The sequence below is a fragment of the Grampus griseus genome, assembly GCF_964374135.1.
Source record: "Grampus griseus genome assembly, chromosome: 15".
Classification (NCBI taxonomy): domain Eukaryota; kingdom Metazoa; phylum Chordata; class Mammalia; order Artiodactyla; family Delphinidae; genus Grampus; species Grampus griseus.
The window spans coordinates 57,091,426-57,163,514 of record NC_139009.1 but is presented as its reverse complement, the minus strand read 5'-3'; the positions used below and the strand labels follow the sequence as shown (position 1 = coordinate 57,163,514).

Genomic DNA, 72,089 nt, shown 5'->3' with positions numbered 1-72,089 from the left:
CTGACCCCCTTCAATGCATTTAATGGCCTTCTTGATGTCCCGAACCCAGCCATCTCTCTCCTCCAGGAAGGCTGCCTGGAAGAAGTGGTCCTGCTGTTTGGTCGTAGTGATCTTAAACACAAACTGAAATCAAAACACATCCCATTATGAATGACTCCTTTCAAGGGGCTGAGGTCTCTTATGAAGCACAGCAGTTGAGCCAACCCTGTTCTGGAAGTGCTTGGCCAAGAAAGACCCAAATGCCCAGGGTAGAGGGTGGGTGGTGTGGAGAGGGACTGGCCCAGGAAGCTCCATTCACATTGCAGCCTATGCATGGTCTCAAGGGTCAGCCCCTGACAAGGTATTCATGGTGGTTAACGACATCAACTCACCATCCTTTTGCCAAAGTCCTGGCAAGGGCTAGTCAGAGTGCTTCCTTTCAGGGGAATCATTCCTTTGGGGCTGTTATCACTTTTCTTCTTATAGAATTCAACTCCATCTTCTAACAACACAACCCACATGGGTTTCCAGGTGTTGAACATGCTCCCCTGTAATGACAACAGAAAGAGCTGGGTAATGATGTTTTCTAAAACTCTTCTATAGGTGGCAAAGGGCTTGATAAATAGCCTAGCTTTGGCCAGTGTGGACACAGGCGACCCGCATTTGTAACTCAGAGCACAGCCTTGTGTACAGGCATGGCTAAGAGGTATGAAAATCACCTGCAGAACCGTCTCTAATGCCAGCATGATGCTGTCATGTCAGTGTAGCCTTTAGGAATATCCTTACTTAAAAAGTTTTCAGTTTGGATTAATGCCAACTGTCCCTTTATCAACAGATAACCGTTCTGACTACATCAAGGAAGTCTCTCTTTTTTATCTATATTTTGGGAGGGTTTTGGAAAAGGAAGAGAACAGGGTTCTATGCCTCTTATCTTTGAACCCACGATGTCACCCTGTCATGACTACCACAAAATGGGGTTATCATCCAGTTCCCAGAAGATCCTGTTGGTTATCTTAAAATACAAACAGCCTCTATATAAAGGTCCAGTTTCCCAAAAGGAAGACTATTTATGCAAAGAAGATAAATACTTGTGGGACTATCATTTTGCTTGTCCAAGTGTTTCCTTTGTTTTAGTGACTGAAAAAAAAAGTGTTAAATTAATACACACTATCTCTTTTCTGAACATGCAGAATAATTATTCATGCTAGCACTGAATTATTTCCCTTTTTGAAAAAATGGGCAAGGTCAGACACTATGCCAACACATGAAATAATTTCAATCAAATGTCCTTCTGTTTTACATCTATCAGAGAGAAACTCAGAATATAAAGAGTTCCTGCAAATCAATAAGAAAAAATACAAATAATCTATTTTTTTTAATGGGCAAAAGACTGGAAGAGGCACTACATTAAAAAAAAAAATCTCTGAAAAAGTGTTTAACATCATTATCCATCAGGGAAATGCAGATTAAAACCACAATGAAATACCTCTGCACACCCACTAGAGCATCTAAAATTTTGAAAGCTTGAGAAGAGCAAGACTTGGCAAGGACGTAACTGGAACTCCCATACGTGGCTGGCAGGAGTGCAAAATGGTACATCCAATTTGGAAAACTGTGGAGAATGTTCTAATTCTTAGAAGATATATTTTGACATATTTAGGCATGAGGGAGCATGATAAGCTGACTTATTCTCAAATATCTCAGCATAAAAATATGTGTGTATATTTATATAGAAATACAGAGATAAGACAAATGTAGCCATGTGTTAACAATTCATAAACCTAGGGAAAGAGTATATAGGTAGTCATACTATTTTCTCCACTTCTCTGTGGGTTTGAAAATGTTCAAAATAATTGGGAAAAATTAATAAATAAATGAACAACACATGATACTACTACATACTAAAATTTGGGGTGTGCTTTTAGGGAAATCTATAGACAAGTCTAAAAACTTTTAAATAAATGAAATTAATAAAAGATCTATTCACAGAGCTAGGAGTAAGAAGTTGGACTAGATGACTGCTGAAATGCCTTTCAAGTCTCAAATTTTATATTCCACTTCTGACCTATCAAAGATTTATAACTGCCAGAGTCACTCAGGGCTTTTGACCTTGGAACCGGGATAAAATTAGGAGACGTCAGCCAGCACTATATTCCTTCCGTAGACCATTAAAATAAAACTACTCCCGGGCTTCCCTGGTGGTGCAGTGGTTGAGAGTCTGCCTGCCGATGCAGGGGACACAGGTTCGTGCCCCGGTCCTGGAAGATCCCACACGCCGTGGAGCGGCTGGGCCCGTGAGCCATGGCCGCTGAGCCTGCGCGTCCGGAGCCTGTGCTCTGCAGCGGGAGAGGCCACAACAGTGAGAGGCCCACATACCGCAAAAATAAATAAGTAAATAAAATAAAAATAAAATAAAACTACTCCGGAGCCAACTATTCAAAATGAGTTTGTGCTTTACTAATTCAAATGCAGCCTCAGGGTCTGACAGCTCACTGGGTGGAGGATGTGTCATTTGGGATTCAGGGGCATTGAGGAGGCTGATACTTGGTAAAACAAGGGAAATCGGACAGCTTATAAAGTGGGACTTTGTTCCAGTCTTGGTAGTGGTTAGTTAGGTTAGGATGATGGAATTCTGGGTCATCTCTCTCCTCTGCACCTGCTGGCTTCTCCCTGGATAACCTGACAGCACCTCCTCTCCATGACCGCTATATTTACCCTTCTCTGTCCTTAACCTTCTTGGTGGTCACCCAAGAGCAAACCCAGAAGTGTGATCACGGACTGCCCATGCCAGAAAGGCATTTAGGATCATCTACCAACAGCCTCATCATACACGTAAGAAAGCTGAGGCCACTTTAAGTGACTGGGCCTAGTACACCTGACCAGTTAATGTGGGACTGAGATTAGAATCCAGGCCTCCTGCTTCCTAATTTTATGTTCTTTCCATTCCCCTTAGATGCCATCTTCATTTTGGTTCTCACTGAGTCATTCTTGAATCTAAATCAATTTTTAGGCCACTTAGCCAGCTATATATATAACCTCATATATGTGTATATGTGTGTACATAAAATCATAAAACATCTAAATTGTAAATCACATCATAATATGATCCTATATAATAATATGTTTTATGATACTATAAATATATAAGGTTTATATATGTAAGTAAATATATATGTGGCATATGCCTGCTTTCCTCCATTATAGGACAAAACCTATACAATTACATGTCAGAATGGGCAGGTTTTAAATGTTGAGTCAAATTTAAAGTTTCCAAGTGAGTCACTGTACATCATCATGGAAGTGGTTAGTTTAGTGCATAAGAGTCTGACGTTGCATGATACCAAAAGAAGAAATCTTAAAGCTCAAGATATTTGACCACTTAAAAAAATTGAATTTCTGTACAGTAAAAAAACAAATGAACAAACAACAACAACAACAAAACCCCTGAACAACTGAAAAGCAAATTAAAAGGTATGAGTATTTATAATATAGTATCATATAATTAAAGGTTAATATCCTTAATATATATATTTTTTGGGGGGGGTTACGCGGGCCTCTCACTGTTGTGGCCTCTCCCGTTGCGGAGCACAGGTTCCGGACGTGCAGGCTCAACGGCCATGGCTCATGGGCCCAGCCGCTCTGCGGCATGTGGGATCCTCCCAGACCAGGGCACGAACCCGTGTCCCCTGCATCGGCAGGCGGACTCTCAACCACTGTGCCACCAGGGAAGCCCCTTAATATACTTTTTAACCCTTTAGAATTAATAATAAATATACAAACCCTCTCAATGTTTTTTTAAATAGACAAACAATAGAAACAGCCAGTTCTCAAAAGAAGAAATGCTTGGGTCCAATAAACATAAAAATGTACTGCTTCAACAGCATTTAAACAAATGCAAATTAAACAAAATATAAACTTATTCTTCAATACATTTTTTTAAAAGATTTATAAAATGTATTGGTGAAGATTTGGGAAAATGGGCGCGTGGGGAAAAAAAAGGAGCTCTATTGGTCAGCAGTTTGATGTGGGCTATGAAAAAAACTAAAGTCATTTGTAGGCTATATAAATAGAAGCATAGGAAAGTAACGTTCTAACTTTAAATGGAGCATCACCGGTAGGTGACCATGGAGCTGGGTGGCCCAGGCTTTTTTTTTTTTTTTTTTTTTTTTTTTTGCGGTACGCGGGCCTCTCACTGTTGTGGCCTCTCCCCTTGCGGAGCACAGGCTCCGGACGCACAGGCTCAGCGGCCATGGCTCACGGGCTCAGCCGCTCCGCGGCATGTGGGATCTTCCCGGACCGGGGCACGAACCCGTGTCCCCGGCATCGGCAGGCAGACTCTCAACCACTGCGCCACCAGGGAAGCCCCTAAACCTCGTTTTCTACATCTGGCAAATGAGGATAATGCTATCACCTATTTCTTAGGATGATTGGGAGATTAAATAAAATAATCCACGAACATTGCTTAGGGCAATATCCAGAACATAGGGAGCACCCAATAAATAGTATCTAGTCCCTGTAATTCTGTACTTATGGTTGCACCTGGAGAATGAACTTGACCTCAGGAAACCTCAAAGCTACAGATAAAGTGAAGGCTGTTCAAAAGAGAGTGACAGGATGGCATCTCTCTTGGGGAAATTGTTGGAACTGGTAGGTTTTAGCCCAGAAAGGGACAGGCAGGGTAGATAAGGACTGTCTTCAAGGGTGTGAAACATTTCGATTGTTTTGAAGTCTCAGTAGGTGAAAGTTTCAGAAGAAAACAGTTTGCTGCATAACTTAAGGGAGAAAGTTAAATTAGTGAGTTCCCTGGCACAAGAGGTCTTCTAGCACGCTTGTGAACAGAGTAGTAAAAGAAATTCAGGCCACAGATGAGAAGTTCAGTTAAATGCTTATCAAAATATGTTACATTCCTTTCAATCCTCAGATTCTACACATCTGTTCTAAAAACGTGTTATTACTATTATGCCTTTAGTCTTCTAATTCCAGATGCCCTTGCCTTCATCTGAACACTTGGGCTTCACCTGCAAGCAAAAACAAAACAAAACTGCAAAAAAATCCCCTCAAAAACATATTTAACATGAATACCTAAAAATGACCCCATTAGAAATTATTTTTTTAAGTTACTATAATATGAACCCCCGAGATTTTTTTGGTTTCTCTACAAATAATGAAAGATAAAGCAGCTCCCATGCTTCAGACACTGGCCTGCGTGTTGGGGTATAAACATGAACAAGACGCCATCTTTGCTTTCAAGATGTTCACAATCTAACAGGGGAGAGAGTGACCTGGACCTGCAACTCCAGGGCGGTGTGATGAATGCACAGACTGAGACAGGCCTTCCTGCGCATGTGTGGCTTCACAGAAAGAAGCCATGACTCATTGCCGAGGGAGGGGACAGCTTGATTGTGGTGCCGAGCCCCTCCCAGACATCTCCCACCAAGTGAAGACACCTCCTTTCACTTCTCCTTTTCTTCAAACTTCTCTTTTCCTATGTTGACATATAGCTAGAATTTAAAGGAAAACTATATGATGGTCAAAACGACACATTGAACAAAAGCAGAACTGTGAGTGAGTATCATCTATTCTCCCACACTCATGGGACATGTTATTTTAAGTTGGTGTTGCTTCTATGAAGTCCTTATTTCTGCTACATCATAAATTGCTTCATCTAGTTGTCCAACCTGATCTATGACATCACTTGTATAACATCCCAGATCAATGGTCATTTTGTGCCAGTTTGAATACTTTGAAGGCAAGGAAACGAATCTGTTCAGTAGAATATTTTTTACATAAAAAAACTCTTCCAGGTTGGACAAGTTCTCAATAACAACATATTAGGTTAGCAATAGAAAAATGACACAAAGTGTCTAACAGCATGTTTTCTGGAGTCTTAGGGATTTCGGTTCAAATTGCAACTTTGCCTCTTCTAAGCTGTGTGACCTTAGGCAAGTGACTTCATTTTTCCAAAACTTAGTCTCCTCACTTATAAAATGAAAATAATAATACTACCAATTTCCCATTGTTCTAAAGATTAAATAAGATAACACACTTAAAGGGCTGATCACTATGCCTAGCTTGTAGTAGGTGCTCAAAAAATGGTAACCATATAGGCAGATAAGATGACACAGTCTTGTAGGCAATACTATGAAGTCATTCTGGCCTAAGGTTCTCCTGGGCAGCACACATCACAGCAACAGTGCTTTGGAAGAGAAAATCACTGCAATCTGAGCCCATGAGGGCCACGTATAACACGGTTAGGCACAGCTCTCTGTGACACTGGGACCACACTGCTGGGTTCCAGTCAATCTCGGCCACTGAATAGCCGTGTGACCTTAGGCAAGGCCCTTTGCCTCTCTGTACCTAACTTTCCTCCACTGTAAAGTAAGGGTAATAGTTGTACCCACTATATATATATATATATATATATATATATATATATATATAGCATTAATGCATTAAATGCTTAGATCTGTCCCTGCTGCAGGGTAAGCTCTACATATGTTGGCTACTCTGATGACAATGAATCAATGTGTGCGAATCAAGAGGGATTATTTCATGGTGTCTGGAAGACAAGGTAGCCGTTCAAAAGAATTGCTGGGCAGAGACCCCTGAGTCCTGCCCTCTGTTTTGCCCCAGGCTTTCCTCCTTCTATCAGAACATCATCTTTTTTGCAGCCCTTTTCTTTCCTGACCAAGCCTCTTGTCCTTCTCTTTCTCACCACCCCGATTCCTGTGCTTTCCCCCAGCCTCACAGGCCACCTAAATTCCTAAAACACTCCTTGGGTCAGCCCTGCCACTCAACATGCTGGCTGTTGTCATAGAAACGACAGTTGGCTGCATAAACCTCTAGGAATGAGACTGGTTGGTGACGTGACTTGGTGGAGTCTAGGTTGTTGGTTGCGTGTAATCTGCTCCTCTCTCTTTTTTTAAGCTATGATTATAAACATATCCAAATCAGTAGTATATTTTCAAGGACCTCCAAAATATGTTTATTAGCTGGAAGTAACCCCCTAATCAGAGGAAAAGGGAGGTTGAGGTCACTACACACACTCTTGCCCACAGTACAGTTTGTCCAGGCCCCACTCTGGCTCTGCAAAGTTCATCTCACCTCCCTTTTGCTGGCTTGGGAAGCCTGCTTTTCAGAAGGCTTCCTGGGATCAACGAGATGGTGGGCTTTGTGGTTGGGCAAGCCTGGGTTTGAATCCCAGGCTGTCCTCTTACTGGCAAGCCACTTATTCTCTCTGAGCCTCAGTTTCTCATCTGTAAGATGGGGATAAGGGTATAGGGTGGATAGGATTGAATGAGATGGAGTTCATACAGTGGCTAGCTGCTACATGGCAGGCTCTAAGTGCTCTTTTTTTTGAAGTCAAAGTGGCAAGACTTTGAGGCAAGAAAATCCGGGTCTTCTTTAGAATGAAAAAGCTGCAAAATGACAGAATCATGTATTTTCCCTCCTGCTCTTAACCATCAACTCTATTTAAAGATCTCAGGAGGGAGGCAAAGGAGGAAACCTGAATTGTGAAATGTGGACAGTTATCTTGCACAGAAGAAAAGCAGAAACATTATATAGTTGATACCATTGACTACCGAGCCCAAGATTACTGACTTGACAAAATCCTTGTACTAGTATATTCTAATGTTATATTTTTTCCACCCAAAACATCTTTATATCCAATAAAATTATTTCATAAAACAAGAATAAGGAGAAATATATTCTCTATTACCACCCAGATATCTTAAACTGCGGAAGAAAAAAAGGTGAACCGAGGGAGACATATATTATCGCCTGTCGTGCTTTAACATCAATGACTATAGTCAAGGCATCTCCCAGGCTTGTCAGAGAAAGATCTTCATGCTCTTTTCTTCACTATTAACTTGGCAACCAATCCAGGAAGCAGGGCATATGACCAATAGCGTCTAGGAGAGGACTGCCTATCTACTGAAGCATACAGCAATACTGATATTAATAATCATTGTGACTTAGGTACCATCTACTGTGTGCTAGGTTCCTGACAAATACTTTTTAACCCATGTATATGAAGTATCTGAAAGAGAAAAAAAATGACGTCTAAAGAAGTTAGGAAGTTTAGCACCTTACTGGGAAATTCTGACTTCAGTTCTGCAGCTGACAAAGGGAATCTCTGAATCAAGTATTTCTTTAAAATAACAAATTAGAGAATCCTAACACATTATAACAGAGAGGGTTCAAAAGGCCCCAGAGAAAAATGCAAAAAGTATGAAGATGTAAATTGTAGACATGAAAATTATGGGAGATATAAACTGGAAAAATAAATATGAAATTTCACCATGTTTTTTTCTAGGTACTTTTTCTAGACTGACTTTTACAGACTATGATCTGAGAGAATTACTCTCACTGATTTAAAAATTTATTAATTTAAGTCCATATGCTTGCCAACCCTAACTCTTTCATCGTCATATTCTAGTGGGGCAGATTCACTTATTAGAGATTGAGTCTTTTAATCATTTGTAATTTATAGAGTTTAAAATGTAAGTATACAATATAACAGCAATTTTAATTACAAAATGCTTAAATTGTTTTTTTAAAAAAACAAACAAACAAAAAACCTTTGCAGAAAATATTTCCATTCACCTGTTCTTCTCAGGATACTAGCCTAAGTGACCAGGAAAGAAATGTCAACATTAATTACTGTTGGCTCTCGAGAGTATTAGTGCCTATTGCAAAGAGTCTACGTACACCTCTGTGTATATACATGTGTCTTTTCCAAAGGATGTTTCAAAATATGGCTAGCTAGAAAGAATACCAGCTGAGGGCTCATTTATTCTCTGGCATCTACTCGTAACTCTCACGACCATAGACACATTACAAACCCTAACTTAGATTGAATTTACTCAATGAAAATCCCAGTGTACTGGACAGAGCTCAGTGCCAGGAGTCAGGGAGTGAGTTTCTGGTCCCAAATCTGTCACAGCCATGTGACTTGGAGCAGTCACCCAGCTTCTGGGTCTCCGCTTACTCTTGTGGAAATGAGGGAATGAGGTCAGACGGTCTAAGGCCCCTTCCAGATTTAAATCAAAACAGAATCAGGCAGCACTGTGAGCAGTTTAACCTCCTCTTAGTAGAATTTTCAGGTTAAAATGTTAAAGCATGGATGGCCTAAAACAGAGTCCCATTATGCTCTCATTCAATTAAAAACTGGAACGTACTGAGTTCAGTTCACTTCTAACGCCCTGAACTCACTTGGGTGGGTGTGAGTTACATGTTCATATAGGTGTTGTCCACAGGATGCCAACGAGCCCTATGTGTGAACTCACCCTCTTGGGGAGTATCACAGTGACACAGCACACACCCACCATCAGGAGAAAAACCAGCAGTGCTAATGAAATTCAATTTCCTGATGCCACACCAGTGAAACCAAGCATTTTTGAGTAAACTTGTGTCTCTGTTTTCTAATCTTTAAAATGGTTAATCTACCTACCACCTTAACAGCACGTTATACAAATTCATTAAGAACTGTGAGTGAAGAGATTTCAGTCCAATAAAAAAAGGATGAATAAGCTACCATTACTGTATCATTATATCCGCTCATCTTTAATATTTTCTTCTTCCTCTTTTCCAAAACAAAAAAAGAGGGGAAGAAGAATTTAAATAACAAATGAATAGTTTCGCCTAGTAACCTCTATAGAAGAAGAGTTTCAGTCTTCTAGCATAACACACATGTGTGACTCTTGAAAAGGATGCTTTAGATCCTGAAGGATTTCCAGACCCTGTCGTCTGGAATTCTCAGCCCCACAAAATCAAGCTGTGCTGACGCCTGAGCTGGATTCATTCACTTTTAAGAACCAGAAGGCAATGGAACACGTACTGGCTTCTCCGCACCACTCCAACCTTCTACAGGCTGCGATGCTCTCCCGTTTCAGCCCAATAGGTTCAGCAGGTAGAGAGTGCAAAGCTGGACTCCAATCCTCTCCCACCCTATCTCCAGGGACACCCTTTCAGGTGGCACTTTGCTTACCCTCTTCACAAGGTAGCCCTCTCTGATCCGCTTTGGTTCCATGTCGGACGGACAAAGAGATGGCCGAGTCCCGCCGCAGAAGTCGCCTCAGAAGCTCGCCCTCCTCTGAGAGCTGGGGCCGTTGTGGGCTGCTTTTCTAGAGCGAGGGCCCTTTCACAGTTTCCCCTCTGCTGGCAATCGCGTGATCACATCCTCTTCCCCTCACCGGGGTGGAAGATTAGAATAAGGAACTGCAGAGTGAAACAACCCATTCTTTGCTAACATTGGAGATTTGTCAAAAGTACAGTTGGGTCGAATATTTACCTAAGGTCAATTTTTATTATCATAAAGGAACTAATTCTCCTAAAGAGAAAAAAATGGTGAAAGGAAAAGGAAAATGAACAAGAAAACCCTACTGGTGGAAATTTTCCTGGCTTAGGAATTATATCTAGAAAGGCTGAATCAAAATGCCCAGAAATTCAGAACTGTCTGGTTAGCATAACAAAGGCAACTATTATTAAGTGAATGTCTACTTCTGTCCCAGGTGTTCTCCTAGGTGTGTTTCAGCCTACCTCATTTAGCATAGTTCTTATAAGAAACCCACAGGGGAAAGGATATTGTTGCCTCTATCTTAGACATAAGGAAACTCATGCTCAGAGAAGAAAGCAGTTGTCTTAAGGACCAGAAGAGTAGGGAGGGTCCTTAACAGGGTGCTGCTACCTCGCATCGGGCCTGTGATCTGTGTCACACACACCACTAACCCCACAGTAGAAAGAAGTTCATACCCAAACATGTTTGAGAAATTGTGTGTTACAGTCCCAGTTTGCTGGCTCCCTTTCAGCTTAACAAATTAAAGACCCTCCCAAAGCACTACAGCCGAGAATCCTACTGTAATGGTGGTTAATCCTGTGTTTTTCAAATTTATTTGACCACATAATTCTTTTTTTGAGCAATCGCTATCAACATTCTTGTGACAAGTTAAAGTGGAAAAAAACCCCTCAAAAACATATTTAACATGAATATCTAAAAATGACCGACCCCCAAAATAAGTCCTAACCCCCAGTACCTTAGAATGTGACCTTATTTGGGAATAATGTATAGCAGATGTAATCAGTTAGGATGAGGTCATGCTGGAGTAGGTGGGCCCTTAATCCAATATGACTAGTGTCCTTAGGAGAAGAGGAGTGAGACACACAGAGAGAAACAGAGGCATAGATGGGAGGAATACCTCTACATGCCAAGGAATGCCAAGGATTGCCGGCAAATACCAGAAGTTAGAAGAGGCAGACCGGGATTCTCCTCTAAAGCAGCCATAGCGAACATGGCCCTGCCAGTTGATTTCAGACTTCTAGCCTTCAGAACTGTGAGACAATACATTTCTATTGTTTTAAGTCACCCTGTTTGTGGTGCCTTGTTATAGCAGCCCTAGGAAACTAATACACGTCTGAAAAACTTGTATTCTACAGAATAAACTTTGAGAATGTTAACCTGGCCATGTGAAAATGGGCAGGTTATTTCATCATCTGTGCCTCAGTTTTCTCATCTGTAAAATGGGAAAAAATAACATTTATTCAATGGGGTCATTCTTAGGTACGTATTCTTAAATAAGAATACTTGTAAATGTTTAGAAAAGTGTCTAGAACATAATGTGTCCATAAACGTTAGTAATGCCTCATTGTCAAGGAGTCTCCATTTCCTTACGGCGAGTCCTTTTCAATGATAAGTTCAACTGAGATTATAGAAGTAACATAGGACTAGGTTTTTGACTAGTTTCCTTCTCCCATTACATCAGTCAGCATTCTTCGGCTGCAGTCACGAAGAAACAAACTCTGGCTTATATAGGCAAATAGGAATTTACTAGATGAATGTGGGGTGGCTCATGGACTTGAAGGAAAAAATAAAGACTCAGGTCTCTGAAAGGATGGAAAACAGCACAGCTGTGGGATTCTACAAAGCAAGAAGTAATGGACGGTCTCTTTGAGACACCAAGTTGAAAGAAGTCCGGTGGTTTTCAGGCTCTACAAGAGTTTCCAGTGACCGGGCCTTTGGTTGGCCTAGCTTGGCTTAGTGCTCACCCCTCAGCCATCCGATGGGGGGAGCACATGAACGAACAGCCCCATCCAGTCGGAGAGGGCCTCATCCCCCCAGGGTAAAATCAAGGCACTCTTAACAGTAGAAGAGGGAAGGGCCCCTAGGCAGGCAAAAACAACAGATGTCCACAGAAGGCGTATCAGGAGCCAGAAAGTCAAGGGCAGGGAGAAGATCTGTTCCCGGGGTTTTCTAAGAGCCTCCTGATTCGCTCTCCTCCTTCCTTCCAGCTGTGGATCTAACCCAGAGTCATTGCCCCTCTATTTTTCGCTTTTCATCTTATCCTAATCGATTCCTTAGAATTATAGATGACTTGCCATCAGTTTCTCATTGCACCAAAATCAGTAAGAAATTGGAAAGTTTTGGGGGATAGGAGTGGAAGAATCAACATTTGATGGCATCTGAGCAACACAGAAACAAAGAAAAGGAGGACGGCCAGGTCCGCATTGACACAAGTATTTTGCTGCATTGGTGTTTGTACAGGCAATGGAAACTGTTCACAGATTTACCAAGTCTAATTTCATGGCTAAATGTATCTCTTTTAGTTTGATTAACCTAGTGACTTCTAATTTATAATGTTTTCTCCTTTTGTCCTAATATGACCAGAAGTCTTAACGAATCCTTACTCTGAAATATCGTATCTCTTAGATGCCTACAGTGTAAAAGCACCCCCTGCATTCTGAATAATTCTTTTCAAGAAATATGTATTGAATACTTACTATGTGCCAGGCCCTGGACTAGGGAAAAATCTCTTGCCACCAATGAGCTTCCCAGATGTGTTAATCAGGTGAGCATTACCACGGCTGGATTAGATGCTGCCACCCCTGCCTCCCCGGTCAGGGGTCCAAATGCCTGCTTAGCGACCCCTAGTGGTCACTAGAGGGAACTGTCTGAATCAATGACATATTAGGACTTCCTTCTCTTACTGGACGGAGTCTGAGCAAATGCTCTTCTGCTCTGATGGATTCTATTCCCAGATCAGATAATTAGAACCTCTTCCAATATCTTTTTTATGTGTATATTTCTAGGCTTACTTTTAAAACTCTCTTTCTGTCCTCCTTTTAATTCTCTCACATTGGATCAATACCTTGGAAACAATTCTTACAGTACATTTTATTGGTGTAAAGAATATTTAAGACTTTGGAATAAGCAAAAAAGATTACTGCATGTCTCCAGTGGAAAACTAGGCATCATTTACAGCACACCTTTCCAGGTTATCTGATTCTATGGAGTTTGTGCTTTCCATGTATTTGAATTGTTGTACAACTCTATAAATTGTGGATACCTGATAACAATGCAAATAATTCTTGTCTATGGACATGCAAATAAATTCTGTCTGGTGGAGGTTCAACCCCACCCTACTCCCTGTGGAAAAAGCCAGTTTTTTGTCCATTTGTAAATTGATTTTACCGTTCTTTTACTCCATATCAATTTGTCTTTGACTTCTCCTTTGAACCAGTTGTGACAGCTGGCCGGCTCCCACTTTAATTCATGAGCTAAATAAAATTTTCCTTTTATTGTATGTGAGTGATGATTTTATTTTGAAACGTTTTAAATGTTTTTAATTTAAAATTTTAAAAACTTATTCTTCAGCATTGGTAACTCCAAAAAAGGCTTACATCTAGCTGAGAAATATCGGAATACTGTTAGTACTCAACCTAAATGAAGGTGTCAGAACCAGAGAAAAGTCTGAGGTGTACCTACGTGCAAGCTTACAACTAGTCTGCACAGTTTTGTGGAAGCTGCTGGAAGACACAAGACTTCCGGACCTTACAATTTGACAAAGGACTTTGTTACTCACAACACAGTAGGCAGGATAGGCTTCATGTTTGTGTCGTTCCTCTTGTCCCCAGTTGCTGTGAGAAAAGAAGGAGCAGCCTAGAGGGATGCTGCACATACAGGAGCTTACTGAGCCCCAATCTTTGACCATGGACTACAAGCAAACCTGCCCAAACTTTGCCTCAGAAGGAGACATTATCCTTATTACACTGGACAGTAAACAAATCTGCCCTTGCTCTGCAGAGAGATCCTATCTCCATCTCCCAAGGTTATTGTTCACTGTACAAACATCCTTGAAAAGATAGTGTCTCTCCTTGCCAATTGTGAGGAAGCACAAGAGGTCCATGGAGAATTATCTCCCAATGAAAGAAAAGCCTTAAGTTGTTGATTTCTTTAAACCCATTAGAGAATATCTAGTTGCTGCCCAATGGGCCTCCAGCTCAAAATGCATAACTGAGAGCACATATTAAGCAATTCTTCCCAACAGACACAGAATTCATGTGGAAATGATAAAAGAAATATAAAAGCATATATATGCATATACCCATTTGCTTCACATATATTTCCTTGCTCTGTCAACTGAGAGCCTAGAAGCAACAACACCCTGGTAGCAGCGTTCACAGTGCAATGGACTAAGTGTTTATATGTCTCCAAAATTCTAATCCCCAATGTGATGGTATTAGGAGATGGGGCCTTTGGGAGGTAATTACTCCATGAAGGTAGAGCACTCATGAATGGGATTAGTGACCTAATAAAAAGATACAAGAGAGCTTGCTTTCTCTCTCTCTGATCTTCTGCCATGTGGGGGTAAAATGAGGAGACAGCAGTCTGCAACATGGGAGAAGGCCCTCATCATAACCCAACTACAGTGACAACCTGATCTTGGATGTCTAGCCTCCAGAACTGTGAGAAATAAATCTCTGTTGTTTATCAGACACTCAGTCTGCAGTAGTTTGTCACAGCAACCTAAACTGATCAAGACACTAGTGCCCAGATCTTGATACACTATCTCCAATGAAAGGAACTAGGGGTCCTTGGAGAAACAGATGATTCTAGGACTGGGACAGGAAATATACAAGATGAGCCTGGAGCATCTTGTAGTGTCAGAAAGCAAGGAAGTGCTAAAAGTTTTTTAAATAAATAAATAAAACCACAATGATGGGTTACGTCAAAGGGACACAGGAGCCAACGGAAAGAGATCCCAATGGCCAAAGCTGGAACAATTCAAACAACAAAATAGATAAAGCACTATTGGACTATAGCCCAAAGAATAAAATAGATAAATAAATGATTGAACAGGTAAATAAATGAGGGAGAAAAGGCAGATCTATCCCAAGAATTCCAACTAATTTGTGTAAATACTCCACCCTCAAGAAGATGGAGGCTAAATCCCCACTCCTTAATCATGGGCCGCTTATAATAACTTCCTTCCAAAGAGTACAGCATGGAAAGAGGAAAAAAAGAGTAAGTTTATGGTGGAGAAAACTGACAGACACAGCCTCAGCCTGGTGATCAAGGTCAACATCAATGGTGTTAAGTCAGGTTGAAAGTATGCACTCTTGATATCTGATCATGTGGCAAGCCTCAATTGAGGAACATTCTGCAAAATACTTGACCAGCATTCCTCAAAACTGTCAAGGTCATCAAAAAACAAGGAAGTTCTGAGAAATTACCACAGCTAAGAGGAGCTTATGGAGACATGAGGACTAAATGTAACATGGGATGGGATCCAGGACGGAGAAAGGACATTAAGGGAAAACCAAGTAAATCTAAACAAAGTATCGACTTTAGTTAGTAATAATGTATCAATATCAGTTAATGAATAGTGACAAATATGCCATATTAATGTAAATGTTAATAATGGAGGAAACTGGGTAGAGGGCATTTAGGAACTCTCTGTACTATCTAAATTTTTCTGTAAATCTATAACTATTCTAAAATGTATTCAATACTGTGATAAAAAGAAAGCATTTCCGATTTATCTTCACCTTCTTAATTTTTATCCCATTCAGATGGAGATTCTGACGGGAAAATTTCCGTATTGTTAGGTTTACATCCTATTTGTTCAGAAAGGCTTTAAATTCATTCAGGACTGTTTTGCAGTGGAAACTTCGTCAGTTCTTCCTCTCCCTGTAAAGATCATGGAGGTAGAGAACACTGCTTTTTAAAAGAGTGTACCTTTGTGATCTCAAGATTTTAATGCAGTGTGTAAGTCTCTAATTGTCTAAAGATGGAAAGCACTCAAATTTCAGATTTTTAGAGATATCATTAAATAAAGGTCTTACACCAACAATGACAACCAAAAACTAAGAGGATAGGTCCCCAGAAGAATCCCACTAATACAGCCAAGCTGAGAGGACTAGCTATTGGAAGTATGGACTGCTGAAGGTCAATGCCAACCAAATCCCAGTCCTGCCAGCACATTCGGAGAAGTGCAGGAAAACAAGCACCGTGGAACAGCGCTGCTGGGCACTTACTGTCAGCTCACTCCTTGTACAGAGAGTGGATCTGAAGGAGGAGAAGGGGCAATGCTACTGCTGCCTGTAGATAGGGGCAATTGTTGGATGAAACGGTGGGCGAGTGGGAGCTGCAGGCTCATAGAACACGCGCACAGTTTGCCACAGCGGCGAGATTCAAGGTGTCTGACAAGACCTCCAGCAGTGCTGCCCTGGGGAAGGGATGCCTTTTTCTTGTATGCAATAGTACCCTCCTCCAATTAAGCACCGTGATCCTGAGGTTGCTAGGCCCAGAGGGGGTGCCTTTTGCCATGAACAATAGACCCTTCACAGGCTAGCTGCAGCCCAAAGGAGTTCCCCAAACAACTACCAAGCGGCAACTCAAACAGAACCTTGCAGAAGCTCCTCGCTTCCATTTCCTTGCCACTATCCCAAGCAAGTAGGCTTCTGGTCTTTTAAAACAAAACACTAGTAAATCTAACATTTTTTCTACTTCCTTGAAATGGGCTTGAAAGATATGAACAGGGATAGAGCTCATTTCAACACTGACACTGAAAGATATAGAGCTCTCTCTTAAAGAACAACGAGCAAACAAAAAAATCAGCACATTTGAAAAGATTTGATAGTGCCAACTGTAACATGTTCCTGAAGGAGCTAGACCCAGTAGGGTACAATCACAAAGTACCTATTCTTTTTCTCAAAGCTCCACTCTGACAATCAGTTAGTTCCTTCTCGGCCCCTTGGGTGAAATCTTGGGCAGTTTCCACGTATTTCCCAAGAACTCTTAGCTTTTAAAACAAACAACCCAAATCAGCCTATCGTATTAACTTGATTAATAAATCGTATTAACTATAGTCCAGTCTAATATTAAACACTCCAAACATTTTTGTTTAACTTACAGTTTCCCCAGCCCCAATTTGAACCCTGGAGTGGAGAGGGAAGTTTCTGCTCAGCTTCTTCGCCCTATCCTTCTCCAATCTTATTTGCTAGGTCAGGTTTTTCTGGACTCTCCGGGATCTAAGGGGGAGGTAGATATGGCGAAAGATACATCATCAGGCCTGACCCTGGGTCAAACATCTGGGACATCTGCCTTAGCTCCTGGGCTTAGGGGGAGGGGAGAGACTGTTAGGCACTGTGCCTTAATTCCTCAGTTTTGTACATCATTAAAACTATTTGAAAAACTCTGCTTTTCATGATAACCTAAAGGGCATGAAAGATGCCCTACGGTGCAGATTCCTTTCCAGTGGACTCACTCACCATGAGCAGCGCTGCTCACTCATTCAGTTGCATTGAGCCCATTTGTGTCAGCCCTGGACTGGGTCCTGCCTGACTGGCACAGCTACCAGCTGGCACTGGCGCTCGGCAGATGCACTGTGCCTGGCTCCTTCTCTCCCAAGATGTACATCCTGGTTCCGCCATTGCTGATGATGGCAACAATCCCGTCCATGTGGACAAGGTCTTCCTCCTGGATGTTCCCCGCCATCACCCCGCAGCCTCTGGAGTTTCACCAGATAAGCTGTCCTTAAAGGGTCCCTTCATCCTTCCTGTTGGTCTCTGTGGAAAGGATCCTTCTTAAGCTACCCCAGGCAGGCTTCCCCTCAAGGAGTCTGCATCTGGCCCCAGAATCCAAGCTCTTGGGCCTCCAGGCAGAGAGACTGCAGCTTTGCTCCAGTGCGTTTCTTTCATCTCTGCCTCCTAGTGAGAAGTACTCCACCCAAGGGCTCCCTTCTTTAAACACTTCCAGTTTGGAGCACTCTGAAAGTACCCCTGAATCCTCTCCACTTGGTCCAAGGGGAAGGGAGCATGTCCTCCCTTTCCAAATGGGGGATGGGGAAGTGGGATGGGAGTACAGCACACGGACGGCTCTCCAAGGAAATCTCCCCAACCTTTCCAATCTCAATACTCAGGCAGGAGCCGGGCGATCACTGATGGGAGTAGAGCTTGTTTGCCTCTTTTACAAGCGCTCTGTCAATAGTCTAGCGCAGGGGTCAGCAGACTACAGCCTGTAGGCCATAGCCCCCTCACTACTTGCTTTTTGTAGGGCCTATCAGCTGAGAACGGTTTTTCCATTTTTAAATGGTTGGAAAAAAAAAAGGAAGATTTTGTGACACATGAAAATTTTATGAAATTCACATTTCAGGGTCATAAATAGGTTTTACTGGAACGGAGCCACTTATTCATCCCTGTCTTGTTTACGGCCACTTTTACATTAAAAGGTAGAGTTTGGCAGTTGTGACAGAGAGCATGTGACCCACAAAACCTAAAATATTTACTCTATTGCCTCTGACAGATAATGTATGCTGGGCTTCCCTGGTGGCGCAGTGGTTGAGAGTCCGCCTGCCGATGCAGGGGGCACGGCTTCGTGCCCTGTCCGGGAAGATCCCACATGCCGCGGAGCGGCTGGGCCCGTGAGCCATGGCCGCTGAGCCTGCGCGTCCGGAGCTTGTGCTCCGCAACGGGAGAGGCCGCAGCAGTGAGAGGCTCGCATACCGCCAAAAAATAAATAAATAAATAAAGCAAATAAAACAGAGGCTTAAACAAGATACATTTATTCCTCTCTCATACGACAAGCTGAACCTAAACAATCCAGTGTCTCAATACAGCTCTGGGGGGTTGGGATCCAGACCCCCTTTGATCTGGTTGTTCTACGTCCTTGACACATGATTTCCATCCCATGGCCTGACATGCCTGCTCCAGCTCTCACCATAAGGTGACTGTTTTTGAAGGCTGCCCATAACACAGACCCTGAAATCTCCTTTCACACAGATGGTGTATTCAAGCACCACCCACGCGCTCTCACATTAATTTTTGTTTCCAAAAACAAGAGTAGGTAGGAGGCAGGATGTGGTCCAGAACAAGGAGAAAGGGGCCTTGTGAGATACAAGTGTCCTACAGACTCAAGGGTCCCATTAGAGACTGACCAGCGCATAAATGCCATATCCCACTGTGATGCACGGGCAAGTTTAGGACGGAGGAAGGGAGTTTTCTAAATAAGCAAGGTCAGAAAACTGGGCGGGGCTTAAAGGAGCTCAGGAGGCCTGAACACAAAGGCTTGTGACTCCTGCAGTTCCTAGCAAGGTCTTCCCAAGCCCTTCTGAGCTCAGCCAACCCTGCTGAGAGCTCCTCCATTTGGGAAAGGTCCTCAAAGTGGGAGATGCTGGGAAACTGTAAGAACACAGACTTTGGAGACAGATTCACTTTCAGATTCCAGCTCTACCTCTCACCTTGGGCAAATGGCCTGACCTCTCTGAGCCTCCATTTCCTCAACTGTAAAATGCAGATAGCAAAGGCACCCACCTCTAGGACTATTGTGAAGATGACAGGAGATGTTGGGTGATGCCTGCAAAGAAGGCCGTGTGGAAGAGTGGCGAAGATTATGGCACAAGACCCAGCTGTCTGGGTTCTAATCCCAGCTCGACTATTCCCTAGCCATGTGGTCTAAGACTCTGTTTCCTTGTTTTTAACACTAGGGTGATAATAGTCCCTGCCTCAGTTAGAAGATGCCAACTATTATATATAGAGTGGACAAAAAACAAGGTCCTGCTATATAGCACAGGGAACTATAGTCAATATCCTGTGATAAACCATAATGGCAAAGAATATGAAAAAGAATGTATATGTATGTATAAATGGACCTCTTTGCTGTACAGCAGAAATTAACACAACATTGGAAATCAACTATACTTCAATAAAATAAATTCCTAAAAAATAAATAAATAAATAAAATAATAGTCTCCACCTCAAACTCGCTATGGGAAGTAAATGAGGTAATGTATGAACAGCTCTTAGGTGAGTATCTGGTATGTATTGAATAGTAAGTGCTTAGTAAATACTAGGGTTTTGTTTTTTTTTAAGTGAAAGCATAAATGGTAGCCTGGAAAAATATTTGAAATAAGTATGAAATACAAAAAATTACTCTTCATAATACAAGAAGGACTCCTACCAATCTAGTAGGAAAAAACCCAAGAGAAAAAAAGGGTCAAAAGATATGAAAAAGCATTTCACAAAATAAGTATAAATGACCAATAAAGACGAAAAAATTCCCACTTCAGTAGTAATTTTTAAAATGCAACCTAAGAAACAGCAAGGTTTTACTGTATAGCACAGGGAACTATATGCAATATCTTTTGAAACTATAATTGAAAAGAATCAGAAAAATAAAAGAAGAATATAGATATATACATATATATGTATAACTGAATCACTTTGCTGTACACCTGAAACTAACACAATACTGTAAATGAACTACACTTCAATTAAAAAATAAAATGCAACTTCAAACAATTAGGATGTACCATTTTTGCCCATCAGACTTAAATTTTTTTTTCTAATGGTGAGAGCATGAGTGTATTTCCATATACTGTTAGTGAAAATATAAATTAGTAAAAATCTCTTTGGGGAACAATGTGGTTGGTACCTCTCAAAATTTAAATGCGCAAAAGTCACCATTGACAATATGTGAATGAATGAATGAGTGTAGCTATGTGCCAGTAAAATTTTCTGTGTGAACTCTGAAATTGAGTTTCATACCATGTTCGTGTATCACTAAATATTAATCTTCTTTTGATTTTTCTCTTTAAAATGTCTTAGCTTGCAGGCCACTTAAAAGCAGGTGGCAAGCTCAGTTTAGCCCATGTGCCTGCCATTTTGTCCTCTCCTAATCTGAGGGAGGGAACGCCTGCTTTTTGCAGGTTAGGGGAACAGGCTACAGTATGATCCTTTGTCCTTAACTCTGGACAGCAACAGAAAACCCCTCAACTAAATTTCCAACAGTTTTCTCAGCACTCTGTCATATGCATACACTATAATAAATATAACAAATTTCTTTTTTATAGTTTTGAGGAACAGGCGACATCCCTTAGAGGTCATCCCAATTCTAACATATTTGTAAATATACTCATGGATTTTTTTGGATTATCAAAATAGTACAAACCAGTAAACATTTTAAACAGTACAGAAAGGAATGAAACAAATATGGAAATGAAAGAGGGTGAATTGATATTTTAAGTGTTTTCCATTAAAAGCAGTGATTTTATATTTCAACAGGGTCTTTTTCATCACATCAGAGCAGGTAAATGCCAAAGTCTCAGAACTGCCTTCTTCTAGGTGCACTGCTCAGGAAAGTGGAAGGAAACACACAAAACTGTTAACCTTGGGAATTCCCAGGCGGTCCAGTGGTTAGGACCCTGTGCTTTCACTGCAAAAAACTAAAAACTAAAAAACCAACCAAACAAACAAAAAAAAAACTGTTAACACAACCCCAAATGTTTTAGGAAGTCGGGGAAGTCAGAAGGCTTTCACCTTCCACTTTAATCACTTATGATTTGAACTTGTTACAATGTGCATGTATTCTTGCAGTAATTACATATAAATGAAGAAAGCATTTATTTTAATGATTTACTCAGAGTTGTCAAGAGCGTGGTAGGAGTGTAAATCAGTCCCACCATTGCAGAGGGCGACTAGATCGTGTATAGCAAAAGCCTTAAAAAAATACAACTCCTTTGACTCAGCAATCAGGAATTTTCCCCCTTAAGGAAATAATTATAGTTGTGAGGGGGAAATATAGCCATGAGGATGTTCTGTGCAGTGTGGTTTATAATATGGCCCTCCATATCCACAGGTTCCAAATCCAAGGATTCAACCAACCGCAGATAGAAAATACTCAGAAAAAAAAATTCCAGAAAGTTCCAAAAAGTAAAACTTGAATTTTCTAAGCACCAGCAACTATTTACATAACATTTACTTTGTATTAGGCATTATAAGTAATCTAGAGATGATTCAAAGTATACATGAAGGGTTTCCCTGGTGGCGTAGTGGTTAAGAATCCGCCTGCCAATGCAGGGGACACCGGTTCGAGCCCTGGTCCGGGAAGATCCCACATGCCGTGGGGCAACCAAGCCTGTGCGCCACAACTACTGAGCCTTCGCTCTAGAGCCCGTGAGGCACAACTGCTGAGCCCGTGTGCCACAACTGCTGAAGCCCGCGCGCCTAGAGCCCGTGCTCCACAGCAAGAGAAGCCACCCTAATGAGAGGCCTGCGCACCGCAATGAAGAGTAGCCCCTGCTCACTGCAACTAAAAAGAAAGCCCGCGAGCAGCAACGAAGACTCAACGCAGCCAAAAATAAATAAATAAATGTATTAAAAAAAAATAAAGTATAGAGGAAGATGTGCATAGGTTATGTGCAAATACTATGCCATTGTATATAAGGGATTTGAGTGTCTGCCAATTTTTGGTAACTGAGAGGGGTCCCTGGAACCAATTCCCCACGGGTACCAAGGGACCACTGTAATGAGAAGTTAGGGGGAAATCTAAATGTGCAAGAATAAAATGTTGGTTAAATGAATTACAAAGCATGTATAGACTGAAATAAAGGCATTCAATAGAAATAAGTGGGAAAAAAAACAGGACGTGAACCAGTTCAAAACTTTATGTGCTAATTTTTGCAGAACAAATTTGGAATTTTTTTTAAAGGGAACTTTATTTTAATTTTTTTTTTATTTATTTTTGTCTGCGTTGGGTCTTCGTTGTTGTGCGGGCTTTCTTTAGTTGCAGCGAGCAGGGCGCTACTCTTCATTGTGGTGCATGAACTTCTCATTGTGGTGGCTCCCCTTGTTGCAGAGCATGGGTTCTAGGCATGTGGGCTCAGTAGTTGTGCGCACAGGCTTAGTTGCTCCCCGGTATGTGGGATCTTCCCAGACCAGGGCTTGAACCCATGCCCTCTGAATTGGCAAGAGGATTCTTAACCACTGCGCCACCAGGGAAGCCCCAAACTTGGAATTTTTATTAGGCTGAAAAGTTGTTGAGTTCTGTGATGATCTAGGTGCTGTGGAATCAACTGTCGATTTTTTAATAAGAGCATGTTTAATAATGGTCTATAAAAATTTTAATAGTAACAGGTATAGATTGCTGGAGATTTGGGGGTATAGCTTTGGTGTCCAATGAACAGATAAATATGCCCTCTGGTTTGGAGTTGCTTCAGCTACACTGAAGGCTCCAGAAGACTAAGCACAGCTTGTCAGGGACTGGCAGTGGCACCCTCTGCAAGTGGCTATGCAAGTGGGGGACGTGCTCTCAGTGCAGACATCAGCACCTTTGGCATTACGAATCCTCAGCCTGGATGCAGCAGACCTAGGGAGGCATGGCCTGCTGCGGTGGCAGCCTGAGCTGCAGGAGAGAATGCTAAGAAGGGCCAACGGGGGAAACACACGGTAACTGATAGAGCTGTCCATGAGTTCCCATGAATCATTTTCTGCAGAATTTCCAAAACACACAGGGGACCAGAGAAGGGAGCCAGAGCTCCCATCACAGAAGGTATGTGCAGAGCTTGAGAAATACCATGTACAACTGTTGTTGTATAGCTAGATTTTCCCCAGACTTGCAGGGCTGGGGATACACAAGTTCTATATCTACATCACAGTCACTTGATACCAAGTGTATCTTCAATCTTCAACTTGCTCAGACAAGTTCTTTCCTAAAATGGGCTTCTGAAGATATAGCTGCTTGGAGTTCCAGTTGTCACCTATCCTTCTTACATTTCCTGCCCATGTCTAGATGAGCTAAGTGGCATTAAGTATAGCTGAGGTCACGGAAGAGATTTTTAAATAAGCTATTTTAAAAGTTACTGACATCATCAACTCAGAGCTGTTATTCCCGGGTCAGCACAACGTCCTCTCTGCAGCAGCGGCAGTGGTTGCTGATTACTGCCTGGTTGTGCAGGACCACAGTGGGTACCAGATCTGAGTGGGTGCCAGGAGCACTGTGAGATCTCCCACCCGCTAGCAGCTAACCTCCCATGAAAGATGGAGGAAATTGTTTCCCAAAAGAATTAAACCAAGTGAAATATCAGATCCTGATTTGGTTCTGTAAATATTTGACAAATTAGAAATAATAAATATACATTTCGTTCCGATTCAAACTGACTTCCCATTTCTTTCAAAAGACACCGTAGGGCTTCCCTGGTGGCGCAGTGGTTGAGAGTCCACCTGCCGATGAAGGGGACGCGGGTTCGTGCCCCGGTCCGGGAAGATCCCACATGCCGCGGAGTGGCTGGGCCCGTGAGCCATGGCCGCTGAGCCTGCGCGTCCGGAGCCTGTGCTCCGCAACGGGAGAGGCCACAACAGTGAGAGGCCCGCGTACCGCCAAAAAAAAGACACCTTAGTCTCATTTATAGGGGAAAAAAGTTAAAATTGGGGTTTATTTAAATATTTAGCAAATAACTCTGGGAAGGGAAACTGGACCAAATAACATCTAAATTCCTTTCTGACACCTAGATTCTATGATTCTATGAAATGAACAGGATTCACTCACATTTGCTTTGTTTGTTTGTTTTTTGACAGTTTGATCTTTTTCAAGCCCCTGGTTTCTAGGATGTTAAGGACAATAGCAAAAGAGAAATAATTCAGCTCCTCCTGGGAAGGACAGATGTCAATGCATCTAAGACTTACGTTAATCTTCCAAATGCTATAAACCATTTTTAAAATGGCATACTTCTTAACACTTTGATCAACACGAATCAATAATAATAATAAGCTAAGATTTATTGAATGCTTACTATGTTTTGGCATTGTGCTAACCCTTCATTTATTTTAACCTCATCTAATCCTCCCAATCTAACGAGGCAACTGGTTATTATACCTGGCTTGCGGGTGAGGCAGTGAGCACAGAAAAGTTATGTGACTTGCCTAAGGACCTAGAGATTATCATATTAAGTGAAGTCAGTCAGACAGAGGAAGACAAATATAATACGATATCAGTTATATGTGGAATCTAAAAAATGATACAAATGAATTTATTTACAAAACAGACTCAGACACAGAAAACAAACTTATAGTTACCAAAGGGGAAAGGAGGAAGAGCTATAAATTAGGAATTCAGGATTAACAGATACACAGTATTATATATAAAATAGATAAATAACAAGGACCTACTGTATAGCACAGGGAACCATATTCAATATCCAGTAATAACCTATAATGGAAAAAATCTATATGTATGTATAACTGAATCACTTTGCTGTACACCTGAAACATTGTAAATCAACTATCATTCAATTAAAAAATTATTTAAAGGACAAACATTATTCAAAAAAATAAATGAGAACACTCAGATAATAAATAAATAAATGGCTTGCCCAAGGCAGCTCAGCTCATAAGGACAATTGGATGGGATTTGATCCAGATCTGTCTCATTCCAGAGCCTACAAGCTCCACACAATACCTGGCATACCGTCCCTCAGGCGCTTGGCAGCCAAGAGAAATCAATCATTAAATTCACATCAACCCCACCCCAAAAAGAGTCACCATTTCAAAAGAAGAAACAAAGCTTCATTGACTCTTCATTTTAAAAAAAAAAAATGCTTACTGTGTTTTTCATACAGAAGTCACTGAATAAAATATCTCTACGATAAATGCAATCTTGGATTTTGTATAGCAATTTCTTAAAATCTCTCAACAAATCTGAGGTAAGGAAATAAACGCTCACCTTCAAAGGGCTCACCTTCTTAGGGCTTCCCTGGTGGCGCAGTGGTTGAGAGTCCGCCTGCTGATGCAGGGGACACGGGTTCGTGCCCCGGTCCGGGAAGATCCCACATGCCGCGGAGGGGCCCATGAGCCATGGCCGCTGAGCCTGCGCGTCCGGAGCCTGTGCTCCGCAACGGGAGAGGCCACAACAGTGAGAGGCCCGCGTACCGCAAAAAAAAAAAAAAACAATAGGAGTTATATATAAAACTCTCTGTCTTAATGCAGAAATAAAACTTGAACACACACACACCTATATAAAATCTCAGAGGAATATCCTTTAAACAATCTTCCATGTAAATCATCTTTCATCAAAGTGCTTAAGATAAAAGTTTAGCAGTAAAATTTTGAGGTTATAATCTTTGGCAAAGGCCTAAAGCGTGTATATTCTAGGTGGCCAATTAAGAGCAGATGTATATGCTCCGAAATTATATCAAGTTGTTATTCAATAAATCAAAGTGATGATAGACATATAGAAAAAGCAGATATATATATTCTACAGATATATATATATTCTACATTTCACACCTTATGTCAAAATAAATTCCAGAGATGGATCAAAATATAAATACTAAAAATGATATCTGGAATTTCCTCTCAGAAAACATGAGATAAAATTATTTTTATAATCCCAGAGTGGTGATGCCATAAGAGGTTGATAGATTAAATTACATAAAAGTTAAAAAAAAAACTATGTATGAAAAAAGCATCACATACAAAGCAAAAAATGTGTCAAATCGAAAAAAATATTTTATTACATATCCCAGGCAAAAGAATTATTTCCTTGATGTACTAAACATTTGCACAAAGAAATAAGGTAAAGACAATAGAAAATGGTTAGAGAACATGAACAGGTCATGGGAAAGGAAGTTCAAATGATTCTTAAACTCATGAAAAATGTGTGAACCCGAAAAAAGATGAGATGCAATTCTTTACATATCAGATGGCTCAGAGTCAAAAGTTAGATGGCATCCTGTGTTGCTGAAGATGTAGGGAAATAGGCACGTGGCTGGTAGGAGTATAAAGGAGAGCAAACTCTACAGAAGGAAATTTGGCTAAATCAAAATTCCAAAAAGCTCATATTCTTTGACCCGGCAAATCTGCTTCTGAGCAAAAATCCTACGGATATACTTACCGGTGTGCGAATAACAAGTATACAAGGACTCCCCTCCTCAAAGTATAAAGTAGCACCTTGCATCATCCTCTATTTCTTTCTCCTTCTTGGTCATCATAGCATCTACCGATACACAATTTGTTTTGTCTGTCTCCCCCTCGAGTGCATGTGTGTAAGTAAAGGGTGAGTAGCAGACTTGCTTGGGGAGCTGATCCTGGGTTTGCTTCCTCACAGCTCTACTTCCTTGCATAAATGTGGACCACTACGTACTACATTTTTGTTATCTGTCTTGTTTACTGAGAGAGCAGCAAATGGGCACTCAAGCCTTGGGCTGACATAACTGGAATCATATAAAGACAGGAGGGGAACTAGGGCAGAAAAGTCTCTTTTTCAAGATGAATCACACATACCCTGACCTTGTTCATGGAAACTATGTTTGGACTCCCTACTGGATCACTGATGAGCCCAAAGAAGTTTGTGTGCTGCTTTCCATGACCTGTTTCCATCAACAGAGTAACCTTACTGCTAGACTCAGTTCCCATTGAGTCCTGCCAATTGGATTGCCAGGAGCTACTCTTGGTGGCAAGACAAACATCAAAAGGCAGGCTGCATGCCCAGCATCTAGAACAGGACCTGGCACATATTAAGAACTCTATAAATAATATTTAAATGATAAATGAATGGATGAATGAGTATGTTGCTAAGTGGAAAAGAGCAGGGTACACAACTATGACACTGCATATTATCCTTTGTGTAAAAAGATTAATATTGCTTCCATCTTCACAGGCTAACTCCAGTCAAATGCACAAATAATTCACACCTTACAGATGAATATACCACTTCTGCATTTGGTGGTTGCAGGGTTTTTTTATGCCAGGACAAAGATTCTTCTTGGAAAACAGTTGGTGGTCCACTCTACCATATATATAAATATGTGAATGATTAATCAAGGTTGTATATCATAGGCAATAGTGATTTTGAACTAGAAGAGTACAAAAGCAGACATTACTAGGATAGCTCTATTATCTGCTTCCCAAAGGATAGTGTTCTAGATGCTCTTAGGGACATGAACATGCCACAGTAAGAAAAAAAAGGCCCTGAACAAAGCTGGGAGTGGGATGCAGTAGATAGGCGGATGTTAAACAACACAGAATCATAGTGATCCCACTAAGACAGAAGATTGAAAAGTAATATACCAAAAGTAATTAATCATCTTGGTCTTCCCTATGAAGTTGTTGAATACCAATCAATAATTTTGAGTGGAGGGATGCTGATAAAAAATAACGGCTTTTAAGGTGTTTGTATTAAGCTTTCTGATCCTAGTTAGATAACAGCTAAAAGTACATATATTGAAGCAGAGAAAGACATATTTTTTTCTATTTCCTATATAACAAATGGACAGATGAGGAGAAGCTTACAGCTGATCCAAAAATTGTTAAAATTCATTGAGAAATAAACTTAAAAGATAGGGTTACAGCATTGTCTATCTTTATATCACTCAGAATGATGAGATTTAATAGAAGACGGTTCCTGCTAACCGGTTATCATAGGGTGGGCTCTGTATCAGGGCTCTAATTCAGACAATACTTATCTACACAAGTTTTTTTTTTTTTTATAGACTTTGGCCCATTAACTGCTTATTTTCACCAAATCAAAGGTAATGTACAACAAAGGAGCTGCAACTATTACAAGGTCTTTCCACTCTGGTTGCTAGCAATGCAAACCATTCCCAGCCTTGTGTGAGTTCCAGGAATTATTCAACCTAGTGCTTTCTGGTGGTTCTTTCCTCATCTCATGGAATTTCACTCCACACGATCAGTTAGCCAAAGATTCTCAGCGACTGCCCTGCAGATATCCAGAGCATCCTCATTCTCTCTCTCTCCCCACCACCGGTCCCCCTGCCAATCCCCCCCTCACTGATATTCTGCCCTGCAAATTCTAGCCAGTCTCCAATAATTCTGATCTCTGCTCCTCAATCCAGTGTGTCCACTAGGCTCTGTTTCCATTCTCCTTCCTGCACCACAGCCTGGAAGTGGCCACAGACGGCAAGCTGGGACTCTACCATAGGGCTCCCCTTGTGTATTTCACAGTCCTATGCTGCCTGCCATCCATTGTCTAGCAATAGTTGTCACATATATTTTGTTTAATTTTCTAGTTTTTTATTACAGGAAAGAAATTCTTGTTGCAGTTAAACCTTCATGAGAAGAAACACAAGTCAATAATTTTATTCTCCATAATTTCTCCAAGAGTGATGAAGGGTATCTCCAAGGTCATTGTAAATGGTATTGTGGTCCTGTTTTACACACACACACACACACACACACACACACACACACACACCGATTCTTATCTTTTAGGGATTCTATTGAATTATTTATGGACTAAGTGATACAATTTCTGGGATTTGCTTCAAAGATATGGGTGAGGGTGAAATTGCAAAGAGGTAAACATTGGCCAAGAATTGATAATTACTGAGGTTGGGTGATGAGTAGTGTCTATTTTTTAATGTTTGAAATTTTCCATAATAAAAAGTTTTCTGAAACCAATTCTAAGAAACCTCTAAGTTTAAGGCCCACTACATGACTTCTACTATGTCAGCTGAGTAAGAACAAATGAGCTAAGAGCAGGCCTTTGATGGTAGAAAGGGCAGAACACGAAGGCATGTGATGTAAAAAAGAAACTGAAGGAAAGTGAAACAAAAGCTAATGGCAAACTTCAACTGCTATATCTTATCAGTCCAGAAGACAGCCCCTCCTAAAAAGGGTACAAATGAACTTATCTACAAAACAGAAATCGAGTTATAGATGTAGAACACAACCTTATGGTTACCAGGGGATAAGGGTGGGGCAGAGATAAATTGGGAGACTGGGATTGACGTATACACACTACTACATATAAAATAGATAACTAATAAAGACCTACTGTATAGCACAGGGAACTCTACTCAATACTCTGTAATGGCCTATATGGGAAAAGAATCTAAAAAAGAGTGGATATATGTAAATGTATAACTGATTCACTTTGCTGTATACCTGAAACTAACACAACATTGTACATCAACTATACTCCAATAAAAATTAAAAAAAAAAAATAAGAAGACAGCACCGGGACTTCCCTGGTGGCGCAGTGAATAAGAATCTGCCTGCCAATGCAGGGGACACGGGTTCAATTCCTGGTACGGGAAGGTCCCACATGCCGCGGAGCAACTAAGCCCGAGCACCACAACTACTGAGCCCACGCACCACAACTACTGAAGCCTGTGCGCCTAGAGCCCGTGCTCTGCAACAAGAGAAGCCACCGCAGTGAGAAGCCCATGCACCACAACGAAGAGTAGCCCCCACTCGTCGCAGCTAGAGAAAAGCCCACGCGCAGCAACAAAGACCTAACGCAACCAAAAAAATTAAAATATATATATTAAAAAGAAGACAGCACCAACCCAGGCTGACAATAGCTTCTCCACTTACTGCGTGACTGAGAGGTTGCAGAAGCTCTACCCAACACCATGTTGTTACTGCTGCCGTGACTGCCTGGTCCTTATTTTAGAGAGTGAGATTTCACAAATCGCAAAACCAATCTGTCCTGTCACAAACTCTGGCTAAATGGAACCTGGATCACCATGGTAACAGCAAAGGCAGGCAGTGGAGGAGGGATGCTACTTTGTCACAGAGACGAAGAAGCTGGTGAAAAGCAAAAGTCAGAGAAAGCATCCCATCCATCCCTCAGGATCCAGCCCCGAATTCTGCCTCCTCTCAAGCCCCATGGCCTCCTCCAAATAACTAGGTTTATAAAGCACCTAGTCTGTGCATCCAAGGAAGGTATAATTTTCTCCATTTAGCAGAAGGGAAATCTGAGGCTCAGCAAGACTAAGAAACTCTCTAAAGTCTGATAAGCACCAAAGCTGGGATTGAAGCCCAGACCTACCTAGTGCCAGGACCCATGTTCTCCCATCTCTGATCCTGTAGCATTTAGCATTTGAGAGTGCTCATTTAGAAATTATCTGTATTTGCTTTATACTATTTGTATAAAGCAAACACAGTGGACAACATCAAAAAGGAAGACGTAGACATAAAAATAATTTTTAAGCATTTAAAGGTCCAGAGTGTTTTGAGAACTCCTATTTCACTTCCCTCCTCTCCCAAATTTCAACCAAATAAGATCAAAATATTAGAATATAATAATAAGGGGGAAATCTCTTTCCATCATGGAAACCTGAGAAGAGACACATAAACAAAGAGATGCATTAAGGGACCAGCCAAACAAGCAATATTCTAAGACATCGATTTAAATATCACCGGGATAGAAAAAAATTATACTGTTCAGTTCAGGTCTCCTTAGATAACTCCTCAAACAAAGAGTACAATGTAAGTTGGTCTTATTGTTGTTCAGTGTCTGTAATAAATCCTTTTTTTAAACATTTTAAAATGTGGTAGAGAAAAGAATATTTATCATCACAAACTGGTTTCTAAGGAAGGTGTTTTCGTTTGTTGTTGTTATTTTGGGACACTGTTTAGGGATTTTTTATGTTTTGTTGAACACAAATATAATTTTTATCTTCAGTATAGTTGTCATACTTGAAGACAGAAACCTAGGTGTTCTGGAAGGAATACTATGGCCAAGAGGCTGCTAGTATAGAGCATCCAATACTAACCACCCCTGCAGCTGATAAATTCTCACTATATTTTGGTCTTTGCATCATTCATTCAAGATTTAAATTTTTATTTTTAAAATGTATTTTATTGAAGTATTGTTGATTTACAATGTTGCATTAATTACTGCTGTACAGCAAAGTGATTCAGTTATACATATATATTCTTTTTCATATTCTTTTCCATTATGATTTAGCACAGGATATTGAATATGGTTCCCTGTGCAATACAGTAGGACCTTGTTGTTTATCCATTCTATATATAATAGTTTGCATCTGCTAACCCCAAGCTCCCAATCCATCCCTCCCTCACCTCTACCTTTCCCCTTGGCAACCACAAGTCTGTTCTCTATGTCTGTGAGTCTGTTTCATAGATAAGGTGATTTGTGTCATATTTTAGATTCCACATATAAATGATACCATATGGTTAAACCTTAAAATTTTTAAGACCTATGACTCACACCTTATATAAAAATTAACTCAAAATAGATAATAACTCTAAATGTAAAGTTTAAAACTAAAAAACTTGCTGGGCTTCCCGGGTGGCCCAGTGGTTAAGAATCTGCCTGCCAATGCAGGGGACACAGGTTCGAGCCCTGGTCCAGGAAGATCCCACATGCCACAGAGCAACTAAGCCTGTGCGCCACAACTACTGAGCCTGCGCTCTAGAGCCCACGAGCCACAACTACTGAAGCCCGTGTGCCTAGAGCCCGTGCTCTACAAGAGAAGCCACCACAATGAGAAGCCTGCGCCCCGCAACGAAGAGTAGCCCCTGCTGGCCGCAACTAGAGAAAGCCGCGCACAGCAACAAAGACCCAAGGCAGCCAAAAAGAAATAAATAAATTAATTTAAAAAAAGAAACTTGCAGAAGAAAAATAGGAAAAAATTTTTGTTGAGATCTTAGTTTAGGCAAAGATTTCTTAGATATGACAGCAAATCATGATCCAGAAGAAAAACGAATTGGAATTCTTCAAAATTAACAACTGAGGTCCTCAAAAGGCACCACTAAGAAAATGAAAAGATAAGGCATATATCCGGAGAAAACATTTGCAGATCACTTCTGTATTAAGACTAAAACAGATGAAGAAATCTCAAAACTTAATAAAAAATACAAAAATTGACCCCCCAAAATTAAACACTTTGCAGTAAGCTGAACAATGGCTTCCCAAAGATGTCCACAGCCTAATCCCTGGAATTTGTGAATATGATCCTATTACCTTACATGGCAAGAGAACCCCTGCAAGTGTGATTAAATTAAGGATCTTGAAATGGGAGATTATCCTGATTATTCAGTTGGGCCCAGTGTAACCACAAGGGTCCTTGTAAGAGGGAGGCATGAGGGTCAGAATCAGGAAAAGGCGATGTGATGACAGAAGCAGAGAGAGACATTGGAAGATGCTACGTTGCTGGTTTGGAAGATAGATGACGGAGCCACGAGCCAAGAGTACAAGTGGCCTCTAGAAGCTAGAAAAGGCAGGGAAAGGGATCGCCCAGAGCCATCAGAAGAAACATTTTGAGCTCCAAACTGTAAGATAAATTTATGTTGTTTTAAGCCACTAACTTCGTTGTAATTTGTTACAGAAGGAAAAAGAAATAAACTCATACGTATACATAGATGTGTATATATACATATGCATATACATATGTACATGCATATACATATATACATGCATATACATATATACACACATTCACTTTGTAATTTTTCTTTAAACTGTTTCTATGTTTTATTCACTACTGTGTATATATACACATATATATGTATATATGTATACACACGTTTTAAAGAAAAACATTAAAACTTTTATATATATGAATAAAACATAGGAACAGTTTAAAGAAAAATTACAAAGTGAATGTGTGTGTAACCATCACCCAAGTCAAGAAATAGGATATTCTCAGCAGCCTAGAAACCACATATGCCCTTCCATAGCATAAACTTCTCCCTCTTCCTGGAGATGACCATTATCTTGACTGTTTGATAATAACTGTGTTTTCCTTTGTAATTTATATGCACATGTAAATGCACACACAGAAGTGTATCTCTAACCACTATAGTTTTGTCCGTGTTTATGCCCAAGAGTGGGATCGCTGGATCATATGGTAGTTCTATTTTCAGTTTTCTGTGGAACTTGCCTACTGTTTTCCACAGTGGCTGCACCTTATTGGCCATTTTTATATCTTCTTTAAAGAAATGTCTATTCATGTCATTTGCCCATTTTTAAATAGTTATTTGAGTTTTTGTTGTTGAGTTGTAGAAATTCTTCATATATTCTGAAATATTAACCTTTATCAGGTATATGATTTACAAATATTTACTCCAATTCTATGGGTTGCCTTTTCACTTTGTTGATTGTGTCCTTTGACACAGAGAAGTTTTTAATTTTGATGTAGTCAAATTAATCTGTTTTTACTTTTATTTCCTGAGCTGTTGGTGTTATATTCAAGAAATCATTGCCAAATCTAATGTCACGGAGATTTTGCCCTATGTTTTGTTCTAAGAGTTCTACAGTTTTAGGTCTTACATTTAAGGCTTTGATTCATTTTTAGTTAATTTTTTATGGCATTAGTTAAGAGTTCAACTTCATTCTATTGCATGTGGATATTCAGTTTTCCCAACACCGTTTGTTGAAAAGACTATACTTTGCCCCACTGAAAATCATTTGAGCATATATGCAAGAGTTTATTTCTGGGCTCTCTATTCTCTTCTATCGTCTATATGTCTGTCTTTATGCCAGTACCATACGGTTTTGATTACTGTAGCTTAATTTTGCTTGTTTTAGAACTATATGGAATCCTATTATTTGTATTTCTTGAGGATCTTGTTTCTTTTGTTTGGCATTGAGAGATGCATTTATATTATTGCAAATAGCTCTAGTTTTTATTGAAGTATGGTATTTTATTGTCCAAAACCTATCCATTCTACTGCTGGTGAATATTTGATTCTATCCCCAAATATTTTTTGGAAAGGGATTGCTGCTACTTGGTCTCATTGACTCTAAACTTCTTTTTCATAGCCACCTGAGTCTATTTTATAGTCTCTTTTGACCTACCACATCATCGTGATTTCATCTTTTGTTTCTTTACACATTTCATCCATAGTTATTTTATAGTTGTTGTCTGATATTCTAATATCTGGAGTTCTTGGTAGTCTAAATTTGTTGTTTATTGTTTGTATGGAATCTCATTCTTTTCTTTTATCTAGATGGCTTTGGTGATCTTTGATTGTAAGCTGACATTGGGTTGATATTCATCTGTTTAAAATCTGTGGCCCAAGTTGAGGATGCTTCCTCCAGATATGATTTTTATTCACGTCTTCCAGGAGTTTGGGATTGCTGCGAACCTGCAACCACCTTTAACCCATATTTGGACCATCAGGAGTCCTGGGCTCATCCCTCCCTTCCTCTCCCTCCTCCATCTTGCCACTGACCTAACAGCTTAGTTTCTGGATTGCAGGGCTGATATTGTAATTTCATTTCCCTCCTGTTCAACTCTGTCTTCTCAGAGGCACGAGAGTCACTGAGGTTTTGTTTTTTCCTTTGGAAAGTTCTCTGTTTGCTGTGATACAAGTATTATAATAAAAATTGTGCTTTTTGTGAGTTCTGGTTTTTTTGTAAGAGGAGATATCTGGTCCACCATCATGTCAAAAGCAGAAGACTTTCAGATCTCATTTCTTGGTAGGTTGGTAAGGCATTAAGGGTCTTGCTTGAGAACAACAAATGGAAATTATTCCACTAACCAAACTAGGCTTTTGTCTTATTGAACAAGACAGACAAGAGCTGGATTGTCTTCAACTGAGGACAAAAGCTAAACCTGGAACACAGAGAGTATTTGTAGTAATCTGGGGAAGAGAAAGGACAAAATGGAGTAACTGGAAAGAGGAACAAACTCTACTGGATGAGTTTGATTAAGTTCTTGCTGTTTGGTGAGGGATGTGAATCACAAACCAACCACAAATATGTCCATTTTTTATAATAATGTGAATTTGGATCTACTTTGGAAGAAGCAATGAATTCTGAATTTGGCTCTGAGGTAGGTGAGAGTGGGGGCCAGGGCCTATTACTTGTATCGGGTAATATCTGGAGAATGAAACTTACTTCGATCTTATTATTTTGGTCTCTGGAAGAAATGTTTCCACCATATTAAGATGTCTCATAGTTTTTACAGCATGCTAATCTAAAAAAATCATCTTAAGAACATTCTGTCTTTTGCAAAAACACATCTTAAGATATCTATTAGATTACTCAGTGTACCTTAAACAAGAACCCACACATACAAAATTCATCCTCAAGTTCAGTGCCAGGAAAAACCTTGTCTTCTTAGAAAAATATGTGTCCTTCTTTTTATCAGACTAAATAACCCATGTGTTTCCTGTCTCAACTTTTTTCCTTAACTCCCGAAAAGGTCAGATCTAAATTAAAATCACTTGTGGTCACCAATGCATCCCAGCTGCCCGGCCCCATCTCTGTCTCTGATCCCAATTGTAAAAGTAGTTTGATTATCTTTTCATATTGTATCATAAAAGCAATACATTATTGCTTTTATGATTATATTTTCATATTGTATCATAAAAGCAATACATTAATACAATATTCATTATTCATTGTGGGAAATATAGACACAACAAATGAAGAAAAATAGCAACTGTTACTTTTGAAACATTAGTGTACATTCCCTGGTTAGACCATCCCCACACCCATCCACACTTTATTATTATTTGGTTGCCAGTAAGAAAAACTGACTCTGACCTATGCAGGGGAGGAAATTTTCATTTTCTTCTACTCATCTTAGGTTCATTGACTGGGATCCTGCAAATTAGACAGACAAAGATAGGTTAGCAAGGGAAAAACAAACAGAGGCTTATTGACAGGCATATCACATTTGTACCTGGGAATACACAGAGAGCTTATATAGCATCTTAGCAAAGAACAATAATTTTCTAGTAAAGTGACAAGATTAAAGAAAAAGACTTTGAGTTTCTAGGGGCAGGCAGCAGATTATGGGAAGGCAAACATATGGGAAAGTCAATAGTGGATAAGAGCTAATTTCAGCTAGGTTCGTTATGTAGATTCTTCTGGTGCCTTCTCTGGGTTGATAAGGGTCTAGAATAGTCTCGGTGGTTAACTTCTGACCTTCCTGATAGAGAGAGGAGTGGGGTACATCTTTATAAACTTATGTCCTACTTTTAGGCAAATAGGGGAGAGCAGAGAGCTTTTCTTGTATCAGTTCTTCTCAGATGCCTTCGACTCAAGTTAATCATTATGCCAAAGTGCCGTATCTGGGGGTGGCAAATCCTGCTACCCTTCAGTTATTTAAATAATAAAAAGTATTTATTAGGAGGACACTAGTAAGTTCCCATAGTTCAAGTAGAATGCTCAGGCCTCAAAAAGCACGGGAACCTTGGTGGCCCTCAGCCCGCAGCAGTGAAAATCACCATCTCCCTAGGACTCATCTCCAAACTGCTTTTTTTCCCTGCATGTTGGCCAGCACGGAGCACTGTATTTGGCAACCCCACTAAGACTGCAGGGAATCAGGCAGGGCCTGAGAGCCCGTGCAAATGGATGTGCGGTGGTTCTGTTACAGTCAAAGCAGAGTGGATAAAAAGGAGTGTTTCAAACCACTGGGCCACCTGTTTTTCCTCCTTTGTGTGGTCACAGTCAAATGTTCATGAATTTATGTTGCCCCACACCTATCGCCACTGCTGTGAGAAAGAAACCCTGGGCTGACTCTCTTTCTGGTGGATTTCCTGATTGGGTATCAGTTGCTTAGGACTGTGGTTTTCTGCTGCCTCCATGCCCTTCCTGCCTCTCATCCCACCAAAGAGAGCTGGGTGACCCAGAGGAGAGAAGAGGAGTCCACACTGGACGGGAGGCCACAGTCCCCCTAAGTACATTACACATAATTAAAGCAAAATAGAGGTTGATTCTATTTATTTAAAACTTACTAGTAGATGATGTGAGTCTATTCTAGACCCTCAACAAATGACACTTAAAAGAGAACATCCCCAGATGTGTATCCAACACAGTATCTCTCAATACTTATGGGAACACTCATTTATAGAACACTAGTGCACTCGGTGATATTAATATTAATTTTGAGGAAAGAGTTTTGGCAGTCAAACTACATTTGGGAAACACTGTATACTATATTATATTTTTGGATATGTAAAGTGTACTGTATCAAACTAAAGGATCTAGGAAATGTTACAATTTCTGTCCTAATATATAAATATATACACTAAAATATACAGTGATTATATTCCACAGGGTAAGTGAAACTGTAGACATTTTTTCTTTGTTTTGCTTTTATTATATTCTGATTTTGATGTTATACTCTGATTTTTCTGTAATACATATATTTAAAAAGTTAACAACTTATACAAAATAGATGACAATTTAAAGATTATTTTTTAAAAAATAAAGATTAAATCGATGTTAAATACAACAAATAAGGAGAATTTGTTCTCATCAAACACCAGAAGTGTTTAAAAATGCCTCCCATTATCTATTGAAGTATAGCACATTGTCCATTAAATATCTGAATTGGATATATGCCGAATGAACGTAGAAATATCAGAGTGCCTATAAGAGTTAATATATTATTCCTATGTCATTACACAAATATTAATCCCTAAGATATACTCTACTATCAATTTTTAAAGTTCTTCATATTCTTTTGCCAATATGAGTAACAAGGACATTATTTTAAATGTTTTTTTAAATCAGGGATTGGCAAACTTTTTATGCAAAGAGCCAGATGGTAAATCTTTTAGAATTTGCAGGCCATACAGTCTTGGTTGCAATTACTCAACTCTGCTATTTCAGAGTGAGAGCAGCCGTAGACAATACCTAAACAAGTGAGTATAGCTGTGTTCCAGGAAAGTGTATTTATGGACACTAAAATTTGAATCGTGTCCTTCTCACATGTCATTAAATATAATTATTCTTTTTATTTTTTTTCCAACCATTTGAAAATGTAAAATCATTCTTAGTTCATGGGCCATGTGTAGTCCCTTCCCATATCACAATAGCATGTGGGAGAAGTGATGTTAAGCGTCATTTCTAAGATGAAGTTATAAAGACTATAAATTTCTGTCTCGGATGCATGCTCTCTCTCTCAGATCTCTGCCATGTTGTGTGGTGAGGCCCATATGGCAAGGAACTGAAGCCTCCAGCCAACATCAGAGAGGAACTGGGGCCTCCTGACAACACCCGTGTGAGTGAGCTTGGAAGCAGATTTTCCTCTTCCAGTCGAGCCTTCAGATGACTGCAGCCTCAGCTAACAGCTTGCATGCAACCTTATGGGAGAGGAGACTCTGCAATAAAATCACCCTAGAATCCTAACCCCACAGAAATTGTAAAATAATCAGTATGTATTGTTTTTAGCTGCTCAGTTTGGGGGTAATTTTTTATGCATGCATATTAATTAATACAGCACCTATGTTAGACCAAGATCTGTTGGGTTCCTAACACTAACCCTTCACGTATTGCTGCTCTCAAGACTCCTCTGCTCTGACTCAAAACCCAACCCCTTGTCTGGGTGCCCAGCCTACGAACCCTGCTGTACTAAGACACTCCCTGAAACCAAGACTTAACTCCAGCCTTTGGAATGTCTGTGTGTCACATATGGAACTAGTAAAAGAAGAGGGGGAATTTTTTCCTGCACATTATTTTCCATAAAACACTGGTCAGATTTTCTGAATTTTGTGGTTTAAAGCATCTTTCCCTCTCAAGAAAAAAAAGTTTATTCACTGCTTCTTAACCTGCTGTGTAACTCTCCAGTTCTCCTCAATCACTCTTTTCAGTATCTTTGCAGACAGTATATGGTGCTTTAAGTGACAATGCACAATCTATCCCACTGTTTATTGCTTCTTACTTGTCAGTATTAAAGGTCCTGTGATTGTTCAAGATGACCTTTTGAAAAACATAAGGCAGGAAAAGCAAGAAAATAATGATCACTCTGCCAAGTCAATCACATGATCCTAACAGAAGCTTGGAGCCAGGCCAGCCATTAGCAGGAAATCATCGCATTGTATTCTGTGGTTTCAGGGCACTGGAACTTCTTTATGTCCACAAACACGTCCTATACATTTAGAAAGTGACTGGGACTGTGCATTCCGTTCCAGTGTGAAGGGGTTTCAGTCACCTGAGCGTGTGGGCACATGTGTGCAGGAGGAGAAGAGAGACGAGGGGTGGGAAGTGGGAAACACCCAGTTGTTCTAACTTCCCTTATTCAATTTGTTTCTTAATTAATCAGAGAACTCTAAATGCAGAATAAACTTCAAGAGATCATCAAAAATTCCCATTTGGTCTTTGAACTCCATCGTCATATTTTCTACAAAGTTAGGCAGGGTCAAGGGAGCTGAATCTGACTAACTTGACAAGGGCTATCCATGATGACAGGGTTACCAGGCACTAGGCTCAGAGTTTGGGCACCAGACTTAGACCCTCTCAGCTCAAATACCCCTCCATCATTTATTTTTGTTCTTGTATTTGTTTTCTTTTTCCTGCCCATCACCTTCACTGGGCCTTCTTTGGGAAACAGCACCCCTTATTTTGGGAAATGATTCTCTCTCTCCAAACATTTGGTTCTAAAAATTCTAGTTCCAGTTATTCCTGAGGTCCAGTTGACCCTTTCCCTCTGCTATATATTGCTTCATCCACTCTGCCTTTTGTTACATAATATACCCAGACAGTCTTTCCCTAAACTGGTTAGAATTGAGTTACCTTACTTGCAACCACTTGCAAATGAATCTCATCTAATTCAGGTGTAGTATTGTGGTGTAAGTAAAAGAATAGGAAACATAAGTCATACTAAAAAGAAAAAAGTACAGAATTATGTAAGAGTCTGCAAATATAATTATTATAGTAATCAATTATCTGGTGGTGCACTATGTGGTTTTCAGCTAAAGCGCATTTAAAAATACATTATTGCATTTGTGAAAAAAATTATTAAAATTGCCATAACACCTGCATGTTAAAAGACATGTGTTAGTTATTAACATGTGCCTAGTATTAAACACCTCACCAATCAGATACAACCTATAATACTGTGTTACAGCCAGACATTCTGCCACTGTTCTGAGCATTCACTGAGTAAGAAAGAAAGGTTGAACTGGGGAAGATGAAAACATTCTGGAGATGGCTGTTGGTGATGGTTGCACAACAGTGAATGTGCTTAATGCCACAGAACTGTACACTTTAAAATGGTTAAATGGGGCTTCCCTGGTGGCGCAGTGGTTGAGAGTCCGCCTGCTGATGCAGGGGACACGGGCTCGTGCCCCGGTCCGGGAAGATCCCACATGCCGCAGAGCGGCTGGGCCCGTGAGCCATGGCCGCTGAGCCTGCGCGTCCGGAGCCTGTGCTCCGCAACGGGAGAGGCCACAACAGTGAGGGGCCCGCGTACCGCAGAAAAAAAAAAAAACAAAAAAAAAAACCAAGGACAGAAATTCAATTCAACAAATATTTACAGAGCACCTACTATGTGCCAGGCACTACTCTGTGTATTCTAGGGATCCAGCAATGAATGACACAGGCACAAATGCCTGCCCTCAGGCTTCCACAGTTTGCCACTGTGTAGCTGCCCCAATTTTATCATTAATAGTTTTAAATATACATGTTTGCCAATAGAACATACAACTTATTTTTAACAGTGGCATAAATCCTATAGTATGGGTGTATGAGAACTGTTCCAGCCATTTATTCATTGCTTAGCATTCAGTTTATGCTTGGTTTTGATTTTCACAATCAGTGCTGCAATAAACACCCATATTACAATTACATATATCCAATTATATACAATGTAATGATGCCTTTATTTCTTTTGAAGGGCAGGTTTTTTTAAAGTAGGATTTCTGACTCAAGATATATAGATAGACAGATATAGATATATACACATATATATGGTTTAATTTAATAAATTCATCGGATTACTTCTAAGAGGGCTGATTTCCCTACATCTTTACCAACATTGAATTTTAAGTCTTTTAAAATGTTTCCAAGCTGATAGGCCAAATAGTTTGATATTACTGATTCAATTTGCTTTCCTCTGGCTCTTCTGCTAGCGATGGTGAGCATCCTTACATATGCTTATCGACCATTTGCATTTCCACCTAATAATAATTGCAAATATTAGAGTCAGGCACTGGAATGTGCATTCTCTCATTTGATTCTCACAACAACCCTACCAAAAAAGATAGCATCTGCTTCCCTCCCTCCATTTTACAGATGAGAAAACCATTTCCAAGAGACAAATCACACCTTCGAGATGACGCTATTTCTAAAGAAAAGTAGTACTACCTTGAGTAAACAAAAACCACCAAATAGACGCATCCCTACCCATTCGTCCTCACTAACCCGTTTCTCCATTCCCCAGGTGTGCTCACCGGCCCTGGTACTATCCACCAGGCGGTGCTGAAGCAGGTGACCACGCTCCACTATCCGAAGTCATTCCCAGTGGAGCCATAACACCCTTGGTTTCCCCTTGTCTCCAAAATCGCGAGCTGTCAACTGACTTCATGCTTAATATGCAAACCTAAACCCTGCGGGTGTCGCACCGGGTGCCCTGCCATTAATCTTTTGACCAATCCCTCCCCTTGGCCACTGTCACCACCTATGTATGCCTTAGAGACATGCCAGTTACCTGTGACAGGATTAATAGCTCATCCTACAAGATCTGTGTAAATATATGTGATTCATTACACGGTGTCATTCTTGAGACAAGGACATGCGTAATGGAAATAAACACCCATGAGAAGATGTAACCCCTTGAATATATATTGGTTATTTTCTTTTTCTTGCACACATTCCTAGTTCAGCATGGCGTGCAGTCCACATTAGATGGAATTGCGCCTTCCCTCAGCCATGTCCCCTAAGCTTTGGAAAGACATGTTTCCTGAGATTAAAATCACTGGCTAACGGTTTCCAGCCCCGCTTCCCGTCTCCCTTTCGCCTCTCAGCCTCCTCCTGCCTGGTTGGGGCTCGATCTGTAAGCAATGGTATCCGCAGTCCTTCGCTGACAGAGGGGGTGTCCAGATTCCGAGGTGTCGCCCTTTGGTGTAGTGCCACTTAAACCCAGGACCTACCCACTCCCTCCCAATCCTCTCCTCCCCCCGCCCCGCGCCGCTCTAGGAGGAGTCAAAATGTCCTCTTCCCCAGCTGGAGGGGATTGTAGTGCGTAAACAGGATTAACTCTCTCCCACCCAGCTGCGCTGAGCAGCCCGCGGCCTGCGGGCCGGAGCGAGCCCCTTGGTGCGCGGAGGGCGAGGCACGGGAAGCGGGGGATGGTGGAGCTCGGGACGTCGGAGCTGTCCCTGGGGCGCGCTTCCTCGCCAAGGGGGGCGGGGGGTCACAGCCTCGGGAGCTGCTCCTCGGAAGCCGGGGCTGACGGCCGCGACGGCTCGGGCTCCTAGCCGCAGCCTCTCTCCACCACCTCCCTCTCCCTCCGCTCGCTTCCTCTCCGCCCACCGCGCTCTAGCCGCCGGGTCGCAGCCAGCGCAGTCCTCCGCCCCCCCTAGCCGCCGCGCCCGCCCTCCCGCGCCCAGCCATGGGGGACCTGCCGGGCCTTGTGCGCCTCTCCATCGCGCTGCGCATCCAGCCTAACGACGGCCCGGTCTTCTACAAGGTGGACGGGCAGCGCTTCGGCCAGAACCGCACCATCAAACTGCTCACGGGCTCCTCCTACAAGGTGGAGGTGAAGATTAAGCCCACCACGCTGCAGGTCGAGTGAGTGCGGGCGCGCGCAGCGGCTGACCGGCCCCACTTGGGGTACGCGGGGTGGACCGAGGCCCCCGGGACAGCCTGAGCCTCTCCTGGGCAACTCTTGCCTCGCACCGCGCCCAGCGGGCCCAGGAGGTTGGCGGGGAGGAAGTGGGGGGCGGGTATAAGGTCAGCTCCCTGCACCCTAGGTCCCGTCCTCTGCCTTACACTACTGTCTCCGCTGTTCTCGCTTCCCTCCACGCCTCGCGGGGTGGGATGTTTAAAACAGCGACAGGAAGCCAGGGGTTGGGGGCTTTTTCTTTCCTTGTAGAATTTTCATCCCTTCTGTGCAGCCATCGGCGCGGACCCGCAGGCGGCCGGGGTGGGGCAGAGGGGAGAAGCTCGCCGCGGGGTTCACTTACCGCAATCTCGGTCCTCTGCCCCGTTCTGTGAGGCTGAAGGAAGGAGAAAGGCTGAGGAATGAGGTGTAAAGTCGGGGGCGGGTGATTATTGGGGCTCCCTGAGGGATGCTCCCCACTCCTCCATCAACCCTTATGAGCCTGGGACCCCGGAACTGGAAGACCAAGACGGAAGGCAGCCTCCTCTGCTTAGGCCTAGTTTCCCGGTTTTCCTTGCCTGGTGTTTTTCTTTTTCTCCCGAATTGTCTGTTCAGCCTGGTGATTAGCAACATCCTGACAACAAAAGGATGGTTTTTTTATACTTATTTATTCGTGGCAGGTTTATCTCTTCTCTGCTACCAGAGGTTGATGCATCCAGTAGGCTCTGGCTGGCAAGTCAGCGTAGGAGGGTGCAGTAGCTTATGGGGAAGTATCCAGGACTGGAACCCTTTACCTCTCAGCTTCCACGTAAGCATGGTGTAAAGTCCAGTGTGGAAAGAGGAAATAAACCATCCTATACTGTATCTACCTTTGGCTGAGCTTGGGAGGTGGGGTGGAGAGGGCTTTGACTCCACCTGGCACCTTTTATAGCTTAAGTGTCCTCCAGTAGTTGTTAATTCAACAAACTTGTATTGGCCTTCTAGATGCCAGGCTCCAACTGAATGACCTAGAGCCAAACCTGAGGTGTGTCTAATGCTCTTGGTCCATTTACTTGTCCCCATCACTGATAGCTCCAAGCACCCATTATCCTCACATTCCCCAGTGTTCTGTGCATCTGGTTATAATGCAGACTTTTTCTTTCCCTTCTTTCCTGGCAAAACCCCTTCTACCAAGTTATCTGTTCTATTTCCTTCAAGATAGTTCTCTATTTTTCAAGTGAATGTAAAAACAAATTTGTGTTAATGATAAAACTATTTTTTTGGGTTACACTTTAATTTTATCAAAGTTTTTCAGTGCCCTAACCCAGTGGTTCTCAAACTTGAGTCTACGTCGGAATCACCTGGAGGGCTCGTTAAAACACATGTGGCTGAGCCCCATCCTAGATGTAGTAAACTCTAGTTTACTATATCTAGAGTGGAGCTTAAAAATTTGCTTTCTGATGGTTGGCAGGTGATACTGATACTGCTGGTCCAGGGATGACACTTTGAGAACCATTACCCTAACATGAAGAAATGATGCCAGTGAGAATTTTTGGTGTGTGGCTGGCTTGAGGAAGAGTACCCCAAATTATGGGACCCCTGATTGTTGGAACAGAAGAAAAAACCATTAGAGAACTAGTTCAGTGATTCTCAATCCTACCTGTGCATTAGAATCACCTATGCAACCTTAAAATAAATTTTCTAGTGCCCAAACCACACCCCAGACCAACTGAATCCTATTCTCTGGGGTTTGAGATGGGGTGGGTATAGGTAGGTTTTTAATAGCTCCACAGATGAGAAACTGAAGAGGAAGACCATTGACAGAGTATAACTCAGCCTTGTGCAAGTACTTTGGATGAGAATACCGATGTCAGTCCAGAGAGATTAAGTAGTTGACCTAGGGTCACATGACTGGTTAGCTGGGGAAGTCAAGCCCCCTAAACTCTCAGAACTTTCTACCACACCACAGTGTCTTTGTTAGCCACACCCTATGGGGTTTTTGCCTGGAGTTGTGGTCCAGACCAGGACAGGGCGCCTAAGCTAATTCCTACCATATGTGGTCAACTCAAGTCCATTGCAGGAACATTTCCATTGGTGGTGTGCTTGTCCCGCTGGAACTGAAGTCTAAAGAGCCTGATGGGGACAGAATCGTATATACAGGAACATATGAAACAGAAGGTGTGGCCCCAACCAAGAGTGGAGAACGGCAGCCCATCCAGATCACCATGCCGGTAAGGCCTGCCTGGGATTGTGGAGTGTGGTGCCAAGGCAAGTGGAAACCATAGAAAAGAAAATACGAAACATTATTTCAATTCATGGTTTCATGTTCGAATATATTTGTTCATAATGTCCAAGTACAATTAATTAAATGATCCATGCTTCTCCAGTGATCGGTTTCATAGTAATTTCTTATGTGGCAAAAATTTAAGTCTCTCCCTACATTTTTGTAATCTGTTCCATTGATCTGTCTACACTTATGCCAAAGCTGCATTGTTTTAAATACATTGCTTTGACAGTACGTGTTTGTGTATTTTGTAATTGGTCACCTTACTGAACTTGCTTACTAAAATTCTTCATTCGACGATCTTGGGTTTTTCAGGTAGACAGTCATAATCTACATATAATTGTGTCATTTTTTGATTTTTTTTTCTGGCCTTCCTGCGTTGGCTAATGTTTCTAGAATAATGTTGCCTACTAATAGTGGTAATCCTTGTCTCCAGGGTTTCACTGTTAGATACAACGTTAGTTTCAAATATTTATTATGTTAAAGCATCCTGTTTCTAGTTCACTAAGAGGTATTTTTTTTAAATTGGGAGGTGTGTGAATTTCTTCTAATTCCTTTTCCCATCTACGGAGATAGTTTTTCTTCTTTGATATATTAATGGAATAAATATAAAATATACTTTGAAATACTAAACTTCCATTTATTTCTTAAAATAAACACTACTTAATGTCATTTATTATTTGTAATATATTACTACATTCAATATGCTAATATTTCATTTAGGGTTTTAAAATTTTTGTTTGTTTGGTTGATTTATCAGCAAATATATAAGGATTTCCTATATATGTCAGGCACTGGGAGAAGAGTGGTGAACAAAATAGATATCCCTGGCTTCATGGGGCTTCTTATCTAGAGGAGGAAAACATACTTTATACATGATTGTCAATAATAAAGTAGATAATTGTTATTAGACAAAATGTACTGAAACAGTAGTGGTACCCTTGGGATATATACCAGGGGTCTTAGTCTAGCTCAAGATTTAGGGGATGGCTTTCTTGAGAAAGAACTAAAGACATGTAAGAGTTGAGGGAAGAGGGAGCATTTGAGGAAAAAGGAGGTACAAGGATCAACAGCTGGGGGAGAGCAGAATGTGTTTCAGTGAATGAGTAGAAGCCCTGTATAGCTGGAGCAGACAGTGAGGCAGAGACTGACTCAAGATTAAGACAGAGTTAACACAACAGTGTAAATCAACTATACTCCAATAAAAATTTTAAAAATTAAAAAAAATAAAGATTAAGCTGGAGAGGAAAGTAGGGTTTAGATGTTACAGGACCTTCTTTCCTTATTGAATTTATCTTAATGCCTGTGGGAATTCATTGAAGGTTTGTAAGTCAACTTTGATAAGCAATTTACATACAAATTGTATGTAAATACATTAATACACCAATTTAAAGTATTCAGTTACATAGATTTTAACTACTGTATAATCACCACCCCAACAAAAATATAGAACATTTCTGTCATCCCCAAAAATTCCTCCAGGCCCATCTGTAATCGATGGCCCCAGGCTTAGCCCTCTCTGACCTTTTTGTCTCAATAACTTAGTTTTAACAGTTCTAGAATTTCATGTAAATAGAATTGTAGCATTGTGTCTGACTTCTTTCACTTAGCGTAATGTTCTTGTATAGCGTCATTGTAGCATAATGTTGTCACATAAATAGTTGGTTCCTTTTATCACTGAGTAGTATTCCATGGGAAGGATATACTACAGTTGATTTGTCCCTTCACCAATAAATGAACAGCTGGGGTGTTTTCAGCTTTTGAGGTTATGAATAAAGTTGCTATGAATATTTGAGTATGAGTTTTAGAGTGAGGATGTTTTCATTTCTGTTGAGTAAATACCTAAGAGGAGATTCGAGTCACATGGTAAGTACATGTTTAACCATATAAGAAATATCCAGACTGCTGTACCATTTCATATTTCAACCAGCAATGTATGAGAATTCCAGTTACGTTACATACTTAATTATATATCAATCTTTTAAATTTGGAAATGCAAAAGACCTAGAAGAGCCCAAACAATTTTGTTTCATGGTCTATAATGTAGTCTTTAAATCAGATAGCCTAAATCTTCCCTCTTTGTTTACTCAGTTATTTTGACTATTCTAGGCCCTTTGCATTGTTATATAGATTTTAGAATGAGCTTGTCAATTTCTCCAAAAAATGGGGTATTAATTGGGTTTGCATTAAATCTAAATGCCAGTTTGGAAAGATTTGACACTTTACTGTTGAACCTTCTGATACATGAATATATCTGCCTATTTAGGTTTTCTTTCATTCATCTCTATAATGTATTACAGTGTTCCCTGTACAGATTTTATACGTACTTTGTTAAATTTACCATTAAGTATTTCATATTTAAATGCTACTATAAATGGTGGTTATTACTAGTATGTAGAAATAAAATTGATTTTTTTCTATACTCATCTAGAATCCTGAGGCCTTGCTGATTTCACTTATTAGTCCTAATAGTTGTTCGGGATTTTTTTTTGTAGAATCCCTAAGCTTTTCTATGTATGATACATTTTTTTTTCATTTTTTTAAAAAATATTTATTTATTTTTTTTGGCTTTATCGGGTCTTAGTTGTGGCACGTGGGCTCTTCGTTGCGGCCGGGCTCTGTAGTTGTGGCACACGGACTTAGTTGCCCCATGGCATGTGGGATCTTAGTTCCCCGACCAGAGATCAAACCCACGTCCCCTGCAATGGAAGGCAGATTCTTAACCACTGGACCACCAGGGAAGTCCCTCATTAACATTTTATTGAGGATTTTATATCTGTGTTCCTGAGGAATATTGGTCTATGGTTTTCTTTTCTTGTCATTGTCTGGTTTTTGGTATCAGAGTAATAATACTAGCTGCATAAAATTATTTGGAAAGTTGTTCACTCTACTGTTTTCTGGAAGAGTTTGTATAGAATTAATATTATTCTTATTTAATGTTGGATAGAATTCACCAATAAAAGCATGCATTTCACTTTGTCTAAAGGTTTTTAGTTACAAATTCAATTTCCTTAATTGATATTGGGCTATTCAGGTTTTATTTCTTGAGTTAATTTTTTTTTTTTTTTCTTTACGGTACGCGGGCCTCTCACTGTTGGGGCCTCTCACTGTTGTGGCCTCTCCCGTTGCGGAGCACAGGCTCCGTACGCGCAGGCTCAGCGGCCATGGCTCACGGGCCCAGCCGCTCCGCGGCATGCGGGATCTTCCCGGACCGGGGCACGAACCCGTGTTCCCTGCATCGGCAGGCGGACTCTCAACCACTGCGCCACCAGGGAAGCCCTGAGTTAATTTTTTTTTATAAATTTATTTATTTTTGGCTACATTGGGTCTTCGTTGCTGCACGCAGGCTTTCTCAGTTGCAGCGAGCGGGGGCTACTCTTCGTTGCGGTGCACCGGCTTCTCATAGCGGTGGCTTCTCTTGTTGCGGAGCACGGACTCTAGGCGTGAGGGCTTCAGTAGTTGTGGCACGCAGGCTCAGTAGTTGTGGCTCGTGGGCTCTAGAGTGCAGGCTCAGTAGTTGTGGCACACGGGCTTAGTTGCTCTGTGCCATATGGGATCTTCCTGGACCAGGGCTCGAACCCGTGTCCCCTGCATCGGCAGGCAGATTCTTAACCACTGCACCACCAGGGAAGTCCCTTGAGTTAATTTTTGTAATTGGTCTTTGATATCATTCATTTATTTCAATTAAATTGTCAAATTGTTGGCACAAAGTTGTTGGTAATAATCCTCCACCATTCTTTGATGTCTTAGGATCTCTAATGATGTCCACTCTTTCATTCTTGATATTAATAATTTGCCATGCCCCCCCCCCCACCAACCAGTCTAGCTAGAGATTTATCAATTTTATTGGCTTTTTCAAAAACCCAGCTTTGTTTTCATATGCTCCACTGGCCCATTTTTCTGTTTCATTGATTTCTGATCCTATCTTTTTTTTAAAGTTAGTTTTTATTTGTATGTTTGTTTGTTTATTTATGGCTGTGCTGTGTCTTTGTTGCAGCCCATGGGCTTAGTTGTGGTATGTGGGATCTTAGTTCCCCGACCAGGGATTGAACCCAGCTCCCCTGCATTGGGAGCCTGGAGTCTTAACCACTGGACCATCAGGGAAGTCCCCTGATCCTATCTTAATTATTTATTTCCTTCTTTTGTTTGCATTAAGGTATTTTAATTGAGGCTATACACACACACACACACATATACACACAGAGTAAAATGATCTCTTTGTATATTGTACAGTTCGGTTTTCCATAGTTGGACTATATGCACCAAAGTGTGCATTTCTTTGAATCTTTTCTTCTTGGGGCTCACTGAATTTCTTGAATCTGTAAGTTAGTGTTCTTCCAAATTTGGGTATTTTTAACTGTTATTTTGTTTCAGATTTCTTTTCAACTTTATTCTTTTCTTGTAGTTCCTCAATTACACATTGGACAGCTTGGTATTATCCCACAGATCTTTACAGTCCTGTCCAGTTTTCTAAAAGAAAAGAAAATTGGTTGTTCAAATTAGATCATTTCTATTGATGTATACTCAAGCTCGGTGATTTTTTTTCTTCTGCCATTCCCAGGCTACTCTTGTGTTTATTTTCTGAAATTTTTTCTGTCATTGTACTTTTCAGCTCTAGAGTTTTTTATTTGTATTTTCTATAGTTTGCATCGCTCAAGATTCCCTATGTTTGCTCATTGAGACCATGTGCCCCTTTACTTCTTTGAGCATATTTATAATTGCTGGTTTGAAATACTTGTTTGGTAGATCCAGTATCTGGCCCCATTTAGAGTAGGAATGACTTTTTTTCCTGAATGTGGGTCATGCTTTCCTGTTTTGTTACATGTTTGATAATATTTGATTAGAAACTAAACATTGTAGATAATATATTATTGATTCTAGTTTCTTTTATTCTTCTGAGGATTAGTCTCTTTTTAAATTCTAGCATGCGGTAACATTGCTGGACTCAAACTACAAATTCTGTCTTCTCAGCAGGGTAGCAGCTGATATCTCTGCTTAATTTTTTTCAACTTCCAGTTGCTGCTTTTCTAGCCTGGTTCCCTTGTTCCAGTGGAGTTTAGCAGTCAGCCAAGGAATTGGACAGTTTATACTAAGATTTTGGGATCCATCCACCCTGAGGTTTCTCTAAATTTCCAGCTGCTCTGCCAGTCCTGAGCCCTTTGCTTTGATACTTTCAAACCAGTAAGACTCCAACTTCTCAGGTTTGGGAATGCATTCAATTAAAAAAACAAAACAAACAAACAAAAAAGTGAACTTACAAATCTTATTCAGCATAATTTTCTCTTTCAAGAATAAAGTCTTCTCTTAGACGAAACCAACCCTGCTGACACCTTGATCTGGGACATCTAACCTCTCAAACTGTGAGACAATAAACTTCTGTTGTTTGGAAAAGAAAGAAAAAAAAGACTCTACTGGTTTGTCCGCTTTTTCAAGCAGAAAAAGCCCCCCTCCCACCAGCCCATACAAGCAGTTAGGGAAGAATTATGGCAGAGTTATAGTCAGATTTTGGGTCTCACCTCTTCCGTAGCTCTCTTGTTTCCAGGATTTTCTCCCTAAATTTCCAGCTGCTCTGCCATCCCTGAACACTGTCTTCTGCCACTTCTAGCAGATAAAGCTGCCATTTACTTGGGCCAGAACTGCCGGGGGATTGGGGAGTAACCTCAAGCAAAAAAGCCGCAGGGACAATTCTTAACTGTTATAGTTGAGATCTTTCAAGGGTAACTCTGGTTTCTGTCCTGCTTTTAGTTGCTTTTTAAAGCCTTCAAATAGTTTTTGTTTATATTTTGTCAGATTTTATAATTCTCTATGTAAGTTTCACCCACCAACTCCCCATTTTTAAAAACATTTCAATGTAGGACTTCCAGTTCCTGATAATGTGACAAGATTTGCATGTTGTTAAAATCGGTCTAGTAGCAATATGTAGGAGATAGGCAAAGGACAATTAGAAGGTTCTTCACCATTTAAGATGTGGTGTTAGGGTTAATAACTTAATAAAATGAATTGGGCACGTTTTCATAGTTTGTGCTCTGAAACAATTTACATAGCATAGAATTTAGCTGTTACTTGAAAGTCTGACAGAATTTCCCCATACAAGTCAGGATCCAAAATAATGGTATTTGGAAGGAATATCCCTAACTTTCAACTTAGTCCATAATGTTTGCCTTTGGGGGGCTTTGAAGATTTTACTGAGTCAATTTTAGTTGTTTTTCTGAGGAAATCATCCATTTCTACAGAAACACGTTTTAAAAGGTATTTTTAGACTTCTAGGAAAATATTTGAAGATCACACATCCAACAAAGGACTGGTGGATCAAAATAAATCTCTTTTAAATCAAATAAGTGTCCTTCTACCATAGTGTATCGAGAATAGCATATGTAATTAGAGTTGAAAGGAAACATTAACTCGAAGCAGAACTGCAAATACTAAAGTTATTAGAGGGCTTCCCTGGTGGCGCAGTGGTTGAGAATCTGCCTGCTAATGCAGGGGACACGGGTTCGAGCCCTGGTCTGGGAGGATCCCACATGCCGCGGAGCAACTAGGCCTGTGAGCCACAACTACTGAGCCTGCGCGTCTGGAGCCTGTGCTCCGCAACAAGAAAGGCTGCAATAGTGAGAGGCCTGCGTACTGCGATGACGAGTGGCCCCCGCTTGCCACAACTAGAGAAAGCCCTCGCACAGAAATGAAGACCCAACACAGCAAAAATAAATTAATTAATAAAAAAATAAAGTTATTAGAATTTTATTTTTGTTTATTTTTTAAAATTTTGTTGAAGTATAGTTGATTTACAATGTTGTGTTGATTTCTTCTGTACAGCTAAGTGACTCAGTTATACATATATATAGATATATATATTCTTTTTCATATTCTTTTCCATTATGGTTTGTCACAAAATATTGAATATAGTTCCCCATGCTATACAGTATGACCTTGTTGTTTTTCCATCCTATATATAATAGTTTGCCTCTGCTAATCCCAAACCCCTATTCCTTTCCTCCCCTACTCTCCCTCCCTCTTGGCAACCACAAGTCTGTTCTCTATACCTGTGAGTCTGCAGTTTCATAGATGTGTTGATTTGTATAGTATTTTAGACTCCACATATAAGTGACATCGTATGGTATTTGTCTTTCTCTTTCTGACCTATTTCACTTAGTATGATAACCTCTAGGTCCATCCATGTTGCTGCAAATGGCATTATTTCATTCTTTTTGATGGCTAAGTAATATTCCATTGTGTGTATGTATGTATGTATGTATGTATATATATATATATATATATATATATATATATCACATCTTCTTTATCCATTCACTGTCAATGGACATTTAGGTTATTTCCATGTCTTGGCTATTGTAAATAGTGCTGCTATGAACATAGGGGTGCATTTATAATTTTCAAATTATAGTTTTGTCTGGGTATATGCCCAGGAGTGGGATTGCTGGATCATGTGGTAGTTCTATTTTCAGTTTTTTGAGGAACCTCCAAACCATTTTCCATAGTGGCTGCACCAGTTTACATTCTCACCAACCGTACAGAGGTTCCCTTTTCTCCACACCCTCTCCAGCATTTGTTATTTGTAGACTTTTTAATGATGGCTATTCTGACTGGTATGAAGTGGTCCTCATTATAGTTTTGATTTGCATTTCTCTAATAGTTAGTGATGTTGAGCATCTTTTCATGTGCCTATTGGCCATCTGTCAGAATTTTAATGAGAGCCCAAGGGCCAGTGAGCTAACTTTAAGTTGTTCATTCTTTCACTGAACTGGTACTGAGCACTGGGTCAAGTGCAGGAGTGGTCACCATAGATGAGACTGTACCCCATCTTCCAGATGGTCACAGAGCAGGAGAACAGACCTCCCCACCTTCTCCCTGGAACCAGTATGGGCTGAGGGGACCAGAGGTATAACTTGCTCTGGTTTTAGAAGGGTGGAGTCATACTTCTTTTGCTATAGGTGTAAACAGAACCCTAGGGAGGAAGATTAACTTATTTTAGAAAGAACTCAATTAAACACTTCTTAATTGGATCTGTAAAGTGAGAACTTCTACATAATTTTGAATGAGAATGAAACAAAGGTATTTTTTTAATGTGAGAATGATTTAGACCGAGTCATGAAACGAAAGATTTTCTTACTCACCATAAGTCTGGATTGCCTGTCCAGGCACGGCTAAAAGGTTGGAGAGCCTTTAGATGCGTTGGGAGGATGTTGTAGTGACAAGGATCTCCATGCTGTAACTAATGAATCCTGAGTCCCAACAGTAAAACCTAGATTCTTCCATGTAATTTCCACTCTAGAAGAAGCAGGTGATTGATAGTTCATTGTTCCAACAATGATCGCACATCATTTGGTTTGAGCATTGGCCATGCATTTGTATCTTATTTGTAATAGGCTGATTCTAAGGAAAACGATTGAAATTAGAGGTTTCCTGATCATGTCAGCAGCTCTTATGTTAAATTCAAATGTTCATTCTAGTGGTGAAGCTTTCAGCTAGCCTTCATCATTATCCTACAATGTTTTTAAGTTACCAATATTTCAAACTTAAGTTTTAAAAAGTATGGACATACCCCACTCTCACAGACAACACCAAAACATTGAAATATCCAGGTAAATGCAATCAATTAAGCAGGAAGTTCCTGGATTATTAAATTTACATTCTTTACCAAGGGAAACATCAGTGCTATGGGTGCCTGAGGAAACGTCTGGAATGTCAGAATTAGAACTGGAAGTTATGAAGGTATTGGGATGCCATCTACTTCTGTAATTAACTGTGATTCCAGGCAAACCTTCGTTCAATGGGTGTGTTTCCTCAATGCAAATAGGTGGATTCCACTCTCTGATGACTAAGACCACTGTCAGCCCTAACATGGTGTGAAAATTACAAACTTACCTTTAGGGGTGTGGTACTAATTATTTGCTGAAGAAAGTCAGATTCTCAAATACTGTCATTTAGGATCACACCAAATAGGACTGAAATCCCACAAATTTATGTAGGATTCCTTTCTGGTTGGGCACAGACTCACAGAGAAGTGTGGGGATGCATCCCAGCATTTCAAGGGCTTTGCATGATTTTCTTAAAAAATTGTAAAATATCATGGCAAGGTTCAGAAATGTGCATAAACTTTTAAAGCACCAGTAATCCCTACATTTTGATATGGCTCATTTTCAGATTACCTTCCACATATATACATTCTGTAGTTGCAATAGCTTTTAATACATATTTTGTACAACTTCCTACATATTCATTTTTATAATTTTAAGGGTGACATAAGACTCTATCACAATATATCATAATGATTACACTCTTACCCAGATATTAGATATATTGATTGTCCCATCATAAAAAGTGCTATAATGTAAAGTTTTGTGCATATAGTTACCTCAATCTGAGTAAAAATACTTGGTCAAAAGAACTGAATCTTTATGGCTGTTCCCACATATGGCCTTTTTGGTGGTTCTTTTTTTTTTTTTTAAGGTGTACATACTATTTTACAATGTTACTAGCAGTAAAGTCTACTGGCTTTGTTAAAATTATGACATCATTGAGAATTACTTTAAAAAATAGATTTTCTATTCTACGTTTCACTATCACAAGAATGAACATTTCTACTTGTTAATTTAATTTTGTTTCTTGTGTATATTATTCTTTCATGTTTCATCAATACTTCTGTTGGAAATTATTTTTTAAAAAACTCAGACTCCTAATAAAGGTAACCAATCTGTCATATTTCTCTCACTATCGCTTTATTTTTATTTTCCATTGTGTAGAAATATAATTACATTAAAAATTTTCATTTTCTGTTATGATTTCTTCTTTTAAAATGAAGACGGTTATTTTTTCCATAGAGTTGACAGTCTATTTTGGTTTTCCCATAGTTTTGGATTTTATGAGATTTAACTTTCCTCTTATTCAAACTTGATTTATATGTTTATACTGTACATCATTTTCCAAAAGATTTAAACTGGTATTTCGCGTGTTATGAGTCCCAGCAGCAAAGCCTAGGCTCTTAAATATAATTTCCACTCTAGAAGAAGCAGGTGAACGATTGTTCCAACAGTGATCGCACAGCTTTTGGTGTGAGCATTGACCATGCATTTGTATTTTATCTGTAATACTTGATTCTATTACAATTGAAATTAGTATTATTTTTAAAAATTTTTATTCATTTATTTTTTGGCTGCATTGGGTCTTTGTTGTGGTGCACGGGCTTCTGATTGCGGTGGCTTCTCTTGTTGTGGAGCACGGGCTCCAGGTGCACGGGCTTCAATAGTTGTGGTGTGCGGGCTCAGTAGTTGTGGCTCGCAGGCTCTAGAGCTCAGGCTCAGTAGTTGCGGCGCACGGGCTTAGTTGTTCTGCAGCATCTGTGATCTTCCTGGACCAGGGCTCGAACCTGTGTCCCCTGCATTGGCAGGCGGATTCTTAACCACGGCGCCACCAGGGAAGTCCTAGAATTATTATTAATTGAAATTAGAGAAGGTTTCCTGATCAAGTCAGCGGGTATAACGTTAATTGAAAATTTCATTCTAGTGATGAAAGCCTTACATATGTTTTAACACTATTTTATGACTTTTGTCAAGCTTAAGTATTGTAAATTACAGACACAACCACTTTCACAGGTAATAAGGAAGTCTTGAGATCCCCAAGTAAATGCAGTTAATCAAGTAGGTGAGTCCAGCAAGGGAAGCTGAATTAAAGGTGCACCAAAGCAACTTCTTAGGAGTCTAAGGTTACCTCAGAGTAGTTTGTCAGATTTTTATAAATCATTGGCTAAATGATGCTAGGGTAATTGGCTATTTGGGGGAAACATCACTGCTGTTCTTTCTGGATGCCATACTTCAAAAAGATATTTCAGATGGATCCCAGGGTTATCTGTAAAAAGTCAACTTCGTAAAAAATCAAAATGAACAGAATTAATCTAAAACCTTAAAGAAATGGAAAAAATCCAAAGGTGAAAATGGAAAGCTTTGATGACATAAATGTAAAATTCCTGTTAAACATTGTAAACAAAGTTAAATTTTCCTTAAAAGCCAATTTAAATTAAAAGGCAAACGATGGTTGGTGAAAAACTTATTTGTAACATGGATGGTTAAGCTGTGTTGCCTCGATTTGCCACTGCGCCACTAGGGAAGCCCCAAGATGCTTATTTATACTGATTTTATTTACTAAGGAAATAACATCATGTCTCTATCAATATAATCTCATTCTGTGCTCCCAAGTCAGTGGATTTCTAAGTGACTCTATTCTTGGTGAATTTCACATGTCTCCAGTGGATTTGGGTGGAATGGTGAGTAGAGAGAAGTACTCTGGGGATTCTAGGGCATCTGGTTGTAAGACCACCATGGAAATTGTTTAACACGAGTTCTTCAGATTCCTCATTTGTTACTGAGCAAAACAAATGAGTCTCCTCTCTTTGGAAGCTGATGGGTTCTCTTTCACATGGGTTGTGAAATAAAAGTCTACCAAACCTTGCCACTTATAAGAACACTAAGGCAAATAAAATGTCCAGGTACGTAGTAGAGTGTCAGTGTCAGAATAGACTGGGTGGCTTAAACAGCAAATATTTATTTTTCACAGTTCTGGAGGCTGGAGGTCCAAGATCAAGGCTCCAGCAGACCTGGTATCTGGTGAGAACAATCTTTCTGATTCACAGACAGCTGCTTTCTTGCTGTGTTCTCACATGAAGGAAAGCAGAGAAAGAGAGAGATCATCCCTCTCGTGTCTATTTTTATAGGGAACACTAATCCGATTCATGAGGGCTCCATCTTCACACCCTAATTACTTCTGGAAGGCCCCACTTCCAGATACCATCACGTTGGGGATTTAGGCTTCAACATATGAATTTTGGGGAGCTACAAACATTCAGTCCATAGTAGTGTCCTAAAGCACTCTACACACGGCAGTTCATAGATGTTCTTCTCACTCAGGGACAAAAAAGAAAAACCGTTCAGTACCTTTTAGCTCATTTGCTTATATAAATAATTTGGTACATTGATTATAGTGTCTAGATGGGAATTAGGAAACCTAGCTTCTTGACCTGCCTCTAGCATTAGCTGGCTGCACAGTGTAGACCTAGGCCAACTCACTTAACCTCTCTGAATATTAGTTCTTTCATCCTTAAAATGGAGATGTTACAACCAGTCACAACACCAATGTGCAATGACATATGTGAAAGTAATTGTATTAAAAAAAAAAAGAACTATTAAATGCACAGAATTATACCATGTATAATTGCATAACCTGGGAGCCTGCCCGGGTAAATTTTCCTTGGAAGGCACAGATGGGTTGGGAGGGAATGGAGAGCTTGTAGTTGCTTCCTCTGTTCTTCAAGAGTAATGTCAGCTTTGGATAGCACATCTGTTCTTAGCCAGAAGAGAAGAAATCCTGAGTTAGGTAGAGAGATGCCCAGGAAATAGAACTCTAGAAGGAAGAATAGGAAGAAGGTTAATGGGAAGTTAAAACAACTAAGGTGTGGGAGAGAGGAAGACATATGCCTATTTAGCAGTTAAGTTTACTTTAGTAAGACCTTGGGTCCAACATTAATAACAGAGAAACAAAGTAGAAGCACCTAAACATCCCATATCTTTAGCTGTGACTTGCTGTCAACAGACTTCTATTTTGGTCTTCTGTGTTACTGAGAACTCTTAGATTGAGACTTTATTAATTTTAAGGTCATTCAGGTGTAAGTGTAGTGCCTTAAGGCTTTTTGTTTTGTTTTGTTTTTTGCCTGTGGTCGTGATCATCTTTGTTTGTTTGTTTTTGTGACCAACTTTTATTTATATCTGTTTCAGAAAAGGTATTGTCTTTCCCACTTACCTAGCCTGATATCAAACTGCTCCCTCAAAAGTTTAGCTGGTGTTTGTAAAATATTTTTATAACTTAATTTAATTCAGTTGCACTTAAAATGTACAGTGTCCTGTGCTGGTCAAAAATAATAATAAGTCATCTTGGTGATTTGTAAAATGAGATATCAGTTTGTTATTACCACCATTACCCTATTGTAAACAAAGTTGTAATATTTTCATTAGCATATATGTATCCTTAATAGAATTTATTAAATCCCTAGGGTTCAAGGGATATATATGTTCATTTTTCAGGGGTGATAGATCCATTTCACCACTTAAAGTATTCTTTCTGATTATAAAAGTAACTATTTATTGCAGAAAACCTAAGTAGAAAAGATATAAAAACAATTTCTTAGAGAGCTATTGTTAATATTTTTTCATTTTCTTTTCTCTGTACATCTTATTTTGTATATTTGAACTCATAATGTATATAAAGTGTTTTAATCTTTTTTCTGTTAAAATTGTAATCATTTTCTTTCATCATTAAAACTAAATTCCTGTTTAGTGATTATATAAATTCATAGTACAGATATTCCACCATTTTCATAATAATTTCCTAAAGTTGGATGCTTAAATTGCTTGCAGTATTTGGAAATGTTTGCTAAGTTGATAGGTGAATAATATCTCTGTAAAGTATGTATTTCTTTAATTACTAATAATATTACATTTGAATATTTTTCAGATGTTAGCCAAGTTTTTAATGAACTGTCCAGTTTTATCCAAATGTTCTTAGTAGTTCTTACTAGTTAATTCATATAATATTTTATATTAAGGATATTAGCTATTCGGTAATACTTGTAAATACTTACAATTTGCCTTAACATGTTTTCTGATTATAAAAGTAAAATTCAATCATTAAATTTTTAAAGTACAAATAAGTACATAGAAGAAAATAAAACTTATTCCATCAGCATTCACGTGTAATTTTAATGGAATTAACACTAGACAGTCTTGTTGGTACTCTGCTTAGTTCAGGTGACAATATAGAATATACTAGAAAAATTTTAGTAAATATTTACATTTAGAATTGTTACATAGTATTCCACTATACACATATGCCATAATTAATTAAGGATGGAAAGTTAGTGTTCAATTTTTCACTACTCGAAACCCTGTGGTATTCTTAAGGTAAATTATAAGTGAAATTACTGGACCCAGGTATGTTCACACCTTTACTTGATACAAATTACCCTTCCGGAAGGCTATGTAATTCAGTTCCCACTGGCAGTGTTCAGAATACCTGTTTCCTTGGTGCTCACTAAAAATCCATAGTTCTAATTTTTAATCAACTTTGTTGTATAGTTTACATATAACAAATGTACCCATTTTAAGTATACTGATCAATGAGTTTTTTTTAACATCTTTATTGGGGTATAATTGCTTTACAATGGTGTGTTAGCTTCTGCTTTATAACAAAGTGAATCAGTCATACATAAACATATGTTCCCATATGTCTTCCCTCTTGCATCTCCCTCCCTCCCACCCTCCGATCAATGAGTTTTAACAAACACATACATATACTCTTGTAACCACCACCCCAATCAAGATGTAGAATGTTTCCATTACCCCAGAAAGTTCCCTCTTGCACATTTTCATCTATCATCAATTCCCTCCTCCTACCCCAGGTAACTTGGGTAACCACAGATGTTTCCTGTCAGCATAGATGATATTCTATCACTATAAATTATATGGAGATATAAAATATATGGATATAAATGGAATCATATAGTACATGTATTCTTTGGGGTCTAGATTCTTTTGCTCAGCATGTCTTTGAGATCCATCACTGTTGCTGCCTGAATCGGTATGTTCTCTTATTGAGTAGAAAGCCATTTTACTGATGTACCAAAATGTGTCTATCACCAGGTGAATGATGAAACATTTGGGTTGATCCCAGGCTGGGGCTTTTGTGAATAAAGCTGCATATATGTGCACAGGTCTTTAAGCTACGACTCTCTAAAAAGAGATCCTTCATTTTCTTACCTGGGAGAAGATTTGTGGACTCTAGGTACATCACCTACTGTTTCAGGTCAAGCAGATTTCTCAAAGGCAAGCCATACCTTGTTTTAGGGTCCGATTAGCAGGATGAGGCAATGGGGCAGGCTATGATTTTCAGAGCATCTTGGAAGGCTCTCTGGGGAGCGCCTGATCGCCCTCCTCCTGTAGCAGCCGCAAGCATAAGGCTCCTATTGCTCACAGCCCTCCCCCACGATGTCTTCTGGCTCCTGACAAGTCTAAGAACCCTGCTAAGTCAGGCCTGGCCTCTTCCCATGACGGGGGGTGGGTCAGAGGAGAAAATAACGACAGGCATCATGCTGTTTACTGCCACATCCCCTAAATAGCTCCAGGAGGCAGTGGCAGGGCCAGGCTCCCCTACAGGCCACTTGAGCCCCTGCCCAATGGCCTCTAGGGTATTCTGTGCCCTCTTCTCAGCTACATGAGAATTGTGTGCTCAGGACTCCGTAGAATTCCGTGCAGTGTTTGCAGGGCCTACCTTCTGGAAGTAGAATGCAAACTTCTTGAGAGCGAAGGATCATGCCTTATACAAATTTTTCTATGTACGAGGCACACAGTAGGTACTCACATAGGGTTTTGGGTAATGTAAAATCAGAACCTGAGACATGGGCATGGCTTATAAACACTCAATAGTGTTTGAAAGCTAAAGTAGGGTCTTTAACAAACAAATGCTTCCGATAACATAGTTTTCCCTGGAATTGAAATTAGTGATGGAGGGCAGTTGTAGCTTTTGTTTCGTGTTGTTGTGCACATGTTATTTTGTACAGCTATTTTTCGTAAAAGAAACCAAAGACAATCATTAAACACCATTCCCTCTCTTCTCTTCCCAATCTCCCTTCTGTGGCAACCTCTGAAATTCTGAGATTCTAAGAGAAGTTTCCAGAACCTAAATATGGGAAGCAGATACATTTGGGGAGTTATTTGTATTAAAGGCAATATGATAACAAATGCCATGAGTGGGATGGGAATAAGATTTTACAGAGAAATAAATGGTTTACAGACAGCTTTTCAGGAAAATCTCTCTCACAATAAAGGAAGATAGTTCATTAGAGTAAGGGCCTAAGCTTTCAGACCACAAGAGCCTGGAGTGATGACACAGATTACACCTCATTACACAGTACATCTGTTACTAAGTCTAAAGTCACTATGCTCGCTGCATGACAGGCAGTAAGTCGGGAGACAAGTTATTGGGGGAACTTTATTTGGAAAACCAGCAGACTGAGAAGGTGGCCGACTAATGTCCTAGAGAACCATCTTACCCCAGTCAGAATTCAGGCTTCGTTTATACTAACAGGTGAGGGGCAGGGGTGAAGGGGGAGTTGGTTGGTGTAAACTTCTTGGTGCCGGAATCCTTTGTTCTTGCAGCTGTCCATGTAGGTCAGGTCACGATGTTCCCGTAAACCTCCAACAAGACAAATGTTATTCTCTGTTCTGCACTTTTTGTCTTTATATGAATGGGAAAGTGTTGTACTCTTAAAGGTCAGAGCCTTGAGAATGGGCCGTCCTGTATATTGCAGGCCATAGGCAACATTCTTAACTCAAAGCAAAAGCAATAGAATACAAAGGTTGAAGTAAAAGAAACAGATCTAATATGGAGTCAGATTTGTTCTTCCCTATTATATCTCTTTCACGAACATCAACTCTTATGTTTGCTCATGGCAGAATGAGGTTTTGATGGGGCATGTCTCTCTTCCCTCAGTTCACTGACATTGGGACCTTCGAGACGGTGTGGCAGGTCAAGTTTTACAATTACCACAAGCGAGATCACTGCCAGTGGGGAAGCCCCTTCTCCGTCATTGAGTACGAATGCAAGCCCAATGAGACCCGCAGTCTCATGTGGGTGAACAAGGAGTCCTTCCTCTAAAGATGGCGCTTTCTGATGCTGTTGGACAGTCTCTTCAAAGATCCACTTTTAGATAACCCAGCACAAGCCTTCACCAAGGCACACCACTCCGTTGCTGTCTCCCATTGGGTGCCAATTATCTACTAGCCCTGATTATTCTGAATGTGTAATTCCCCTCTGATGCGATGTCCCTGACATAAAAGGTCATGATGTACCCTGCCCAAGAGACTCCCTTTCTGTATTCTGTGTTGGTGTTCCTGCCTCCAGTTGCTCTTGCTCATGCTGGTGGCCACTTGGAGGAGCTCCGTGGAATCCGCAGGCTGTGTCCCACACTTAACTTTTCCACTGAATGACTGTGCTCTTTTGTTTCCAAGTTGAGTGCTTCCCTCTTTTTTGTTCAATGTTAAATAAAAAATAACAGTGTGCTTGGGTTCCATCCCAAGTGTGCAAGGGTAACATGTAACTTGGGATGTTTTCCATCTGTGTCAAAGTAGCCTTTGTGAAAATGTGATGCAAACAGCAGTCAATGGGACTCAAGTGTTGTGCTTTCTATAAACAGCTCGGCTATTTCAGGGAAGAATAATGACGAAAGAAAAGGACAAATATTTAAGAAGTGTTTGTAACGTATTACAACTCAAATAACGTAAGATATTGTGCTGTGGCCTAGTGGAAGTGGGAACGAGCCTTGTGTGGACCACTGTTAAACAAGGTGACCAAAGTGACAGGGTTAACTCTTTGGCAAGTGACTGTGGTGTCCAAACAGGCATGCTGATGGCCTCCCTACATTCCCCTCCACTTGAACTTTGTAAAACTGTGTATGGAACTATAATCAACTTTTGATATTTCTTAATAAAGGCATTGAAAATCATCCCTGACTTGCCTTCTTAATTTGGGCAATATCTGTCTAGCAGGTGGACCTCTGCTCCAGGCCAGCTCTACTAAGATTGCTACTGAATCCAGGCAGGTACCGCTCACCACACGACAGGTCGGTAAATCAAGAGATGAGGTGGAGGGGCACAGAATAATGCCTTTATTCGGAAAGCCAGCAGACCAGGTAGATGGTGGACTACTGTCCCAAAGATTAGAATTCAGGCATCTTTTATATTGAAAGGGGAGGCGGTGTGGCTGTTTGTTGCAAACTTCTTGGTGCCGGAATCCTTTGTTCTTGCAACTGTCCATGTAGGTCAGGTCACGCTGTTCCTGTAAACCTCCAACAAAACAAATGTTATTTTCTCTTCTGCAACTTTTTAATCTCTCTATGATTGGGAAAGTGTTACACTTTTAAAGGTCAGAGCCTTGAGAATGGGCTATCCTGTATATTTCAGACTATAGGCAACATTCTTTTACCAAAGGTGCAGAGCCAGCATGACCAAGCACAGGCAACAGAGCACAAGGATTAGAGCTAAAGGAATAGATCCAATATGGAGTCAGGTTTGTTCTTCTCTGTTACAAGACCGCCATCTATGTTGCAGGGTGAGGGGGATATACCTGGAGTAGAAATAGCACACTTAACTCATAGATCAATTCTGACCATTAAACAGGGAATACTCTACCGGCTGCAACAAAGCTAGCACAGGCTTGGGCTCTTGGTGGACAATCAAAAAATGCTTGTTCCTATCCTCTCTCCATTCCTCCTTCCAGGGTGACCACACCCCTATCAGCCAGCTATATAGCTGAGCAGCTTTAGGATGTGGTGCTGTAACAGTGCATGTGCATCAGGATGGAGACCTCCTTGCCTGCTCCCAGGCACTGCAAGGTACCTGGCACAAAGCCTGTACTCCATGTAGATTGAGGATGAATTCCCTAAGAAGCAAAGAAACATTCTCTTGAAAGGTAACAATATTGTAATGTTCACTTGGGAAGCACAAATCCTATTGGGTTGGAAAAAGTTAGTTGGGGATTTGTTTTTTTGTTGCCTTGTGAACCTTCCATGTAAGAATATGCAAGGTTAATGGGACTATTGCAAAGAATCAGTTTCTTGTGGAAATGAATTTGGAAGGCTGGCCCCAAACCCTCTGCACCTGTGTTACTTACCTGCAATGAGGCTGTGCTGCCAGCAGGGCACAGTAATGCCTTGGATTTGGGCTAATCACGAGCGGTGTTAAAAGAGAGGAGTATGCTTCTCAATTCGCTTGTTTTTCAAAAACGATAGTGTCTATTAACTGTAGCTAAATATAAGCGCTAATCTGCTCCTAATTACTGTATTTTAAAAGCCAACACTCTTCAAACACTGAGATATTTAAAGCAATGGGTTTACCGTAGACAGAGGCTTAAGTTTTATTCCAGAATATCCAGTGGAAATGCAGTTATTAGAAGGTGGGCAAATGTGAAAACTACATATCTTAGCCTATTGAAACATTTGATGAGTAAATATTTTCATTTGGGAAACAAGGACTCTCAAGCTAGTGACTCATCCATCAGAGTCTTAGTATTTGCCTTGAGGGGTGGAAGCAATATTGCGGCTTTTGCCCATTTCCATTTTTGAGTTGGGAATGACTTAAGGCAGGGCTGGGGGAAACATGGCCCATGTCACTGGACACACCCTCCCACCGAAGAGCCCCAGCCCAGAAGCTGGAGTATCGAAGTCCCGGAGACACACTGGGTGAGTTCAACTGCTCACCATCATTCTTCTTGTGGGTAAGATGAGTTCGGCTAGTAGACTTCAAAAGCACATTAAGACTTATGGTTTGTACCTCTACTTTATTCTCCTTATTTTGTTTAAATGTGTGTGTGCGCGCATGTGTGTATGTTTCCCTTGAGGCTAAGAGGTAAGGTTGAATCAAGGGAGGTGGGGAGGGGATGGAGATGAAGTAAACAGGAAATCTTAACAGCTAATCTGCCACCTTAAGTGATCTCTCCTGGCATCTACTGTTCTACTTATGATTGGACTCAAGCCCAGTCTCTCTGGCTACTTCTCAGCATAGCTCTCCTCCTACTTCCAGATTCAAGTGCTCAGCTATATCAAGCTGCTGAGTTGTAACTTTGCCCCTCAGCCATCTGGAAGGCTATTTTTATACAAGTTGTAGCCATGTCTCTCTACTTCTAAGCATCGGGTGGCTACCCAGAAGCTTGAGGAACTAGGCCATCCTTCTAATTATTATGATGACTGAAACACTTTGGAACAGGTGGGAGAGTAGAAATGCCTTGAATTTCTATTTTGTGACACCTTGCTTATTGAGAAGTCACTTATCCAACCATCTAAGCCATCCAGATCCCAGTTGAGAACAGAAAACATGCCAAAAAGTAAAGATCTCTGTCACAGATGTCACCAAGTCCATCCACTAAAGGCTTGGGTCTTCACTCAAAGCCTCATGACTCGTATTTTAAAGACGGTTCTAACTTATAAGGTGATCTAGTGTCTGGCTCTTAGGAAATTGGATGCAGAATAATTAGAGGAAAGAAGGCAATTTGTAGAGACAGATATACTGAAAATAAATTTTTTTTCACAGAGAGAGGACCAAGAAAAAATGTTGAAAGAAGATAAAATAAGTCAAAAACTATAATAGATAGGGACATAATCCTGAATTAAACCACAATAGTTTCTGTGGATATCAAATAAAAATTGATATACATCATCATGACTCTTATTTAGGAAGATTATCCATTATTTTCACAAATGTTTCATCATGACCCAGTGTTTAAGAGTTCAGATTCTGGAGCCAAGATGCCTCAATTCAAATCCTTGTTAACTGTGTGACCTTAGACAAGTCACTTAATATCTCTGCGCTTACATTTTTTAAACTAATTAATTATTTTTGGCTGCGTTGGGTCTTCGTTGCTGCGTGCTGGCTTTCTCTAGCTGCGGGGAGAGGTGGCTACTCTTCCCTGCGGCACGCGGGCTTCTCATTGCGGTGGCTTCTCTTGTGGCGGAGCACGGGCTCTAGGCGCACGGGCTTCAGTAGTTGTGGCACGTGGGCTCTAGAGCGCAGGCTCAGTAGTTGTGGCGCACGGGCTTTGTTGCTCCGTGGCATGTGGGAATCTTCCCAGACCAGGGCTCAAACCCTTGTCCCCTGCATTGTCGGGTGGATTCTTAACCACTGCACCACCAGGGAAGTTCTGAGTTTAAAGTTTTTCATTTGGAAAATGGAGATAATAAAAATATTTACTTTAAAGAGTGGTTGTGAGGATTAAATACGTTAATGTAGATAAAATTGTGGCTGGCACATAACATTATTACTTGGTACATTTTGTTTAAAAAGTCAGAGAGGACAAAATACATTTTTAAACAAAAGTATTAAAAATGCAAAGAGGAAAACTGAAGGTGTTTAAAAGAATATTCCATGCATGGGTGATGGTCAAAGCTTGTGCTCTGGTCTTATACAAAAAATGAAGAAGAAGAAGAAGATGATGAAGGAGAAGGAGGAAGAGGAAGATGAGGGGGAGGAGGGGAAGGAAGGAGAGGAGGAGGAGAAAGAGAAGGAAAAGAAGGAAAGAGGAGGGGGAGGGGGAAGAGAAGGAGAAGAAGGAGAAGGAGAATGTATGTAAAGACAATATTTTTAATTATTTAAAAATAAATAGTTTGAAGTAATGTATTTTAAGGTATGTTAGGGAAAGACTTTCTCCACAAACAGGTTTCATACGCGCAGGCTCAGCAGCCATGGCTCACGGGCCCAGCCGCTCCGCGGCATGTGGGATCCTCCCGGACCGGGGCACGAACCCGTGTCCCCTGCATCGGCAGGCGGACTCTCAACCACTGCGCGCCACCAGGGAAGCCCATAGAGTCTCTTTTACAAAGACCCAGTTCTTAATAATATGCAAACATCCGGACAGAATCAGAGAACTTAAAATCTGAGAAATGTCAAGAGTGATGTCAAAAGTTCTATTTGTTATTTCTTCTTTTTTTAAAAACAAATTTATTTATTTTTGGCTGTGTTAGGTCTTTGTTGCTGCACACCGGCTTTTTCTAGTTGCAGCGATGGGGGGCTACTCTTCATTGCGGTGCACGGGCTTCTCATTGTGGCGGTTCCTCTTGTGGAGCACGGGCTCTAGGTGCACGGGCTCAGTAGTTGTGGCTCACGAGTTCTAGAGCACAGGCTCAGTAGTTGTGGCGCACGGGCTTAGTTGCTCCGCGGCATGTGGGATCTTCCTGGACCCGGGATCGAACCGTGTTCCCTGAATTGGCAAGCACATTCTTAACCACTGCGCCACCAGGGAAGTCCCTATTTGTTATGTCTTTTAATCCTCCCAACAGCTCTGTGAGGTAGGCAACGCATGTCATATGTCCGTTTTACAGAAGAAAAATGTCTCAGATTTTGAAAAATAAGGCTCAAGTTTAAACAGCTGATTTTACAAGAAATGACTTTATTTGACTCTCAGTTTTCTCGTTTGTGAAATGGTGACAATACTATCCACTTCAGAGTGTGTTAGGATTAAATAATGTCACAAGCAAAACACCTTCCTTCTCTTCTCCTCATCACCCTCCTTCTGATGCTTTTTATTTAAAACGACTTCATCCTGTGCCCACACTCCCGCCGTGTTTGTTTTTTTAACCGGTGGTTTTGCCTTCCTTTATTTGCAGTCTACTAGATCAATGACTTTCCCCCCCCAAAATTACTGTGAATTGATTAAGTCTATATAGATGATTCTAAATTATTGTCAATAAATAAAAGCATTCCATTTCTAGAAACTCTGTATTCAGTTAGAAACCTATAGCTCTCTGCACAGCAAATTACTTGAAGAGGACCTTGACTACTTGAAGTCATAGGAACTAGTGTTCGAGCACTAGATAAGACTAATTCTGTTTTTTTTTTTTAGCAAGTATGGTATTTTATTCCCCATTTACTGACCAATGAAAAATATGACAATATTTTTGGCCTCACTCTTGTGCTGGAATAGTAATCCTGACAGGCACTCTAGCCTCTGCCCACGGTGGATTTCTGATTCTCCTTCAGGTATTCAGAGCTGGGACTGTCTCCTTGACACTGCACAGCCTGTACCCTCTGCTTGGAATGCCCTGCTCCATTTTCTTCTTAGCAGATGCCTTCAAGTGCCAACTTAAATGTCACGTCAGCTATGAAGTCTTTCCTGACTCCTCTAAAGTGTAGAGTCAAGAATAATTTTGAAATCGTGTTTATTCAGATATTTTCTTTGATGACCCCGTTTCTGAAAAGCGTCACCAGCTTCCATCTAACTTCTGCCTTTCTGGAGTTCTCTGGATGGCTTCCACATTTTCTGACTGACTCAGTGAGAATGAGCTGACTCAGTAAAAAAAGTGATGAGATTCTAGAAAGAGCTAGCTGGATGGCTGACTGGCTGGGAAAAAAAAAAAAAAAGCCAAGGAGTTTGGAATATATTAGCCTTCAATGGGTTAGTCCTGCTCCCTTTAAAGGAGACTGAAAGAAGGCAGGTAGATGAGTAAGAAAAAGCATCTGAGTCTTCTCTCTGATGTTTCTTGAAGTGAAGATGCCTTTTCATGTTAGTATTATTAATGATGACGGGGTTAAGGTGTGCAGTGCTTTGAAGGAGTCTATTTATGTCAGGGTCGTCATTTTGTGCTACCCACAAAATGTTTCCAGCCCTCCCCTGCCTAGGCACATGACAGGACTGCACTCTCATGACTGGGGTAGGGCCATGTGAGAGGAGCTCAGGCCAATGAGTTGTGAGCTGAAACGATGTATGTTGCTTCCAGGCTGAAACAGCCGACCGCCTGTGCAATACCCAGCAGAGCTCTCTTTCCCTTTGCCATGGCAACCGTCCGCTTTCAAGATGATCCATCATCCCGCATCCTGGAGTGAGAAGACATGAAGCAGAACCCTAGCCAAACTTTACTGGACCTAGAGCATAAGTGAGAAGTAAACTTTTCTCCCTAAACTTTTATTGTGAAAAATGTTGAAATAGGCAGAAAAATTGAAAGAAGTGTACAACTGAAATCCACAACCCATCACCTGGATTTTATAGTTAACATTTTGCTATCATTGCTTTATCACTTATCTATCCATCCATCCATTCCTCTAAGCTACATCAATCCCTCTTTTTGGAGGGGGGAAGAATGAGAAACTATTGTAAAACACTGCTGAGATTTGGGGGTTGTGTATTATCACAACGTAATCCAGCCTTTTCTTCTCTACAGCATCTGGGTTGCCCCGGCCAGCTACTCTCTTTTTCTGCTGAGGACTCTATAGTGGAACTACTCCAAAAAGAAAAAGTGTTTTAAGTTGGTTTTAATTGTTTTAAGTTAGTTCTAAGAAATCATTTCCTGCCAGGGAAAGTTAAAAATCCTGGGATGAGTTAGGAGAAAGATTAAGCCATCTTTTTTCTCTTATGGGCTTAAAAATAAGATAAACGCTGACTGAGCTAGTTTGGATAGGGTTCTGTTTAGAGGCGGGCTGGGGGGGATGGATTAAATGGGGAAAAGAAACGCAAAAAATCACATTCACTGTGCGCCTGTTTTGTGGCAGATGTTCTATGTATAGGATCTTGTGACATCCTTCAAACCACCCCATAATATACATAAGATCTTCATTGTTAACATGAGGATATTAAGCTCAGAGAGGTTAATATCACAGCTAGTGTGAGTGGAAGAGGCAGAATGAAAACCCAAATGATTCCAATACATTTATCCTCCACTAGAAGTCAAGGAGGTATGGGGATATATGTATATGTATAGCTGATTCACTTTGTTATACAGCAGAAACTAACACACCATTGTAAAGCAATTACACTCCAATAAAGATGTTAAAAAAAAAGAAGTCTACGAACCCTTGATCTCTGACAGCCCCAGAAGCTGACATTTCCCTCCCACTGAAAAGGCTGTCCACAGAGAGACATGGCCCATGAGCTAAGTAGCTCTTGCTTGTCTGAGTAGGAAGGGAGAGCTGAGCCAACTTCCTTGGGAAGACAACCTAAGAACCCATTTAGAACTTGGGATTGTGAGAATCTGTCCTCATCCTGTAGAAGGAACTCAGTCCTGAATGACCATTCCCTTCAAATATTGAACACAGGTTATCTTCTTTAACTTTGCTATGGAGCTTAACCTTTCCCTAGTGATCTTTATGAGATTTAAGGCCTTAAAATAAAACTTGGATACTCAAAGGGACAGCATGAGGGAGTTTCCTAGGGGATGGAATTGTTCTGTATCCTGGTAGTGGTGGTATTTGCATGAATCTATAAAGGTGTTAAAACTCATAGAAACGGACGCAACACACACATACACACACAGAGTTCATTTTACTGTATGTTTACTTTTTCAAAACCTGAAGACACTGATGCAGAAGGGCCCCTGAGACTAGAAATCAAGCTGCCGGGGTCAAACCATCTCCACAAAGCATCAGGGAATACAATTCCAGAGGGCAGACCACTGAACAGACTTCCAAGGGGTAGGTGCCAGTGCAGTCCTCTCCTCTTTCCTTCATTTATATAAATCCTTCCGGAAAACTGACAAGTCAGATGTTCCTCATAAACAATCAGAGGAGAGTTCAGTGTTTTCCACAGACGGTCTGCTGATCCTCTGTGTCTTCATCAAGGCTGGAGTCACGAGGCTGAAGACCAGGCAGGCCAAGGAGACCACGCCTGAGAAGGCAGGACCTAGCAAATGTGGGTCAGAGAAGAACCTAAATCAGAAACTGGGTTAATTCAACTGGGTTAACCTCAGTGGATCTGAGGAAATCAGAGTCTGTAGAGCTGAGAGGCGTTTACCAGAAGGAAAGTCACAGGAATGAGAAGTCAGGGCAAGTCTAGGCAGATCCACGTGGCCGAGGCTGGAGCGCCTGGACCCTGGAGAACTGGAGCTCTGCCCCCGGTGGACATTGGCTGCCTGAAAGTCCCACCTCTGCACAGGAGCCTAAGCCGTGTCCACCTCTGTCTCTGCAAGAGCCCTTTGCTTAGTGGTTTCGAGCCTTCACTTTGGCCAGATACATGTGGTTCTTGGCAGTCCCACACTGTCTAGAGCCCGTGAATCTTTTCGGAGCTCATTTATCTCAGGAGGGAAATTGCCTGAGCAGACTTGAAGGCAGGGGTGGGAGCCACCTGCTGAAGACACCAGGGAGCATTTGGCAGGGTGGGTGGGGAAAGGAGATGGAACAGAGGAGAGGGCGCTGGGAGCTATCCCACTCTTTCCCTCCCTCCTGCATCTGGTGCCCCAGGAGCTGCTCTGAGCAATGCCTCTCGAATGCGTTGGCGTGAACTTGTACTTGTTCCTCCCTCAGGGAATGAGAGAAGACAGGCTGAAAGCTGCTAAAATGCTTGGAGAACATCCAGGGAGAGGCTTGTCAGAAATGCAATATATTAATGAAAACAGCTTGGGCCTGGCTAAATAATGACTCTTGGAACAAAACAAACAGATGGGCGTTGACGACAATTGGTCTGAAAAAGAAAGAGTCCAGGCCTTGTATACATAGCCTGGTGCTCCGTGAGAGTCTTCACGGAGTTCACTGCACCGTGGTCTTCTTCAGCTTAGGCTAGTATCCATTTATTCTCAGGAGCGCCAACAACCACTACATCAAGGCATCCCTTATGGGCGTAAGCACATTCTCCAGTGTCTGCCATCTCCAGGAACAAAGGTTCTCTGCTTTTTCTTTTTTTTTTTTTCCAGATTATTTGCTTTGCATTAATAATCTGCAAGGGCCTCTCACAGGCCATCGGAGTGATCTCAGATGCTTGTTAAAATGTAGATTCCTGAGCTCTACATTTTCACACCTGACAAATTAGGTGGACTCTATGAGAGTAATTCCAAAGCATCTGCATGGTGGTTACCAAGGGGGAGGGATTGGGGTTAGCAGATGTAAGATATTATGTATGCAATGGATAAACAGCAAGGTCCTAGCACAGAGAACTATATTCATATCCTATGATAAACAATAAAGGAAAAGAATATTTAAAAAAAGAATGTATAT

General features: G+C 40.7%; 2 protein-coding genes and 1 long non-coding RNA gene across 4 annotated transcripts in view; 1 reads left to right on the top strand and 2 right to left on the bottom strand.

Annotated features, from left to right (window-relative positions):
- The window catches only part of PLEK (pleckstrin), a 24,808-nt gene extending 14,722 nt beyond the window's left edge, over positions 1-10,086 (bottom strand). The window contains exons 1-3 of one of the 2 annotated variants that reach the window (XM_082671957.1): positions 9,971-10,086; positions 372-527; positions 1-123 (exon numbers count right to left, since the gene is read on the bottom strand). The exon at positions 1-123 is cut by the window's left edge and continues 59 nt beyond it. In XM_082671957.1, coding sequence (XP_082528083.1) covers positions 1-123; positions 372-527; positions 9,971-10,012 — 321 coding nt within the window. In that variant the 5' untranslated portion in view covers positions 10,013-10,086. The remainder of the gene's footprint in view (positions 124-371; positions 528-9,970) is intronic. The other variant, XM_082671958.1, reaches the window with a different exon arrangement.
- A 32,646-nt stretch (positions 10,087-42,732) lies between these two features.
- Positions 42,733-63,127, top strand: CNRIP1 (cannabinoid receptor interacting protein 1). Its single transcript, XM_082672623.1, has 3 exons — positions 42,733-43,270; positions 45,361-45,511; positions 62,116-63,127. Exons 1-3 carry the CDS (start codon positions 43,092-43,094, stop codon positions 62,278-62,280), a joined length of 495 nt encoding a protein of 164 aa, XP_082528749.1. The 5' UTR covers positions 42,733-43,091; the 3' UTR covers positions 62,281-63,127.
- On the bottom strand, positions 55,595-60,616 carry LOC309833843. The gene is made up of 3 exons (XR_014297822.1): positions 60,384-60,616; positions 57,778-57,975; positions 55,595-56,003 (listed from the first exon to the last, which is right to left on the bottom strand). It is a non-coding gene; the product is annotated as an uncharacterized lncRNA (long non-coding RNA).
- Positions 63,128-72,089: the final 8,962 nt, after the last annotated feature.

What these genes read in the sequence shown, in the direction of transcription:
- CNRIP1 (XM_082672623.1), top strand. Translation starts at nt 43,092, where the DNA reads ATGGGGGACCTGCCGGGCCTTGTGCGCCTCTCCATCGCGCTGCGCATC. An exon ending in CCCACCACGCTGCAGGTCGA is followed by an intron (nt 43,271 to 45,360) that starts GTGAGTGCGGGC and finishes AGTCCATTGCAG; the next exon opens with GAACATTTCCATTGGTGGTG. An exon ending in CCATCCAGATCACCATGCCG is followed by an intron (nt 45,512 to 62,115) that starts GTAAGGCCTGCC and finishes CTCTTCCCTCAG; the next exon opens with TTCACTGACATTGGGACCTT.